This window comes from Tachysurus vachellii, chromosome 16 (assembly GCF_030014155.1).
Source record: "Tachysurus vachellii isolate PV-2020 chromosome 16, HZAU_Pvac_v1, whole genome shotgun sequence".
NCBI lineage: Eukaryota > Metazoa > Chordata > Actinopteri > Siluriformes > Bagridae > Tachysurus > Tachysurus vachellii.
In genome coordinates this window covers 14,907,223-14,969,522 of record NC_083475.1, presented here as the reverse complement: position 1 = coordinate 14,969,522, position 62,300 = coordinate 14,907,223, and the positions used below count along the sequence as shown (strand labels likewise).

General features: G+C 39.4%; 3 protein-coding genes across 5 annotated transcripts in view; 1 reads left to right on the top strand and 2 right to left on the bottom strand.

Annotated features, from left to right (window-relative positions):
- Nucleotides 1–21,645: 21,645 nt before the first annotated feature.
- Nucleotides 21,646–35,999, bottom strand: msrb3 (methionine sulfoxide reductase B3). Of its 3 annotated transcripts, none has more exons than XM_060889052.1 (7): nucleotides 35,868–35,999; nucleotides 33,294–33,472; nucleotides 29,548–29,656; nucleotides 26,476–26,553; nucleotides 25,650–25,678; nucleotides 22,663–22,760; nucleotides 21,646–22,531 (listed from the first exon to the last, which is right to left on the bottom strand). In XM_060889052.1, exons 2-7 carry the CDS (start codon nucleotides 33,400–33,402, stop codon nucleotides 22,361–22,363), a joined length of 594 nt encoding a protein of 197 aa, XP_060745035.1. In that variant the 5' UTR covers nucleotides 33,403–33,472; nucleotides 35,868–35,999; the 3' UTR covers nucleotides 21,646–22,360. The 3 variants fall into 3 exon arrangements, with proteins under 3 accessions (XP_060745035.1, XP_060745037.1, XP_060745038.1); XM_060889054.1 differs by lacking the exon at nucleotides 33,294–33,472 and adding an exon at nucleotides 31,939–32,065 and having other exon boundaries at nucleotides 35,868–35,995; XM_060889055.1 differs by lacking the exon at nucleotides 35,868–35,999 and adding an exon at nucleotides 31,939–32,065 and having other exon boundaries at nucleotides 33,294–33,433.
- A 504-nt stretch (nucleotides 36,000–36,503) lies between these two features.
- lemd3 (LEM domain containing 3) lies at nucleotides 36,504–47,185 on the bottom strand. Its single transcript, XM_060889078.1, has 13 exons — nucleotides 45,813–47,185; nucleotides 43,733–43,773; nucleotides 42,578–42,647; nucleotides 42,180–42,256; nucleotides 41,454–41,533; nucleotides 41,134–41,279; nucleotides 40,855–40,956; nucleotides 40,628–40,730; nucleotides 39,853–40,031; nucleotides 39,667–39,748; nucleotides 39,415–39,520; nucleotides 39,162–39,240; nucleotides 36,504–39,026 (listed from the first exon to the last, which is right to left on the bottom strand). Exons 1-13 carry the CDS (start codon nucleotides 47,143–47,145, stop codon nucleotides 38,863–38,865), a joined length of 2,562 nt encoding a protein of 853 aa, XP_060745061.1. The 5' UTR covers nucleotides 47,146–47,185; the 3' UTR covers nucleotides 36,504–38,862.
- A 2,438-nt stretch (nucleotides 47,186–49,623) lies between these two features.
- wif1 (wnt inhibitory factor 1) overlaps nucleotides 49,624–62,300 on the top strand; it is a 12,989-nt gene continuing 312 nt past the window's right edge. The window contains exons 1-10 of the mRNA XM_060889632.1: nucleotides 49,624–49,868; nucleotides 50,052–50,194; nucleotides 52,769–52,877; nucleotides 53,056–53,196; nucleotides 54,863–54,958; nucleotides 56,149–56,244; nucleotides 56,574–56,669; nucleotides 59,842–59,937; nucleotides 60,850–60,945; nucleotides 61,896–62,300. The exon at nucleotides 61,896–62,300 is cut by the window's right edge and continues 312 nt beyond it. Of these exons, the coding sequence (XP_060745615.1) occupies nucleotides 49,727–49,868; nucleotides 50,052–50,194; nucleotides 52,769–52,877; nucleotides 53,056–53,196; nucleotides 54,863–54,958; nucleotides 56,149–56,244; nucleotides 56,574–56,669; nucleotides 59,842–59,937; nucleotides 60,850–60,945; nucleotides 61,896–62,026 (1,146 nt within the window). The 5' untranslated portion in view covers nucleotides 49,624–49,726 and the 3' untranslated portion in view covers nucleotides 62,027–62,300. The remainder of the gene's footprint in view (nucleotides 49,869–50,051; nucleotides 50,195–52,768; nucleotides 52,878–53,055; nucleotides 53,197–54,862; nucleotides 54,959–56,148; nucleotides 56,245–56,573; nucleotides 56,670–59,841; nucleotides 59,938–60,849; nucleotides 60,946–61,895) is intronic.

The window sequence follows — 62,300 nt, the reverse complement described above, 5'->3', positions numbered from 1 at the left end:
GCTGGTATTTAGTTCATTCATAAAAAACAGCCCCGGGCCCCTCGTCCCCCGGAGAAGGCGGACCAGAAAGGAATTTCTCCGCGCGCTTCCTGAGGCCGCGCCCCCGCAGACAGACCGGCGTCGCGAGCGCAGGCGCGTGAAACGAGGCCAATCAATAGGCACTGCCGCAAACCACTGCAGAAAGTCCTGTAGAGATCGATTACGGGCCACTCGAAACTTTCGTGAAGGCGGAAGCGCTTGAATCAAATGCACGCATTGTGCAAAAAAGGTATTTTTCTCTCTAGGTGAAAAAGTGGTACTTTGGTTCCATTAATCATCATGGACAAGAGAGAAAAGACCGTGATTTTAGTGCTCACATTGGGGGTTGATTGTTGCACTTGTTTCGCTTCTGTATTTATTTACCTTTATCATTAACCCATTTGAACTGTTAAAATGTAAAGAAGAGAACAAAGGTGTAAAAATAGAAGGAACGTCTGCACCTTCGATGCTCTTTGGGCTGAACAAAGCCTTCTTTTAGCAGTGGAGAACAAATCGTGGAGGATCTTGTCCACTGGGCACACACTAAGAAGAGACCAGCCACAGTTCCTCACTACCAATGTTCAAGCACAGTTACATAAGATACATTTATGGCACGTAGGACTGCCGAAGCATTACAGCCACACCATAAAGAAATGGTAAAAAGACTTTTAGCCACCAGATGTAGGGCTAACGAGAAGAGACAAAAACAAATGAACACCCCTGCACAAGAGTGAAGTTATTTATTGAAATGATGGAAGACACTGAATTGCAAAATTGTATTTTCATCCAAAAACCTTTTGCATTTCGAAGATACTGCATTGGCTTTTAAAGCTCCTTGTCTTTGCATAAGAAATTAGGAAATTAAATATAGAAGTGGAAAGGGGAAGAAAATGCATCCAGATGGTTGGCTGCCCCATTGCCTTGGGTGGGGGAAGTGGCATTGGAGCACTACTGACCACACAGTGGTACTGTCTGTGTAGTAACAAGCACAGGAATGGGTTATCTATGGCCAGTTGCAATGCTGAGGAAGGGGAGGGAAGAGTGGTGTTAGTGGTTCCTCCAGACCACAGAGACAAATTATTATCCTGGGCTGCTTTTCCTGTTGACTCCCTTTTATGGTCACATGGACATCTGTTTGTCTCCCAGGCCACCTTTAAGGGACATGGGACAATGTGTGTAAATTCAGACTCACTCCCAAAGGCTAGAAATGAGCAGCCTGGTGAGCTGTAGGGATAGCTGCGCTGTGTAGTCTGCAGGATCTCATGTGCCTAATGGAGCTGAGAAGGGCAAGGTGCAGGGAACTAGTCAAAGTGCAAATTAACCTCTGTGAACTAATCCTGTGTTTTAGGAAGTGTTTCAGAGAGGAAGCTGGTATAGTGTGCTATGCTCAGGCCAGGAAAAAGGTGTTGTATGAGAAAACACACACACTCTCTCTCTCTCTCTCTCTCTCTCTCTCTCTCTCTCTCTCTCTCTCTCTCTCTCTCTGAGTCAGTTGACTCTTCCTTTTTTTTTTTCAACATGACTTACATGTCATATTATTGCAAAATTTGTAGCTGTGACTCCAGTGTCATGCAAAACTCAAATCAAATAAATGAGCAGTTTTGTCTAAACAAGTGCCTTGTTGAAAATTGCACCAACTACCCAATGACAGATGAATCGTCCAGTATAAAATTATACCTCTGAATCCCAATTAAGTGAAGATATGGTAGCCTACTGATCAGAAGGTTGTGAGTTTGAATCCCAAGTCCACCAAGCTGTCACTGCTTGGCCCCTGAGCAAGGCCCTTAACTCTGGATAAGGGTGTCTGCCAAATGCCAAAATGTAATACAGAATCCAGGCTTTACCAACTCACTACTTTGACATCCATTCAAAGGATCAGACTATGGCTCAAGTTACACAGGTGAAATCATAAACTCCTTACACTACAAGACCTTGAGAATCTCATCTAAGCCAATATATACTTCTCAGGCACCTGTGTTTGTGCACAAACACAACATACAAAGGGCTGCAACAGGCTGTTTGTGGGGTCTCCTGGGCAGGTGAGGAGGCCAGGCCACAGATAATCCTAGGGTGTTATCAGCTTTGTCACACTATCTCACATTTACTGTGTTTGTGTTGTTGATATCCTGATGTCGACAGGGTGGAAAAGCCCACGGCCTCTGGTTCATTCCATGAAGTTTTGTGAATGATGCGTTTTGGAGTAGAGGAGCAGAAGGCAGTAGCAAAGGCCCAATATATAAAATATATAAACTCTGTAGAGAAATTCTCCACAATTCTAAAACCAATTTAAAGATGGGTTTCAGATCCATAAGTCAGAAGTTGTTTTTAATTTCGTGTCAGTTTTGCTCAAACCTTCAGCGAGTTGTTCACAGAGCTCTGCATTAAAGTAAGAAGTTCACACCACTTTCTTCTGTTTTGTCAAGTGAGAGCCCAATTCCTAGAAGTTTGCAAGGTGTTTAAAAAAAAGAAAAATCCATTTATTTATTCAGGATACATTACTGTTCAACCTGAAAAACAATCACTCCTATTGTGGCAAATAGCTATAATGTTTATATGTATATATATATATATTTATTTGTATGTATTGTATGGTTTGTATGTATATATACATTTTTTTTTCAAAATCAAGACATATATTAGAAACACATATACAGATCAGTATTGACTCTTACTCATGCCCAATGAATTTTCCAAATAACTTTGCACACATCTGTTGTGTGCATGCTTTCATTGAGCACCATATTATTCTAATTTAGCTTTATAAAGCAGGTGTTGTGTGACATGTCAGAAGTTAACCAGTTTAATTGAATAGTGGCACTTGACCCCAAGAGAAGGTCAGATGTAAGGCTGAGCATTTAAAAGATAGGGTTATATGTGGGACATTCTTCAGTGAAGGAATCATAAGGAGAAGCGGATGTCACATTGGCATGAGAGAGAATAAAATATCTGAGACATTTTCCCTGTGTATGTAGCCTGTGTACCATGTTTAAATCATCTGATCCACTGCTAACATAATCCTTATGTAGGTTTATTTTGCAGATATCCTGTGATTATAATATAGAGTTGATAATTATATGTTGGAAGTTTGAAGTTATCTCTTAAAAAAAGCTAATGGTTTCTGATCTTCATGTATGCTAGATGACAGAATTCAAGTTTTTGAGTACAAAAGCTAATCACTTACCCAAACTAGGCACTGTTACGTCTCTTGGGGGAAAAGAATTTGCACATTTTGAAGCTTTTAAATTAATATATCTACAGGACTTGTTCTTAAACAGTTCTTGGAAGTTAAAGGTTTAAATGAGCATAAAAAAACTCATAGAGAAGCTTAAAATATGAATATCTAAAAATGTCATTTTGTTTTGAATTTTTTTTTGCTCTCATAGCAGCTCAGAGGTATATTATTACACCGAGTCTGTGCTCCTGTTCTGTTTCTATTCAGTAACTGCTAGTACTGACAATCTCACTATGTTTATTTCCTGAGATGACTGGACTCAGGAAATCGCTAGCAGAAAACCCTAGTGACCGTAGACTTTGTGTTTCCAGAGACCTAAAAGTAAAAATCTTGTCTCCACACCATACTGGGGTCAAAGTATTTGTGATATTAAGGATTTACCTCCACAGTAAAGGCGAGAACTAGTGATGGTACCTCAGAAAAGATAAAAAACTACTTTCTCAAATTAAAATATTAACAGAACAGGATGAGGGGCTGAAGATTTCCATATTTGTGTACAGACTTGCAATATCTTGGATGATTATGATGTTTTGTGTTCTTTAAAAATCAATAGTTATTTACATTAAAAACTCTAAGGCATTTTGCTTAAACTATTAATAACAGCTGTTCATACTATAAAATAAACTGATCTCATGTTAGATTTAGATCAGTCTGTTTGGTTACCTGTTCTACTTGACCAGAACTTTTAGCATATACACAGAAACTTGTTTGTAGTATGTTTCCTTTTTCATAGAAGATCCAAATAAACTACTTTTAATGATTTATGATTATTAATTAAATGTTATGATGTTCTGCATTGGAATCATTCAAAGTGTTTAGGCAGAGTTATCCAGGATTTTTGACTGAGTTGATGGACAATAGTTCCTACAGTGTATTTAAAAGACGGTTCATGGAACTACCTGGTGGGTCTTTCTGGGCCTCTCAGTGCCAAGTCCATGTGTTTGCACTCTAGTGGGAAGCTGGCAGGCCAAAGGCTCCATCTGCTGGCATAACAGAGAGGATGATGCTTACTTATCAGATTTTCTGATGCTAAACAATCTCAGGTCATCTGATAATTGTTGTCTTGCTACCTCTAGACCGATTGACTGACAGCACAACTGCAAAAGCTGATGGATCCTCAAGCAAAGACAATGTAGTACTTGTGTTTGGATTATATTTGATCTGGTCTATGTACAGCTCCTAGCTTGCTGGGTTAAGAATGCAGTCTCTAACTTGAGATCAATGGAGAAAGGAAAAAATGCTAACTTTATAAGGTGTCTCAGAATTTGAACCTTATATCGTTGCAGTGTCTGTGTGGAAATGTGCATCCCCACACGTTTTAAAAGCATATATAATGCAGGTTTAAAGATCTCACCATACAAACAGCTTAAAATACCTCCACACTACTGTGAGAGAAATTTCTCTAAAGAAGTGACCTCTTTCTTTAGCCTTCTTTTTCCTCATCTCTTTATATTCATGCATAAGAGGTTCCAGCACACTGAGTTTGCTTATGTAGTAAGTGAGAAAATGGGAGATAGCAGCAGCTGCCACTGGGTCTATCACCCCATTATTCTGACTTCAAAGCACAAAAAATACATGTCTCTCGGTGGATTGGTCTCCTGGTGGATTGACATTTAAGTGTATACACTCAAGGAATCTCAAGGCCTACTATATAGACCCTTATTGAGACAAACCAAAGAATCCTTCAAGGTGCTAGAAAAGAAATCCCTAAAAGTGTGACATGGACCCGGTTCTTGAGCTTTGGTCAAATCTTGAATCACTGACTTTGACCTAACTGAAACTGAAAATGGTTATATGAATGACAAGGAACCAATGATCAAATTGTCCAGTTATTGTCATCCCTGTGTTCATGTGATGGCTTTTGGATCTTGAAAAAGTCAAAATAAATGCAATAAAATGGATATAATTCTCGTCAGCAATACAAATAATGTTAACTGTTAAACTTTTACAAGAGACAAGAATTAATATACAATCTTACTTGTATACAAATGTATACAGAAAAGCAAGGTTTTATGTACAACACTACAACCGAGGGTTTTCCTTTTAGATATAATTCCCATGAAAAACTCTTCTTGTAAAGCAAAGAACCCATAACTATTCAAACCACTGGCTAACTCCTTTCCCCCCATAAGTTTAGTGGGATCTAACTGTAGGTCAGAGAATCTGTTTTAGTTTTATGGTACTTATTTTACCTCCACATTCCCAGAAAAAAAAGTAGTACATTTTCATGGTACATATGCTGGTCATTTGGTCACTGAGGTGGTCTCCTGAAGGATTATTTAAGTGTAGTTTTAGTTCATTTTGGAGAAATACATTTAAAGTCCTCTTGGATCTTTATGAGGTCTTTATAAATCTAGACAGATTGTAATTATCAACCTTTTTTAAAATGCTAAAACATGATCTCAAATGTACTCCAAAATGTATAACTGTTGCACAGCTGCAAGTGTATAAATCCCCCAAAACATCTAATAAGAGATGGACAGTAATTTGACGGTAATTAATTAAACACCAGGGGGGCACGGTGCCCCTCCTTGAACCGCCACCTTATTGTGGTGGAGGGGTTTGCGTGCCTGAATGATCCTAGGAGCTATGTTGTCTGGGGCTTTTTGCCCCTGGTAGGGTCTCCCAAGGCAAACAGGTCCTGGGTGACAGGCCAGACAAAGAGCGGTTCAAGAGCCCTTTATGAAGAACAATAAAACAAGGTCCGTGACGTCGCCCGGTATGGCGCAACCGGGGCCCCACCCTGGAGCCAGGCCCGGGGTTGGGGCTCGCATGCGAGCGCCTGGTGGCCGGGTCTTACCCCATGGGGCCCGGCCGGGCACAGCCCGAAAGAGTGACGTGGGGCCGATCTCCTGTGGGCCCACCACCTGCAGGAGAAACCGTAAGGGGCTGGTGCAATGTGGATTGGGTGGCAGTCGAAGGCGGGAGCCTCGGCGACCCAATCCCCGGACACGGAATCTGGCTCTAGGGACATGGAATGTCACCTCGCTGGGGGGGAAGGAGCCTGAGCTGGTGCGGGAGGTCGAGAGATACCGACTAGATATAGTTGGGCTCACCTCCACGCACGGCTTGGGCTCTGGAACCCAACTCCTTGAGAGAGGCTGGGCTCTCTACTACTCTGGAGTTGCCCGCGGTGAGAGGCGGCGGGCTGGTGTGGGCTTGCTCATAGCCCCCCAGCTCAGCAGCCATGTGTTGGAGTTCACCCCGGTGAACGAGAGGGTCGTTTCCCTACGCCTTCGGGTCGGGGAGAGGTCTCTCACTGTTATTTGTGCTTACGGGCCAAATGGCAGTGTAGAGTACCCGACCTTCTTGGAGTCTCTGGGAGGGGTGCTGGAAAGTGCTCCGACCGGGGACTCCGTCATTCTACTGGGGGACTTCAACGCTCACGTGGGCAGCGACAGTGACACCTGGAGGGGCGTGATTGGGAGGAACGGCCCCCCCGACCTGAACCCGAGTGGTGTTCTGTTATTGGACTTCTGTGCTAGTCACAGTTTGTCCATAATGAACACTATGTTCAAGCATAAGGGTGTCCATCAGTACACATGGCATCAGGACACCCTAGGTCGGAGGTCGATGATCGACTTTGTGGTTGTTTCATCTGACCTCCGGCCGTATGTCTTGGACACTCGGGTAAAGAGAGGGGCGGAGCTGTCAACTGATCACCACCTGGTGGTGAGTTGGATCCGATGGCCAGGGAGGAAGTTGGACAGACTTGGCAGACCCAAACGTACTGTGAGGGTCCGCTGGGAACGTTTGGCAGAGTCTCCGGTCAGAGAGATCTTCAACTCCCACCTCCGGCAGAGCTTCAACCAGATCCCGAGGGAGGTTGGAGACGTTGAGTCTGAGTGGACCATGTTCTCCACCTCCATTGTCGACGCGGCCGCGCGGAGCTGTGGCCGTAAGGTCTCTGGTGCCTGTCGTGGCGGCAATCCCCGAACCCGGTGGTGGACACCGGAAGTAAGGGATGCCGTCAAGCTGAAGAAGGAGTCCTATCGAGCCTGGTTGGCTCGGGGGACTCCGGAGGCAGCTGATAGGTACCGGAGGGCCAAGCGAGCTTCAGCCCGGGTGGTTGCAGAGGCAAAAACTCGGGTCTGGGAAGAGTTCGGTGAGGCCATGGAGAAGGACTATAGGTTGGCCTCGAAGAAATTCTGGCAAACCGTCCGGCGCCTCAGGAAGGGGAAGCAGTGCCCTGCTCACACTGTTTACAGTGAGAGTGGGAATCTGCTGACTTCGACTGGGGACATTCTCGGACGGTGGAAGGAGTACTTCGAGGATCTCCTCAACCCCACCGACATGTCTTCCACTGAGGAAGCAGAGGCAGAGGGCTCAGTTGAGGACTCATCGATCCCCCAAGCTGAGGTCACTGAGGTGGTTGAGAAGCTCCTCAGTGGCAAGGCACCGGGGGTGGATGAGATCCGCCCTGAGTACCTCAAGTCTCTGGATGTTGTGGGGCTGTCTTGGTTGACACGCCTCTGCAACATCGCGTGGCGGCTGGGGACAGTGCCTCTGGACTGGCAGACTGGGGTGGTGGTCCCTCTGTTTAAGAAGGGGGACCGGAGGGTGTGTTCCAACTACAGGGGGATCACACTCCTCAGCCTCCCCGGAAAAGTCTATGCCAGGGTACTGGAGAGGAGAATTCGGCCGATAGTCGAACCTCGGATTCAGGAGGAACAATGTGGGTTTCGTCCCGGTCGTGGAACACTGGACCATCTCTATACCCTCACCAGGTTGCTGGAGGGTTCATGGGAGTTTGCCCAACCAGTCCACATGTGCTTTGTGGATCTGGAGAAGGCATTCGACTGTGTCCCTCGTGGTGATCTGTGGGGGGTGCTCTGGGAGTATGGGGTCCGGGGCCCTCTGCTAAGGGCTGTTCGGTCCCTATATGACCGGAGCAGGAGTTTGGTTCGCATTGCCGGCAGTAAGTCAGACTTGTTCCCGGTGCATGTTGGACTCCGGCAGGGCTGCCCTTTGTCACCGGTCCTGTTCATTATTTATATGGACAGGATTTCTAGGCGCAGTCAGGGGCCGGAGGGAGTCCGGTTTGGGGACCACGGGATTTCGTCTCTGCTTTTTGCAGATGATGTTGTCCTGTTGGCTTCTTCAAATCAGGACCTTCAGCGTGCACTGGGACGGTTTGCAGCTGAGTGTGAAGCGGCAGGGATGAGAATCAGCACCTCCAAGTCCGAGGCCATGGTTCTCAGCCGGAAAAGGGTGGCTTGTCCCCTTCGGGTTGGTGGAAAGCTCCTGCCTCAAGTGGAGGAGTTTAAGTATCTTGGGGTCTTGTTCACGAGTGAGGGAAGGATGGAGCGGGAGATCGACAGGCGGATCGGTGTATCTTCTGCAGTGATGCGGTCGATATACCGGTCTGTTGTGGTGAAGAAAGAGCTGAGCCGCAAGGCGAAGCTCTCTATTTACCAGTCGATCTACGTTCCTACCCTTACCTATGGTCATGAGCTTTGGGTCATGACCGAAAGGACAAGATCCCGGATACAGGCGGCCGAAATGAGTTTCCTCCGCAGGGTGGCTGGGCGCTCCCTTAGAGATAGGGTGAGGAGCTCGGTCACTCGGGAGGAGCTCAGAGTAGAGCCGCTGCTCCTCCACATCGAGAGGAGTCAGCTGAGGTGGCTCGGGCATCTGTTCCGGATGCCTCCTGGACGCCTCCCTGGGGAGGTGTTCCGGGCATGTCCAACCGGGAAGAGGCCCCGGGGAAGACCTAGGACACGCTGGAGGGACTATGTCTCTCGGCTGGCCTGGGAACGCCTCGGTATTCCCCCGGAGGAGCTGGAGGAAGTGTCTGGGGAGAGGGAAGTCTGGGTGTCCCTGCTCAGACTGCTGCCCCCGCGACCCGGCCCCGGATAAGCGGTAGAAGATGGATGGATGGATGGATGGGGGCACGGTGGCTTAGTGGTTAGCACGTTCGCCTCACACCTCCAGGGTCGGGGTTCGATTCCCGCCTCCGCCTTGTGTGTTTGGAGTTTGCATGTTCTCCCCGTGCCTCGGGGGTTTCCTCCGGGTACTCCAGTTTCCTCCCCCGGTCCAAAGACATGCATGGTAGGTTCATTGTCATCTCTGGAAAATTGTCCATAGTGTGTGATTGTGTGAGTGAATGAGAGTGTGTGTGCCCTGTGATGGGTTGGCACTCCGTCCAGGGTGTATCCTGCCTTGATGCCCGATGACGCCTGAGATAGGCACAGGCTCCCCGTGACCCGAGGTAGTTCGGATGAGCGGTAGAAAATGAGAGAAAATGAGTGAGTAATTAAAGACCAATGCTGTTACTCTGATGGTACATTTACACATTTTGTACTTGTGTACAAAGAGTCATTGCAAAGAAATTCTTTCTATGTACAATGTTCCATCACATGGCAACAGCAATCGCAACCTGATAAATGTACATGCTTGTAAAATTTATGAATGGAGCAAGTTATGGTTAGAACAAAATGGCTGTTCTTCTTATGGCTGTGCTGAACATAAATGTGTGCAGCAAACCACAGCTCTGTGAGTTTTTCCTAAAAGGCAAATGGTTTTCCAGAACAGGAAACCTTTTCAGAGGCAGCCCATCTCTGTGACACACACACGCACAAACATAAACATATGTGACATGCACACACACTCACTACCCCATCTCTTTAACATGCATAGTCACATATCGCACAGACACAAGAAACACTTTAGTGTAGTGTTAGAAAAGTCTGTTCTGTTCTTCGATTAACTCGCTCACACTGACAAATTTATGGAACCTTGGCCTGAGAGACAGGAAGTGTTCAAAAGAAAGTGAATGGCCTACTAAACATTCCTGACCACCCCAAAAAAGATCTCAAGTGACTCTGCCAGTGTGAGGCTGAACTGCCAATGCATGGAGCAGATTCTCATAGAGAGAGAGAGAGAGAGAGAGAGAGAGAGAGAGAGAGAGAGAGAGAGAGAGAGAGATGTGGGACAGGACAACATTAATAGTCAAGAGAATCACACTTATGCTATAAGCTATGCTACTATCTACTGAATTTATAGAGTAACCATATAATCCCTGTAATAGACAGGTGAAAGCGATCCAGTGCACAGTCTAGCAGCTTGTAATAAGCAGTTTTTAATATACCGATGATCAACTGTGTGCCATTAACCATATCATCCTGGTGCACAGACATTTGTAATGTACATTATCCACTCCACAATCCCCCTTTCCATCTCCCAGTTTTTAGAATGTATCTTACATTAGAAATGGTTTTATCTTAGACATGCTGGCTGCACTTACATTTGAATTTTATTTGCAGAAATTATTTCATATTAATTCTGATTGTTTGCTATTAAATAACCAGCCCAATGTGGCTTTAAGTGGTCACCTTGCCATTAACTACTCTTTTTTTTACGCTGCTCTTCAAATGAAAATGTTCATAGAGTAAGCACCAGGAACAACATGATTCGTGCCCCAGTGTGGATCAGTTAACACTTCACTACATGTAGTATCAACTCTATGGAGCTAAATGGAATAGTGAGCATTCTAGAGAGTGCAACATCTAGAAAAGGCAAGCAAACCTGTGGAACTTTGGTTTATGTTTGTCAAAGAGCAACATTTTTTAGATTGTCACTCAAATGATGTAAATAATATTTCGACAGAGTATAAGGAATTTATGAATTTATGAATATAAGGAATTTATGAAGATTAACTTTTGTTGAATGGCTGAGATATATGGTGGGAATCTGACACATCTGCTTCTATGGAGGACCCAACACACATACAGTAATACTGTACATTTAACAAAGCCAAACACTTTTTAAGATCATTTTTAATATGCAAAATATATAGGTACCATTTATATATTCTTAGAGTTTTTAATACTTTGACAATAATGTTGAATGTAGATATTAATAAATTGTAAGAATTGAACCATTTTTATAAAATGCTCTTTCGCTTGTTTCTATTTTTTTTGTCTCAGTCTAAAAAGCAGTGTTTGTCTTCCTGTGTAATCTCAAAAATCAATAAACTTTGAGCTTTGTGTTTGCCCAGGCTGCAGTCTTAACAGAGTCAACAAGCTAAGCTGTAGGTGCAACCAACCTGTTACCTGTTAATTCCAAAGTACCATTGTGTCCAGGAAGACATGCAGATAATTAGCTTGAGTTATTGCTCAATAATGGGATTAGAGTTAGATTTGAACTAAGAATGGGAATATTTAGACATTTGTACTCGTTTATGCACGTAAACATGCTCCTTTTAGGTCTGTAACGTGTCTGGCATCTCTATCTCTTTGAGCTAGAAATAGTAGGTTCATTTGTTGAACTCTGTAACTCTGAGTGTGCCTTTGTCTGGTTTGAGGAAGGACATGGGAGAGTTGAGACATGAGACCCATTGAGGTTAACACTGGCAAAGCCAGAGGGAATGTCTGGAATGTGACAGGGTGTTAAGGAACTGAAAGAAGGCATGGCTGAGTACAATGTGGTCACTACCTGCATGTCACCATAACTCATTTTAACCCTACATCTCAACAATCAATTACTTTGGACATATTCAAGGGAAAGCTTTTCCTTCAGAACTTTGATGAACAACTAAAGGAAAAGGGAAAGGGAACTAAAATGACAAAGAATGTTGTCAAGCAACAACTTGAAAAAAATTTTAGAAAATCTTTTAACAACTTGAAAAATTCTCACTGTAAATCATATGGCTTTGCAAAAATATTCCTTCCAAGTATTTTTTCCAAGTGTATATAGGATAGATAGATAGATAGATAGATAGATAGATAGATAGATAGATAGATAGATAGATAGATAGATACTTTCTCTAATCTGATTGTTCAAATGTTGTTGATTATTTTTCTATAGCAGCAAATCCCTCTCTTGTCACACTAATCACACTAATGTGAGATTTCACTAAAGATTGTCTTTAATGAGAAAAAATAATGAAATGGTTTTGTCATAGACACGCTGGCAGCACTTCATAGATTGAGCACCAGGAACAGCCTGATTCGTGCCCCGGTGGGCATCAGTTAACACTATACTACATGTAGTATCAAGATTGAACAGAGGAATACTTACTGCCACACCATTTTCTTTGGTATGCAAGCAGTGTCATTTTGCTTGTAATAAAAACATTTTGGCCCAGCCACAAATGTTTGCATAACCAGGAGGGAAAAATGATTAGCTCCATTGCCTGTAAGTTCAAATGCTATCAGCTACCTAATCTCACTTTTCAAACAAGCAATCTGGAGAATTTGGAATTTGCCAGCAGCACATTCACAATGGTCCTAAGCCAATAGTCAGTGTAAAACAAGAAAGGGTCACAATGAAACACCTGCCAAAGGCAATGTGTGTGTGTGTGTGTGTGTGTGTGTGTGTGTGTGTGTGTGTGTGTGTGTGTGTGTGTGTGTGAGTGAGAGTGTGTGTGTGAGAGAGAGAGAGAGAGAGAGAGAGAGAGAGAGAGAGAGATCAACCATAAGTTTAAATTAACAGTGCAGTATAAATAGAAGATGATACTAAAGTCGACTAAACTTCCTGCTCTGCATATCGGTAAAGATGATACACTTTGTGTTAGGAATTTATAAGAAATGCAAAACAAAAATAAGAATAAGATCAAAGTTTTAATATATGTAGGTTTACATTATATCAGTAAAATGATTTTTATCTCAGCAGACGTTTCTTTTGTGAAATATCTTGTTCTGTTGCTATGGCACAAAAAAGCCACCCCACAAACTCACCAGACAGCAAACTAATAAACTGAAAGTTCGATGTATATTTAAAGGTTCTAATGCATATTGTGTAAATGAATGGTGTCTTAGTGTGCCTGCCTGGGTGACCTTTGGCAGCAGTATGTTGCTGGACTGCTATACACAGGGAGACTGAAAGAATGCTCTTTCTGTGGGACCGCTCCAAGATTTGTTTTGAAAAGAAGCCAGAAGAAAGTCTGGGAGACTAAGTGGAAGCAACTAAGCAGTGGTGACATCCTCTCTTATTTATTTATATATGTGTGGAGGGCAGGTATTCAAAAGGCAGTTGTCTTGCTGCAATCAGGTTCTTTGCATAGTTTATTTTCATTTTTTTTCTCTCCCCAGTACTATGCTGTAGTCAAGAACTGCTAGGTATATGCTTCAGTACAGCCAAAACGTGTACTTTCCAATTTACATCAGTATAATGCACCGTAACCCTGAGGTATGGTGATAGTTACTCAACAGCAGTCATTTTTAACAAAACATTACAGCTTTAGGTAAGAAAAATAACTGTGGCATTAAAAATAAATTAAAATGTAATTACTGTAGGATACATAAGCTTTGCCCAAACATTGTATAAATATTATATGATAATACATTTTCTATAACAGCATCTTTTACAATAGTGCAGGCTGTAATGGATATCACAACTTTATATTAATGTACATGTACTAATATGTTATGGTTTCTCTAGTAATGGCACAGGGGCATGTACGGTGAACGCACGAATAAAAAAAACTTCATTGATCAAATGAGGGTTTTCAGTGTTAGAATTTTATAACTGTCAGAAGTAAAGTGGTAATTTTAAGCAAGCCTGTTCATACTGTACCTGCTAAAATATAAAAAATAACTAGAAGAAACTTGCTGTAATTGTATTAGAGAAGAGATTTGGGTGTTAGCTGTAAATCTAATGATAATCTAATGATTACTATTCCTGTAATATTCCCCAGAATATTTATTATATATTTATAATACACATATACATTCACTGTCCACTGTTATATAGGGGATGTGGTTGATTAGTGGCTAAGGTGTTGGACATCTGATCAGAAAGCCCAGCCCCCTAGGTCCATCATGCTGCCACTGCTGGGCCCTCAATTGCTCCGTTGTATTCTGCCAAATGCTGTAAATGTAAATTTTATGAGAATGCAGGAATCTCTTGCAGAGTTATACCAAGTATATAGCAATAAAAAAAAACTGATTCTTGAAACTAGGAAGACCAGGTGATGTTTTTCATATCTTGCAGCCTCAGATTCCTGTTCTTGGCTGATAGATGTGACTCTGGCTGTTGAGGATTAACAAAAGCCCTTACCTATATCTTCATGATTTTATTTACATTTACATTTACATTTACAGCATTTGGCAGACGCCCTTATCCAGAGCGACGTACATAAGTGCTTAAATCTCTAACATTGAATACATTAATTCTGGCTCACTAAGTTACATACTTAAGATACCATGAGTTTAAAACATTTGTTCAAAGTTACAATGAAAAAGTGTCAACGGTGTGTTTTTTTTTTGTTTTTTTTTGTTTTTTTTTTTAAATGCAAAAGATAAGGAAAGAAGTGCTAGTTGAAGTGTTTCCTGAATAAGTAGGTCTTCAACCGCCGCTTGAAAATAGCCAGTGATAATAAGCCCATAATAATTTTATCCGTTGTACTTATGCATAAATGAGCAAGTAAACAGGTTTTTCTTTTAAATTGTCCAGTAAATGTATATACATTATTCTTGGTACAACAGTGATCCTGAAATGCCAGTATGTGTGGCGCTGGTAAAAGTGTACTGGGTGAGACAATGTTTCTCAGTGTCACTGCTAGTGTACAGTGTACCTTTCAAGTTCTAAAGATGAATAAAAGAAATAATCATGGAATAACGTATGCTTTAGTCTTTCAAGCTTCTTTGCATATACTAATAAAAAAGCAGGATTAAGCTTTTGCATTTTTTAATGAAAGGCTTAAAGCCAAAGAGAAAAAGTTTTGTACACTTCCATTTTTCTCAGGCTTTCCCCATTCTGGCCAGGGAGCAGGGGAAATTTCTCTGCATACTCAGTAAGCCATGCCAGAACAGGACCATTTTATTCCCAGTTATGCAAATTGTGAGTGCTTGGTAACAATTCTATATTTAACTTTGGGCTCAGAGATATAGCCTTTCTTTCCAGGAACTGTTAGAGAAAGGAGGCCAGCCCATAACCTTGATCTAGTCTTTTCCTCCAGATGTGTGCTCTGAGTTAAGTCAGAAACTCTTCTGTCTGAGCCTGCACTTGAAGAACTGTTGAGAACTGTTTAAAAAAAAAAAAAAAAAAAAAAAAAACATCAATCTTGGTGTTAGGATGCAGGAAAAATGGACAATGTAAGGATCTGAGCGAATTTGACAAGGGCCGTATTGTGTTGTCTAGACGACTGGGTCAGGACATCTCTAAAACATAAGGTCTTGTGGGATGTTCCCAGTATGCAGTGGTTAGTTTCTTCAAAAAGTGGTCCAAGAAAGAACAACAGATGACAGGGTCATGGTTGCCCATGGCTCAAAGATGCACGCTTAGCACATATTGCTGAAAAAGTAAAAGCTGGATATGAGAGAAAGGTGTCACAACACACAGTGCATCACAACTAAAGGCCCATGCTGACCTGTCTACAGCAAAAAGCACCTACAAAGGACATGTGAGCATAAGAACTGGACCATTAAACAATGGAAGTTGGACTGGTCTGATGAATCACATATTCTCTAACATCATGTCTACAGATGGGAGAAAACTGGAGAAGAGATGGCACAAGGATGCACCTTGGGATTTATGCAAGTTAGTGTGATTTCGCACTGTTCTAACATTTAACAATCACACACACACTCACACTTATTCACACACACACACACACACACACACACACACACACACACACACACACACACACACACACACACACCTTAGCCCCTTAACTAATTAGCAAGAATTTGGATTAGTAACATCCACTGAAAGAATAGATTGCCTTTCACTTCTGTGCCAATCTGTTTCCACTCAGTTCCTCCCCCTGACATTGCCATGCACTTCCTCTCATCTTCATCCTCTAGTGCTGCTCCCAAGCTGCTCAGCATGGGCTGAAGCACTGTAATGAATGAAAGGCTCTAGCCCAAATCATTACCCAGCCTCGGCCAGTTCCTCTACGATACATAACTGGATTGTTTGCAGAACTATACTGCAAAAGTTCAATCAATCAATCAATCAGTCAATCAATCCATCCATCCATTGATGAAAATAGTTGGTACCCTTCCATTAAACAGAAAAACTGACAAAAGTAATAATAAATAAAACAAATTATGAAACTGACCTGGACAATATTAATATAATAATTATTATATAATATACTTCCTAATATACTAATATACTTAATAAATATAATATAATAATTATAATTATATATTAATATTTTGTGGCACAACCTTTTGAGGCAATCAAGTGATTCAAACAGGCAAACAGTTTCAAGTAATTTCAGTGACCATTGTGGGTTTTTCTTTTTTTAATGAAAGGGTTCCATATATATATATATATATATATATATATATATATATATATATATATATATATATATATATATATATATATATATATATACACACAACTTTCTTCCATGGGGTCGTCAGAAATTTAGGGGTTATGTGCAGGGCGCTGTTGCTAATTTGTTCTTCAGGGTACACTGGATGCTATCACAGACGGTCAAAACCATATGCCATATTCAAAACACCAGGAGTAAAAACACCACAAAAAAAAGAATAAGGATGGAGGAGAGAAAAAGGTGCATGTCAGCTCACACCCCATCCATTGCCGTCATGCAACCAAACAGAAGTACACGCATCCACAAAAACACATTCTTCTAACCCAAACAGAAGGTTGAGGCATGCCTCATCCCTGTAACCAGCTTCAAAACATTAGGCGGGCTTTTAATTTCCAGCCCTGGGAAAAGAATGTCTTATTGAGACTGCAAATGAACTACGTGAGGAGCATAGATCACTCCCTGACACTTCCTGATAGTAAGACTGGAAACAACACACCAGCTGAATCCCCTGGTTTATTTGTGTTTAGCATGCCAGAGGGGTGGTGTGGTGATTGCCTGGTGGCATTCCAAAGCTGTGATTTATTACCAGCAAGAATCATTGATCATTTAACAAACCACAATTTCTAAACAATTGGTGGGGCAGGAAACAACATTTCTAAAATACATACATAAACTATATAGGATTATATGTAGTTATTCTAAATCAAGGCTTAGTGTTCGTAGGTGTATTTTTCTATTTTGGCATTTGGTCTCTGTTAGTTATGTGCGAATGATTATGAAAATATTAAATATGCAACCTCTTTAGAAATCTTTAATTTTCTAAAAGGAAATATGTCTACAGATTTAAAGCAAAATACTCATGGATCATTCTTAAATACTGTAGTTGTAGAGCGTTAGACATCTCACTTGTTTTCAAAATCCAGATCACATTTTCTATATCCAGCTAAATCATTTTCTGGAGCATCATTTCTCACATACACCTACTCACATTGAAGCAGCCGTTACATCCGAGCTCTATTAATCTCCTAGATCATATCCTTTATATACATTATTCATATGATTATTCCTTCTGCTGCTGACCAAGGTTAGTATTAGAAAACCTAAAGGAGAAGAAAACATATCAAATGGAAAAATATCTTTGAGATGCTCTAATAGATGTGTGTTAATTATGCAACTGATGGTGTCACTGGTTATAGGGAGCACTTTAATATGTATACTGAAAGGTTAATGTATTTTCAGTGTGTCTATATAGATGTTTCTCCATCACAAATAAAACATTAAAAATGTGTAGTAACTTGAAAGTGCATAAAACATGATAATGCAAACCTCACAAGCTTAGAAGAAAAAAACAGCATGGAAGCAGCTGATAATTAAGTAAAGAGTTTTTATCATTCTGCTTCTTTTTTGTTGGTCTAATGATTATTTTGTGATTGTTACTGTGCTAAAGTAATGCAGACTTACTCCGACTATGCACATTTGGAACTAATCAGCCGAACGGCACACTAGATATGTGAGAGGCTGAGTGTGTGCAGCTCTGCTGAGTGCTGCCTTCATGCTCCAGGCCTCTGGCCACTCTGTGGCCCAGCACTAGGCTCTTCATGTGGTTTCTGTCAAATTGCATCATTTGGAGCAAGGCCACAGGCAGACTCTGTCCCGCTGCCCCCACATCGCTCGCCGGAAAGAAAAAGGGAAATATTTGGCAGGAGTTAACAGAGCCAAAATGAGATCATTGACTTTTCTGGAGGAAAGGAGTTGCATCGCATCCATCAGCCTGCTGCTTGATAATGCTCGCCGAGCTCACAGTTTCAAAAAAAAAAAAAAAAAGGCTTTTTTTTTTCTACCCTTCTTTCAATGTAGTAGCTCATCCTCCCTCTCTTTGCCTTAGCAATTAGCCATTTCCATGTGTATGGAACATCTTGTTTGTGGGAGAGGCAGTTGTTGTTTTTAAGAGTCTTGGATGGTACAAAGTTTTAGGGTGGTAATGAGCACAAACTAGATAATATAACTTTGGCTGGTCAAACAGACCATTGTAGCAGATTCTGCCTCCTTAAGGGTCTTGGAGAGTTTATAATGAGAAGAATCAATGCGCACTTGGAGATGTTCTTGTACTAATAATTGGGTAGCAGGTCTAAGCTATGTCTTTCTAAGGTTATAGAAATTTCAATAAAAGGTTTAGTTTTTAACATCCATTGTCTTATTCATTTATCGAAAGTTTTAACGAGAATCATTTGGGATTGTTATTAAACCAAGTGATACAGCGCCAATAGCAGTCAGAAGAAAAAACTCAGCTCTGTAGCTTCATGCAGCCAGTAATTGACAGTCATGCCAGGTGATTATACAGCCATACACTCCCTCCATTTAAGCTTAATTTGGGCTTTAAACACTTGTCCGTTTCAGTAATACATAATCAGTAGATGTGTTATGGACCCAGTCACAGGTATACATGAAGTGCATACTTTACTCATTATGTAATAATTTCCCTTAAAATGCATTTGAAGGAAAAGCTAAAGTTTAATAGACACACATTTTCTAATCAAAGTACAAATTTCACAATAAGTTTAGTGTTTTTAGGTTTAAACAAAAGGGTTTCAACTTTTTTATCTACCGTACTGTGTTGCTATGCAAAGGAAACACATTACAGGCTTGACTGGGTGTGTGTATTTGCCTAAATATTATTTTCATTTACAGCGTACATTTATGCCTTTTCCAGAGCAACTTATGGTTGATGATTTTTTTTAATTATACGTTTGTTGATTTTAAATAAGACATCAGCTTATGACATATTGATCAGCTCTAATTGTTTTATTTATTTAACTATTGCCGCACCCTCACATCTAATATCACCATTATCCACCACAGCTGTGTGCTTCCTACTTTGTGATTTGGCAAAGGCCCACATAGGTGTGATGATGGTCAGGCATCCACAAACCTTTGTCCATATAGTGTCTAATGGTGGAACAAAGCTTAGGGAAGTGAGATATACAGTAGTAGCTCAGTGGTTAAGGTGTTGGTCTACTGCTTGAAAGGTTGTGAGTTTAAATCCCAGGACCACCAAGCTGCCATGCCTATGCCCCTGAGCAAGGCAGTCAGCTGTACATTTGAGATAAATGCATTGACCTTGAAATATTTTTAAATTAGCTTTGATTCCATTAAATCTTGCATCAAATACAAAATGTTGTACATCTGGAATAAGGCCAACAAAACTCCTGTGAATCTTTAATAAAATCCTTGTGCAAACTTTCACAGTCTAAGCAAAGCTGTTGTGAACACTATATAGATTTAGGTCTGCATTTGACAGACGCCGTTATCCAGAGCAACTAACTTCTTGTTTTGTTTTTTTATACAACTGAACAATTGAGGATTAAGGGCTTGCTCTGAGGCCCAGCAGTGGCAGCTTGGTTGACCTTGTATTCAAGCTCACAGCCTTCCAAGCAGTTGTCAAGCCCCTTAACCACTTGTCTACCACATCCCACAGGTTTGGTCTGCATGACCAGTAGTGGCTCCAGAACTGTAGGTACATGTTTATGTGGTGAACATCCTGGAGATCTTAAGAGTTCCCAGACTGTGTTTTGTAATGGTAGTGCTGCTGTTATGTGTCCTTGTGTTTGGGCTAACCCTTCCATGGTGCTTCCTAATGCCAACTTAACACAGCCACACTATAGTGGCACAGTAAAAATTAATTAAAGAAGAGGAACCATCTGAGAGATACATGTGCTGTCAGAACAGTATTCCCCTAGAAGGATTTGCAGGTTGTAACAATTTCAAAGTTTAACGGCGATAATAAGCAGACTAGCGGCACTGGTTTAAAAGACACCCCATATTTTGTGACATCCATAAAATGTCTTTCATGATCATTGCCGCCCAGTAAACGACAACTGTTTGCTTTTTGGGGAAAGACGACATGATGTTGAAAATTGGCTTGAGAGACTCCAGCTGCCCAACCCTCAAAATCTATACCCTCAGCCAAAGGCCTTTCTCTACACCATCGTCCCCCAGTCTAAACATACCTGACTTGTAAATATTCTTTATTGCATTCGTAACCTAAACACTCTCAGCGCCGGACCCGTTGGACGACTTTTCCCACACTCACGGAGTAAGGGTGGCCACTCTGTTCTCTAAACAGCAGTAGAGCAGAGAGGGTGGTGAGCAAAGCTTACGTCACCTTGCAGAGCTCTGGAGCACTCCCAGCCACCCACCAAGACTACCACCACCCTGTGATATATATATAAAACCTCAGGATACCTGGGCCTTCTCTGCAATACTATGTTGAGGTGACATTCTCCTGACACTCATAGTGGACCAAAATAAAAGCTGAAAAGGCTTTGACCTGTAAGCCTGAAAACTATTCTTTGCAATATCATCAAAGAATTAAAAGGAGTGAACATGATCATTGATGTTGACCATCAATGATAGTAAAAAGTAACAAGGTTTTTTGTTTGAGCTGGTTTCATTTGACTTGAAAAAAATCTTCAATAAGAAAAAGGCCTCATGCAGGACCTCGTGCAGGTTCTGTTCATTTTGACTGGTGTGCTATCAGTTCCACGAGTAACGTCATGTTGGTCTCTTCAGCACTTCTGTGACACATTTAAACAGCACCCGAACAAACATTGACCTTCCATTCAAGAAACTAAAAGCTCTCTGCCGAAGAGCTTCAAAGGGAAGTGAAACAACAGATAAATATTGATATAGTTCAACCCTCTGATAGGCTTGGAATTGGGCCATATTCTGCTCAATGTGAAATTCTGAACTCAGGTAACATATATTATCAGTTATAAATGCAAACAAGGTCAGTGTGGGAAAAGTCTGGCTAATAAAAGTGGTCATTTTAAATTGCCGTTAGATTATTGTTTTAAATTTCTACTTATGTGGAAAATTGTAAAAGGGTTAAAACTGTTCTAGGCTATCTAGATTAAAGTTTATGATTTCCTTTCATTATTACGATCAAGCTGAAAGATTATACATTTAAATACCCCAATTATTTGCATGTTTGTTCTTTTTCCCCTCCACAGTTAAAGCCTTCCACGTTTTACTGAACTGTTTTGGTTAGAAAAAAAATTATAAAACAAAGTCATTCCTATGCACTCGCACATTTATTCCTGATGTTTTATAGGTACGTGCCTTTACATGTTCAGATGAATTCACAAACACAAGGTATGCCAAATAGGATTCAGTAATAGTTTAATCACAATTGTTAACACTGTCTGTGAATGAAAACCCCCCAAAAATAGTCAAGGCATGAAGTAAAAGAGGCACCACAAGCAGGAAGACAAAAACCCACCCTTAAAAGTCAGGCTACATTTCTGTTCAGACTAAACATTTGTCATATGTTCCATTTTATTTGAAAGAATGCTTTGTTCTCTACTTGGTGTTTATTTTACCGCTCACAGGAGCACTTTGCATAGCATTTTCCTTAAACCCACGACCTCCTGATATCAAATATCTCTTCAAAAACAACATCGCTCTCTAAAAGTACAGATATATATATATAGTTCATTTCCAAACAACAATGTCCCACTATATTTTTGAGAAGACAAATCTCACAGTCCATAGTCTTGCTCTATCAAATCCACTGGTAGATTGTGAAAAGCAGTAGCATACAGCAGACTTCCAGGAGAGACATTTCAGATAACATGCATCTCTATTATAGGGGAGTTTTTATGGGTGACTGACTAGTAGAGCATATCAGTCAAGGCCATTGAAATTACGCTGTTTAAAGACTGCTACTGAAAAGCTTTCTGGTTGGTGGAGGACATACCGGTCTTATTGCTAGGCTCACCTGTAATGCATCAGGCTTGACCTGAATCTGGTCATCCGGGAGTGAACTCTAAAGATAAACATAATTGTTCTTATACTTCACTGGTCTAGTGAATTTTCCCTCAAAGCTCACTTTTACTAGAAGATGGTGATTGGCCTGTGGCACCACTTGGTTCTGCCTCTTCAGAAGCAGCGTTTTTTGGCTGAAAGTTGAGCGAGGCGGAGTTTATGCAGTAGCGTTTCCCAGTAGGCCGAGGGCCATCGTCAAAGAGGTGTCCAAGGTGAGCACCACACTGAAAATACACAAAGGTTAAGTTCACTTGTACAGACTTTGATCACGTTAGCATTGAATTCTATCGATCTACTGATCCATCCATTACATTCCTGTTGTAAATCAAGTGTTTTTTTGTCATAAGTAATGTACCTGACTGCAGCTAGCCTCCACTCTGTGCATGCCATAAGAGAAGTCATCAGTCAGTGATACTGAATCCTCTTTGATCAGATCAAAAAATGATGGCCATCCTGATAAAAAAAAATAATAATAAAAAAAATGGAAAGAAAATGGAAGGATGTTGTGGTAAGCACTGTAAATCTAAAACTCTGTGGTGTGTGTGTGTATTTATCCTTGTTTTCATTCTAACCTGGAAGCACTGATAGAATGGAATCCCCCTACTACATCTTGGCTTTTCCCTCTCTGTCTTAACACTTGGAGTGTCTTTTTATCTAACCTTGCCAAACCGCTGCGAAGCATTTATTTTTGTAACTCATTCCAGACTAGATGTTTGGCATACCCCCCTCTCCATTTTTCTTTTCATTACTTGGTGAGATCTTTGCTTGCCTTGTAATTAAAGGACAGAATGAAGCAGCGGCCTTTATTAAACATATAGCACGCATCAGCATACTCAGAGTGTCAGGATTTGCATATTACAGAGGCATAGATTGTTCTGTAGCTTTTTACATTTACCTTGACATGAGATGAGACATGCACATGACACAAATACAAATGTAATGTTAACGTCTAAGAAAAATGGCGCATGAATATGCTAAAAAAACTTCTACACATTAAACGCTGATACAAGCGGTTAAAGTCTGACCAAAAACTTGGGAAGTCAAAATGAAGTCACAGAAAATATCTGCCCAATTCTTGGTGCGGCAGGCTATCTCTGTACAGCATGGCTTTAATGTGGAAGATTTCAGCTCTCTAAAAGAGGAGCAAATGGAAAGAACAGCCACGCAGACTCATGGGTGGTCCTCCTTATGGCTTCCTGGGTAGCTGGAGAGTCTGGAGGAGAGGAAGTTGTGGAGCTCTCACTCTCATGTTGCTTCAACAAACACATTTGTACTTGTCGTTTTCACCAGCAAAATTTCTACATTAATATGAACAGAAAGAGCATTAAATGATCTTGCTCCAGGTAACTCTGCTTCATATCTATGACTCTTGCAAGTTCTCAAGTCACTCAGAACAGTTTGAAACAATTTGAGTCTGAATTAGTCATTCACAACAGCCGATGATTCAGAGTATATGAAGTAAAAGTTGGCAGGCAAAGCACATGTAAAAATGAAAAATATCTGACACAGCAAGCCCTGGTCACACTATCCTTAAGTTTGACTTGATTCAAAACAGATTAAAACTTATTTATAAAACAAAAGATGGTATAGGGAAGACGGAGAAGAGATCTGTGTTGAAAAGAAACCTCCCTCAAGTTTCCACCTCCCCAGCTTTATCCTGTTGTTCACCCCAAGTTCAATAACCAACAGCATGTTCCTTTTTAATTGCTAAGCGGTACCATGCACTGGTAATTCTAGAGGCTTTTTCCTTTCAGCCAGCTAGACATGGGGCCCTGACTGTTGAGACCATATGCTGAACATCAACAGGGGCTTATCCCAGGGATCCCATGGAGCGTGAGCGCTCATTGACACAAAGCTGCTCCAGGTTGCACAGTCGCATCATTAGCAGAAGTAGTATTATTGATGTGATCATGACAGAGCCTAGGTTCATAGGAGACGACTCATCGTTGCGATGATATCTGTGTTTAAAGCGCCAGGCAGTTCCTCCCCCCTCCCTGCTCTGGCTGCTCCCCCATCCCAGACCCAGCACGCTTCAGCCACCCTCTTTCCTCCTCCTTAGCTAGGGAGGCAGTGCTTGGCCACAACTACAAAGCCACAAAATTCCACTCAGACACAGGAAGCTCTCGGGGGAATATAGAAATCCTATGAGTCAGAGCAGGAGAATCCCAGTAGATCGTTTCTACATTGAACTAATGGAGTTTTATCAGAGGACTAAGCACAGCAGTGAATGGAGCAGTGTAGCTGTGCTCTAACAAAACAGGAAATTGAGTCTATATGAGGCTGGCCTGCGACATAGGCTGCACACAACGCAGGAGGTTTGGCTCTGGTCTCTGTAGCAAAGACAGAAATCACTCGGTGCAAGGAAAAATCCTATTTTTCACTGTGGGCCCACATGTTTCCTATTACAGGTTGTTTTCTGTGGGGAATTCATGCATGGTTGTAGGTTGAACAGAGACGGAATAAAAATAGCGTACATAACACCACAAGAGAAAATGTTTTGGATTGCAGAGCTGTGAGACATTAACAAACTGTTCCCAGAATAGTATTCGTATTGTGTCATGCTCTGCCACAAAAAAATCTAAACGAATTTGAAGTAATACTTTTTACTGAGTCTAGGCCTGTGACCTTTAACACACTGCAGAGGCCTAACTAAGCTTAAAACTACTTAATTGCAAAGAATTGGTATAAAGCCTTAAAAATCATAGTTCCTGTAAACTAGACATATACCGCATATCCAGTCTGATTAAAAAAAAAATTAAAAATAAACAAATAAATAAAACCTGCTCAGTTATGCGCTAATTGCAATTGAAATGGAATAGTATTGTTTGATGTGAACAAACTAAGTGCTGAGAATTTCCAAAGGATTGCAAATGACAGCAACCTTCAAGTTTACTGGCAATACATTAATCTCAGAGACACAGATAGTGTTCATTAAAATAACTGCCTGGATATTTTTTGAGCTTATTAAAGTCAGCATGTTAGCCTACTTCGTGCAAGTAGATTAATAAGAATGTGAACCTTTGTAGCCCGCACTTACTGCCTTATTAGACAGCAGACTGAATACACATTCGGCCTTGCAATCAACCATAAAGAGGGTAAAAATGTCAACCTCTCCCTTCAGAGGAGTATGAGCAACACAGAGAGAAATAGAGAGAGGGGTCAAAGGCAGAAAGTTTATATTTTTGCATAGATATGAACACGTATTTCATTTTTAAAGTGCAGCACTTCTATATGACTAGAAAATGCAATTAAATGGAAGATTTTTAAGTTCAGAAGTATGATATAAAAATTGTACAAAAATTGTAAAAATTATAAAAAAGCCCAAAAATTGTAGAAACATACCTGAGCCCGAATCAAATTTCTTATCTGACCTGCAACAAAAGAAGTAAAAAAATATAGATATATATATATATATATGTATTAGAGCTTGAAACTTTGAACTCTTCAGAGCTGAACTGTCTAACAACAGGTTCTGAGAGAGAAAGGATTACACCTGATGGGGGACTATTTTTCTCTAACGTCAAGTCATGGTCCAATACTGAGCTCAATCTTCCATTACAAAGCCAACTCTTTCCCGAGTGTTTCATTTTCTCTAATTCCTTTTTCCCCCCTCCACAAAAAAAAAAAAAAGAAGAAAAGAAAAGAAACAGAAATCCTGAACTCGGGAAATATCTAGTGAGCAATAAGTAGCCAATTTGTGCTCTCTGAGCGCAGAGTTTGGAGAATGGGAGGGAGGTACGAAGGGTTTGTCTGCCTCCTTTGAAAACATTGTTCCTAAGATATGGGCTAATGCAAGCCATAAATTCAGCACCCTTTGAAGCTCTCCACCGAGCTGTGGGAAAAAGGCGACCTGGTAATGGCTCCTGGGCTGTCTTCAGACACCCTGTCAGGTAGAGTTAACCTCGTGCTGCAGCTGAGCCATGTGTGTGGAAGCCCAAACCCAACTATCAAACAGGACCAGAGATAGACAGGATTCCAAGCACAAAAACACAAAACAGCTGACAGCTCTCTATTTCTAATATATTGTTAGCATGTTTATTAAGCTTTAATCTAGCTTTAATAATATTACAGAAGTGAGATGGTGTGACCTGAACAGGAGTTGAATAATGAGAATGAGTAACAATCATTTAAAAGCATTCTGAAAAATAGTGAATGCTGAAAAACTTACGTAAACAGAGGGCTGCTGCAGACAACACACATGTATGTTCCTTCATCTTTGTGGTCCGTGTAGTCTCCCCTGAAGGCACTAAAGTGTACAAAGGGAAATTTAATTATTTACATGTTCTCATGCAGACTTACTCACTAATATATGATGTTTTGCACTTGCTAAATCGATTTTTACTTAGATTTTACTTCGATCGATTTAAAAGCCTTTATGATAAACATCAAACCAAACATTTGTGGGTTGTTAAACTGCATTTTGTTATTCTTGCTCAACATATCTGGTTAAAAGGGTCATGAGTTTCAACATGACTTAGAAACGGTTTAATCTTTACCACTATGCTGAAGAGGCTGATCTGCTTGAACATGGCTGGTTTAGATCAGGCTGCAGTGAGGGCGACATGCAGAGAGAGGGAATATCTAAAAGGGGAGCAGCTTGGTTTTGTAACCTCTGATCGTCTGCAAGCCGCAGGCCTCAGAAAACTCAACACCCTCACCCACACGCAGACTCAGGGCCTGGGGCATTTTTCACATTCCTCCTGCCAATGGGCCGATAAATACTTTCCCCACGTGTGCTTTGCTGTGGCCGAACCCAACCAGGGAAGGGGAAAAATGTTCCGCCTTATTCTCTGCAAACATGACAAGGTTTGCAGGCTGGCATCGTCAATGCATTTGGCAGTGCTCTCGTCTCCTTAACCCAGACAGGCCAAACAGAGACAGCAACAAGCTCATAAGAGTCAGGAGGCAACTATGCATCCAGCACTACAGAAAGCTCATGTGACCAATCTCTGACACATTTTACAGCCATAAATCACTAGGGCGGATGTTTTGAATATTTGTGTAGCTCCCTAAAACCAAGAGGGGGAAAAAAATCCAAAAGGTTCAAATAAAGAGTAGAAATCATACTAAAAACATCAGGGGAAAGAGAGCTTTTAATATTTCTACTCTTTTGGGCTGCTCAGTATAACATTTAAGTAACCTGAAGCAGCAATTTATCAAACAAATCTTACTTTTTATAATTTTTTTTTTAAATTCTAAACCCTTTCAAGATCTTTCCACTATGTATTATTTTTTTACATTGAAACACACTAGGATCCATTTTTGTGGCCTTTTTAATTGCAGTTAACTGGAGCATTAGAGTGTGTTAGTGCAGTTTAAAAAAAATACAAATTAATCTAAAAGGCATGTGACTGTGTGCATATGCAGCAGCTACACACATTGTTTTCATAATTGTAACTTTTGTACATCAGGATAATTAAAATCATTATCCACTAGATGGCACATCAGAAACAAAACATTTTAGTCTTTTCATGTTTCTTTTCAAAGCCATTTGCTGTTGTTGATTGCCGCCATGAACCACGTGTCAAGCAGCAAATGCCCTTATATTGAAAAAATATTTAAAAAATATAAAATAGAAATATAATGTTCAATCACACCATTTATACTTGTATTGCACGGAACGTTGATTTGATCCGCTACTAATTTTGTGAGTTTACCTTCTTACAAAGAAATTAATGATCTAGAATTTTTATGCTAGGTTTATTTTAATAGAGAGACAGAATAGCAACAAAAAAAAAAAAAAAAAAAAAACATTGAAGAAGGGTTATAAAATTAATTTGTACTTGAAAATGAGTAAAATAATTATTTGCATCCCCTACCAACCAGCAAGAATCTGACCCCCACAGGCCGGTTATGCACACAAATTAGTCCGTTCCCTTTAGGAAAGTTCTAATCTCAACTCGTTATGTGTATAAAAGACACCTGTCACAGAATCATCTCTTCTATTCAAACCTCTCCACTACCAAAGATCTGTTAAAGGATGTCAGGAACAAGATTATAGACCTGCAAAAGGCTGGAATATGCTTCAAGACCATCAGCAATAAGCTTGTTGTGCATGAGGTGTGGAATAATTTGAAAATGGAAGAAATACACAATAACAGTCCACCACCCTCGCTCTGGAGCTCCATGCAAGATCATACCTCATGGGGTTAGGATGGTTCTGAGAAAGGTGAGGGACAATTTGTAACACATTTTGCAATAATGAATTGAGATCCTGCAGTGCCCACCAGATCCCCTTGCTTTAGAAGACACATTTACAGGCCTGTCTGCCAATGAACACCTGAATGATTCAGAGAAGGCTTGAGAAACATGATGTGGTCAGATGAGACCAAATTTGAGCTATTTGGCATCAACTCAAATGGCCATTTTTGGAGGCAGAGAAATGCTGAATATGATGCCAGAAACACCATACCCACTGTCAAACGTGGATGTGGAAACATTCTGTCTGGGGCTGTTTCTCTGCAAAGGGTACAGGAAGACCTCACCTCATTCAGGGACCTAGCAAAGCAATGTACCTTAGAATCTTGGATGAGAACCTCCTGACCTCAGCCAGAAAACTGAATGACCCAGAAAATACAGCCAAGGCAACAAAGGAGTGGCTCAAGAAGAAGCACATTAAGATCCTGGAGTGGCCTAGCCAGTCTCCGGACCTTAGTTACATAGAAAATCTGTGGAAGGAGCTGAAACTTTCAGCCTTAAAGCCTTCAGGATTTGCAGAGTACCTTCAAAGAGGAGTGGACCAAAACCCCTCCTGAGATGTGTGCATACCTGTTCAAGAAATACAAGAAATGTCGAACCACTGTGCTTGCCAACAAGGGTTTTAAGTCATGTTTTGCTTGAGGATCAAATACTTATTAGACTCAATCAAATAAAAATTAATTTATAACCTTTTTTAATGTTTTTTTCTGGATTTTTTTATTGATATTCTGTCTCTCTGTTAAAATAGACCTTTTAATAATTAATAACCCTTTCATAATAATAAATTATGGAACGTTCATTTCATTGAAGGGGATTAAACTTATAAATATAAATTTGAAGTTAAAAAGAAGAGTAACCCTGGACTTTGCAACCATAGTGTCTTTTCCCCCCAAAGACATTGCACTAGCACAAATCATACAAAATTATAGGAATAAGAACAAGAATAATACACAATTCTACTCAGTCAATACACTACAAGGCTCAAAATAAAAGTAAGTAGTATCAATGACAAAACTCTGTTCTACCATATTTATTGTCTCACCTCTCTGTGCCCTTTTCCTGAGTAACATGGTACTGCATAGGTGTCAAGCGCTTCTTCAGCTCTTCCTGAGAGAAGATTTTGGGCCAGGTCGTCTTGGTGCGGCATGTCCCTAGAATAGTATGGGTAGGATGCAAGTCAGTGTCCTCAGGTATACCACGTTCCAACACTTTAAAACACACTACTGAAATTTGCACCACAAAAAAATATGCAAACCATATGAAGCCATCATACAGGGGTTTTAAGTTAGATCTGTTTCTGCATAATTCCAAGCATGAGTCAGTGTCCACTGTACTAAATGTGTGGGTCACAATTTATGCACACACTCATACATTTGTACACAAAAGCATGCATTAAGTCATGCTTGAGAGTTGTAAAGTGCATTAATCAGGCTCACATGCTCCATTTAGGAAATCTGGGTCTTTGCTGAGCAATTTGAATTATTCATATACAAGTGTATATATGAAACAATTAATATGATGATCTAATTGAATCAATGTATTGTTGACTCTTGCCTGGAAAACAGTATAGCAAGTGACAGTAGGTCTGTGCAAAATTATGTGCTACAGCCAGAGTATTACACTGTTTTTATTTGCAAACAATTCTTTTTACCTCGGTTAAACATCCATGTCAATATTTCTTAGCAAGGGGAAATATGAACTACTACAGACATTTGGTAAAACAAACAGAGCTATTTAGCAACAATGGTGACATCTAGAGGGCAAATCGAAGACTAACTGAATACTTGCCTGTTCATTAAATAAATAATGGACTTTACATATAAAACCACATGTAAATGGTGTATTTGCATATCAAAGACATCGGAGGAATGCAGTGAAATACAAAATATTTAACAATTAATAATAATTAATAAGGCCTCCCTCCACCTTCCTGAATAAGACTACTTCCATTGTGCATTTAAAGCCTACGGTGGTTTAACGCTGCCGTGTTATTTTTAGTTCTAATGCTTTGGGTGAAGGCCATGTGTTGGCCTGTCACTTATGCTATGTGGGGAATTCCATCCCACAAGATTGAAACCATGTGAAAGGAGGAAATAATAGGGTCTTTAAAGGGTCCCATTGGTGAATGGGCTCCATTGATTAGATGCTCTCTGTCCAGTGGGTGCAAAAGTCACTTCTGACACAAATCCTGGGAGAAGACAAGAGACGAGACGAGAAGAGAAGACAAGAGAAGAGGGGGTATAGAGAAGAGAAGAGAAGAGAAGAGAAGAGAAGAGAAGAGAAGAGAAGAGAAGAGAAGAGAAGAGAAGAGAAGAGAAGAGAAGAGAAGAGAAGAGAAGAGAAGAGAAGAGAAGAGAAGAGAAGAGAAGAGAAGAGAAGGTATAGAGAAGAGAAGAGAAGAGAAGGTATAGAGAAGAGAAGGTATAGAGAAGAGAAGGTATAGAGAAGAGAAGGTATAGAGAAGAGAAGAGAAGAGAAGAGAAGAGAAGGTATAGAGAAGGTATAGAGAAGAGAAGAGAAGAGAAGAGAAGAGAAGAGAAGAGAAGAGAAGAGAAGAGAAGAGAAGAGAAGAGAAGAGAAGAGAAGAGAAGAGAAAAGAGACCTTTCCATACAGGGCTCCCCCAGAGGACTTCTGGATCCTATTAGACAGATATACTCATACAAAAAGAGAAAGTGACAGAGAGACAGACAGTGAAAGAGAAACAAAAAGAGAAAGAGAGAGGAACAGTAAGAAAAGAAAAGAAAAGAAGAAACTAATTAAGAAATAAATTAAAGAATACATATAAATAACCTGAAAAATTGCTCAATGACATTAGATTCAAACTCTCCATCAGATTTTAATGTATCGCCCATAAGTGCAAATGGATTTTCTGTCCTATGTGTCCCATCCTACCATGCCAGGATCTATTGATACAGACATGTTCCAGTACACAACCTAATTTGGTACAGTGAAATTCATGAAAAAAAAAAATAAAATAAAAAAATAAAGAAATAAAAACATTTGAAGCTCAGTTGTGCATGCAAGCTTAAAGGAAGTTAAGAAAAATGTTAGATGTTAATCCATGAACAATTTAATAATCTAATCTAAGGAAGAGAATGATGAAATCTGGCAGCAAGGGGTTGTCAAATACAGAAAAACCCTTTCCTTTCTTTTTTGTTTTGTTTAACTGGTAGTCATTTTGACAGTGCTGTGTTTCCAATTCGCAGGTGTACATTACTCAATGATATTAGACCTACTAACTGATGACAAAACAATTATTTCTAAATACCAGAGTCCTCATGGTGGTTTTCCTGTAAGTGACGTCATCACGTACCCCTTGTTCTCGCAAACACTCAAGTGAGCACACAGAGGAAAGCGTGTGTTAGACCTTGCAGAGGCAGAGCACGCTACACACATTACACACACTGCAAACACACACAGCTTCCTGTGGACCTGAGGGAAGCCCGCAGGCCTTGAGTTTAACAGGTTGGTTTTTGGTCACCAAATGCAGAAGATTGAACCCAGACATGGATGCTGCTACCACGGTGGACGCTGCTGAAGGATGGACAGCAGGATCAGGCTAGAAAACAAAACAAAAGCAGGGTACGGGAGGACAGAAGAATAAAACACAAGTCAGCAGTGTCAGTCACAGAGTCGGACACATACAGGAGAAAGGGCAACCTTAGGATAGTCTCAAGCTCAGAAGTTTCTTATATCGTGGCCCATAGAGAAACCACTTTGTCTCTACACTTCCGTGGGCCAATTTCCAGTAGGAAAGAATCCCTCGAGCAATACAATGTAAGGTTTGAAGCAAGATATGGTGACTGGAAAAAGGGTTCATGGAATCCAGTCTTTAAAAGTGTATAAAAAATATTTTAATCTGTCAGTAGTTAGTAAATGAGATAATCATGAGTGTTTACTGACAGACTATAAATGAATGTCTGTGGTTGGTAATCTGTCCTGTCAGACAATTTGCCACATACAGACTTGATGATTACGTGAGAGCTCTGGCTGGTGAAACTAATCCTACAGTGACCGAAGTATTTGAAGCAGGAAAAAGGCCTTTGACAAGGAAAAATTATGAGAAAAAGCGAGTAAGTATTGTGTCTGTCTTGCAGTCTAGAAAATATGGTATACAATGCTGTAATGATTTAGACAGAAAACAGAAATAATATAAGAAAAGTAAAGCAAAAGCCAGGAGTTAATTAAAAAAAAGTGAAAGAGAGCTTCAGAAATAAAATACACGATGACCAGGACTTTAGGTGTAAACACAATTTCAAATACATGTCACAACTTTTTCCTATTTTACATGTGTGAGTACACTTAGATTTAATAGACCAGAAAAAAACAACAGAGGTTATGTGCATAACAAAGTATTCAGGAAGAGCATGTTTGGGAAGATGTCTGATTAGCTGTGCAAAATTCCTGGCCATTGTCAAATCAGTTGCTCCTCTGGCTGTAGCACATGATAAACCCTTCAGTGAACACTGGAGGACAGGAAGTGAACTAGCCTAAACACAGAGACAGTGTCTAATAACATAACATAATGACAATGTTACTTAGAGGTTAAAATTCTACCCATTTTATTTGCTTTATAAACACTCAATGGCCAATTGTGGCCTAAAACTGTCCTAAACCTAAAAATGTGATGGTTCATTAGGAAAGGAGCTGCTTGGTCTTAAAACAACACAAATAAAAAAAAGGAAGTGTGACCAGTGTTTTTGCAGCTACAACTCTGAGGACACAGATCCTCATATTAGCGATCGCCCACAACTGCTCACAGAAAGAGACATCTTAAGTTACAGTACCTAGTAAAATGGGTGAAGTGACATTTAGGAGTCGGCCAATGTTCATAGTGGACCTCGAGTACTGGAGTGTGGCTACCGGGGCCAGCGTGCGGAGAATATGGCGCGCCATTGCGCCTACAGAGTAGTGAATTCAAGAGGAAGAAGAGTGGGCCAGGGTCATTCAGCTCAGATGGGCAAAACTACAGAATCAAACAAGTGCAATGTTATAATGCTACAATGTGCTATTGTAATGCAAATGAACATGGCTCATTACACAAGTGCAAAATGTACTGTAAGCTTATTACTGAGGAATGAAACTGAAATCTGAATCTGAAATTCAGAGAGGCAGAAAATATGTAAGGATAGAATTTATGTGAAAGGAGGTCCATCTAGTGGCCATATGGGTGACAGTGTGAGACAGAACAGCTCTATTGGGCTAATGACCTTTGAATAATCCACCTAATGACTGTGAATGCGCAATATTTCGAATAACAAAGTCTATTTGTTATATTAGAGACCCATTAACCTATAGGTAATACGTTAAAAAATCTGAGACATTTACTTTTAAGGACCTTTCTTCAACATTAATCAAATATATTTGTAACCCGAACAATGAACTTACAAGTAATTTAACTGGTTAATAAATATGATATAATAACTGGCTATATAAAAGAGACAGCCAGCTGAGCCATCATGACCCATGTAAATGATTTATTTGAGTCTAACTGAGGCCATATTTAAAAATACACAACTATAGCTTGTGTTATAATTAGCTGGGTATGTTCAGTTCCACGCTTAACTTTGTGTGTATATAATTGCACCTCATCCTTACACACATTTTTTTCTTCACAGATTCTGAATCACTGAAGCTTAAAAAGAAAAACTTTCACAAATTAAAATAAGAAAGATATTCAAGAGTCAAAACAATGCCATATCCAATACACGATGGTCTCCATTTCCTCTTTAAGACTGAGTGACTGGGTGTCATTATGATCCAGACAAAAAGAAATAATCATTAAGGGAGGAGAAGAAATCCTGGCAACAGTTCACTGCTCCTTTAGCTTTATATAACCCTATAAGGCTGGATTGGCTGTAGGGAAGACATACTGATATTATGTAAACACTGCAGCAAATGTTTGTTTCACTCAAGTGGATTTGCCTTTCTGCATTAAGAATGCAACCAGGAATCAAGTGTCAGTATTCTTTCTAGTAGTTTTGGCTAACCATAATAGACTCCTAGACTGGAAAATCCAGCTTGGTCTGCCCAGCTACCAGCTGTCAAACTATTAGTTGTGTCAGTCAGCTGTATGGTCTGGTCTTTATCAGCAATCAGGTCTGTGCTGATGCAATGACCCATTAGTTCCTCAGAAGCTCTTGGTTGCACTATTATATAAACTGTTGTAGAAAGTACATTATTTACATTTACACTATTTAGTGTAGAGTGTCACCCAAAAGAGGATGAGGTTCCCTTCTGAGCCTGGTTCCTCTCAGGGAGTTTTTCCCTTGCCGCCATCACATCCGGCTTGCTCATTAGGGATAAGGATAGATATATAGTATCATAAATTTTAAATGAATCTTTTTAAAAATTATTTTAAACTTTCATTTAATATATATATATATATATATATATATATATATATATATATATATATATATATATATATATATATATATAAAATTATTGTAAATATAAATATATTTAAATGACATAATATATTATTGTCAGAGCTTTAAATTATATATAAAATTAATGTATATGTTCATTTATTTATTTTTATCCTTATTTCTTATTATTATTATTATTATTATTATTATTATTATATTTATTTCTTTTTCTCTCTCTTCTGTTTCCATACTTCTGTAAAGCTGCTTTGAAACAATGGGAAATTGTTAATAAATTGAATAAACTGAATTGAATTAGACCATGTTTAACCAGGAGATAAGTATTAAAAGGGTGGTTCTGACTACATTAATACACTCTTATAGCACAAAAAAATAGAAACTTAAGTAAATACCAGTCGTAAGGGAATAAAAAAAGTTTCAGTTTATCCAAACAATGAAGAAGCTGGAACATAACTTACTTACCAGCTGGGAAAGATGGACTTTTCAGCAGTCTTAGCACATGAATGTTTTGCATTAGAAATGAACAACATGTATAATTCATTATGATGTTTAAATAATATTATGTATATCCCTGTCGAACATGTTATCATAAACATTAACCAGTTCAACCCGGTCACAATCAGTTTAAAAACAGTTCTCAACAGCTGTTATTTCACAAATATCTATTACTAGCTAGCTAGTTACTATAGCAACAGCACTTCAGACACTACACGCAGTTAGCCAGTTAGCTAAGTTTGCTAATTAGCAAGCGACAGTTAGCCAGAAACAGTAAGAAAAATAAATAAAACATCAATATAAACCAATTGTCATACCAAATGACGTCTGCTACGCTGACAGGAAGAGAAAAAAAAAATCTTTTAACCTTTTGAAAGGTTAATAAATCCCCAGTGTTACAAAGATATGCTATAGCTAGCTAAAGTAAACACACCTTCGAGTGTTTAAAAATAAAGAGTAAACAAACACAGAACTTACCAGTGAAATGAAAGCCAACCCACAGCAGGTACAGCGTTAGAAATGAACTTGTTGGTTTGAGGTGCACACGTAGCTGCATCTGTTTGACAGCAGAGCTAGTGCGGGACATGTTAGGTAATGACAAGTGCATTGTGGGAAATTCCTCAGGCGCTCCCGTGTCATTTCCAAATATGAGCAATAACGGTCATCAATTCGCGCGCGCGCACAAATACCTCAGTGTGGAACTGTTAAAAATGTCAATATAACAATGACGATGGTTTTAACACAGAGACCCCTAATTTACTCAGAATCATTCAGATCTCAGGTTAAGGAACATTTTAGCCAAAAATAGAAATTACGATCTTGTTTCTTTCTTGTTGTGATGCTGTTAGTGCGAGTAAAATACACATAAATTACTTACTCTTTTTACATAAATTGCTTACTCTTAGTTTATAGTTTGTACGTGTTCTATAACGTGTGTGCATGTCTGCGTATGAAAGTATGTCTATTGTGTGTGTGTGTGTTTGTATATACCTACACATACACTACAGACATACATACACAAATACTATATCGATAGATATAGTCTGCCACTGAATACTTTCAATCTCACGCCATCACTTAACAAGATTTCAAGATATGAGGCAACACTTCAAATTAAAAACCCCTAATAAACCTTTAATTAGAGCAGGTTTAACAATTGACAAGTAACATTAAAACAATTTGAAGCTTTAAAAAGCCTGGATTATTGTTCACTTCCCGCTCTGGCTTGCAGGTCATAGATCTTGGTCAAAACCATACAATGTGCTGAGACTGCTGCTGCATAATATTATTTTGTACAGATAAAAATGTACAGTGTACAGAACGGACATCATAGAGTAGGAAAAAAGGGAAAAAAGAAACAATAATGGAGATGCAAGTCAGGCACCATTTCAATTCGTGCCACACCAAACAAAGTTTACAGTCTCACAATTTACAAAAAGGAAAAAGTCTTAAAAAAGAGGTGACAGGTAAACGAGCAATACTGGGCTATGGACGCAAAGCAAATTGCACTGAGTGCAAGTACAGTAACAACTTGTGTCTGCATTTTTATTTCTCACACGTCAGTTCTGAGAAGATGAATGGTAAGTCAAAATGGGTCAAACACTGCACTCAAAAACAGAAAACAAAAATGGGCATTCACAGGGCAAGATTATAGAATGTAATGTTGTTGACCTAATTCATGAGCACTTTATATTAACTGCACCCATGATGGAAATTTGACTAGACATCTCTCATGTCAGTCACTTTTCTAAAGACACACAAAATATTCAGTTTTAATAAAGAATGTTCACAATCTGCTCTTCAAACAAGTCATCAAATTTGTAAAATTTAAAAAAAAAATTTAAAAGCATTCCCACTTAATGCAGCGCCAGTCACTAAAACAGCACAAAATTAAGGCACAATTTGGTTATTTGCTGCAGAGAACAGTGCACTGTTTTTGTGCAATGTTTATACATCTTGCTGCAAATACTCCACTCTGTCTGAAATGCTTTTCTCATAGAAATAGTAATGAAGAGGGGGGAAAAAAGTAATGGAGAACTAAGAGATGGAGTTACCAAATCCATCAAACTAGTCAAATAAACCACTTGCTGCAAATTTGATACAGCCAAGCTTTGTATGTGCTGCAGGAGTTACTCTGACCCTTGTTAATTAATTGGGGACAATATTTCTTACAAACTTGCACTTTATTATTCTCAAATGAACCCCCACCATATTTAAACAAAACATAACATGCTTTGTGACGATCAGCATGGCTTATCTGTCCCTCTTTCACAGGACTACAATACAAAATGGGCAAAAAAGTGTGGAGAAACTTCAACACCTGACCAGATTTGCTGATCCTGATCATGTGGAATACTTTAACTTTAGCTGCTTACTAAATCACTTTGGTGGCCAGAGGACGTCTGTGGATGAGGAAAAAAGTCAAAACCATCAAACTGCACCAATTGGAATGAAAATGGAAAACTTGCAGAACTCAAAATATAAAGAAAATAATAGTAATAATACATTAGAGTACAATGGAATAAAATCAAAATGGCAAGACTGAGGTGAGAAATGCATGAAGTGGGGGTATTACACATTAGATTACAGAAGGAGCCAATTAGTCTACACACATCTCAAAACCAAGCGGCTTGTTTAGCGTGATAGTGTGAACACAGCATCCCCTCTGACATGTCTTTTCACTCACTGGTTGGCAAGAAATGAATTCGAGCTTATGACAATCTGCAGTTTTACACAGACAATTTTAACCACCACCATTCAACAAATATTTACAGCACCCCTTTTAGAGTGTGAGCATGCCATTGTTTTGGTCTAAAAACTACAAAGAAAGGAAATGCATAAAGTTAAAAAGTCTTCAGGGAAATAAACATCCACGTTATAATACAATTTAAAGCATAAATACAGGGATATTGGAACCAGCACATGCAGCTATGTATAGCCCAACAGAACTCCTTTAGACCAAGGAGAGGAGGAAAAAGAAATAATAATAATAAAAAGTAAAACCACAGACAGCAGCTTCAGTTCTCGCTCATATATCCTCAAATCTAAATATTAGAATAAATTGGAAGCAATTTCCTTGTTTAATCCATAAAGCCAGACTGTTTAAAAAAATAAAAAAAAAATAAAGGAAAAAAGAAAAGAAAATGAATAATATAGATAACTGTGTCCATTGCACCAAAGTTTGAGAGGAGGGATATGCATGACTAGCTGTCCTAAGCAAAGCTCTGACAACTCCCAACATGTTCACTCTGCACTGCTCTCCTCTTCAGCTCCATCTCCTAAGCTGACAGGGTTGCAACAAACAGTCATTTTAGACCTGCTTACAAAAGACTACCATGTCCTCAATGAGGAAAAATCTCTTGAGCATGGCTCCAACTGCAAGGAGGGATCCAAGAGAGTGGAGGTCTCTAGTTAAGGAGAAGGAGAGGAAAAGAAAAAAGGGAGAGCAAGCATATGACGACATGGTTAGGGCTCAAGAGAAGCTCAGAAAGCTGTACGAGTTGGAGCGCTGGTGTAGCCGTGCCATGGTGTTCATGCTGGAGCTGGACGGCTTCAGAGGTGTGTTACAGCCCAAGGCTTGCGGGAAACGCTGGTGGTAGCGGTCAAGACGTAGGTACTTAACAGTCACCAGTTTTCCTGGAACAGAAGGCACACGAGGTCAGGAGCTCAATAAAACACAACAGTCGTTTGCAATTCAGTACATGATCAACGTAAACGATGATGCTTGGGTCTACACACGCTCCATCCATCACAAATATCAAATCCATTTACCATCAAACCAAGAGCCATGCAGTGCCTTGAAAGCTTTCCCAGAGTGCTCTGCTGAAAGGCACTTCACATAAACGCAGCCCTATGTGGAAAGAAGAGCTCAGGATTAGAATTTTTACACCAGCAATTAGTTGATTCCAATGTAAATGTGTAGTTTTTAGGATGCTTTCACACCTTGGTGAGGAAAGAACATGGTGCCAGAGCATGCTGATATGGAGAAAAAGGCACACTATACAGAAGTGTGAGGAAAACCCACCTCTCTTGAATTTTTATCAACAGCAATGTGGACGATCCCATCGTTATCGCTGCACTTCTCCAAAATGGCTTCCTGAATGGCAAGATGCCAGTTTTCCCCCACCTCCCTAGCAAACAACAGAAGAGAGCAAGAAATGTCAAACTTGTGCTTGATATTACAATTTGCTGTACTCTTTAAGGCCGGCATAGATGCAATGTCTTTAGTTAACACCGTTAGCACAACCTACACAAAGCTGATACAAACAGAACTTACATTACAGGGTCAAACATGTTGCGAATTTTCAGACATGGCGTTAAACTGTTTGGTGGCGAATTCCTTCGATCCAACGGAAATGCTATGAATCAGAGCAAGCACAATAAAAAAACAAATATTCTTTTAAATACATACAAGTTGAGGGTTGATATTTCTGATGCGTAAGATATAAACAAGCAGAAGTACCTTTCCCCTGCCATTGTTTGGAAGACATATTGCACATGTTGTCACAAGACACAGGAGGCTGTATCCACCGCCACACATGCAAATCAGCCCCCTCAATCCTCTGTGTTTCTGTCCGAATGCGAGACTCGCTTGCAGAGAGGAAAGCCACAGCTCTGTTCCACACTTTCTCCATCTTCTTCCTGACATTTTAATGAACACACATCCACACACACACACAAGTTAATCATGGCACAAAGACTGTAGATTTACACCAGGAATGTAGAAAGGAAGTTATTGGGGGGTAACTAACAAGTTACATATTTTCATACACTTTCCTTACATTCTTATGTCTATATAATTTCTAGTTGTTTCTAAAAAAAATAAGTAATACACACATACGAACTATATATACGAAATATTAACCCACAAATCACTCTTGTTCACAATTTAAAGCTTGAGATATTACCCACAGCATCAAAAGCTTTGCCTTAATATAACTGTAAACATATATACAATAGGCTATTCAAACAATAAAAATTTGTTCAGGGAGCCTGAGTTAACTTATTTTAATTAAGATTTAACATTTCAATGACAAGCTTAAAGTAAGTCCATACAGTCCAAACTAAATCCAACATAGGCCAAGTCTGACACATCGTCTGACACAGATAGATTTCTTCCAGCTATTACAACCAGCTTTTTCTAAAAAAATGGTCAAATGCAGTGCATGTTCCTGCGTTTGTCAACTGAATCAATTGTGCATGCCTCAAAATTCCTGCTGAAATGTAAAATATCTCACCTCTCATGAGGCTGAATGAGAGAGTCCCGCAAGTGAAAAATGGGCAGATAAGGCTGCAGGTCCTTATTTTCCTGACATGCATCGTTATGGCTCTTCAGGACATCTGCGCACACAGAGCAATGAAGCCTTGACCCACTCATATCATTTCAAAATCTACTCTGATGCAAAATCATGCAAAAGGTCATTTATGCTGAACAAACAGCAGTGGAGAATCCAAGCATCAATACCTATGATTTTCTCCACCATGTCAAACATCTGCCTGGTTTCTTCCTCCTCTCTCCTCCATCGGTATTTCACGTAACGTAGTACGCCATAAACAATGCCAATTCCTGTGAGGAAGCAGGAAGCAGACAGCAGACCACTGATGTCAGACTTCAAAAAGAATCAGGCAAAGCTGAAGAAAGGGTGAGCCTGAATTTACATTTACAGCACAGGCCTAGAAGATAAGGGCTGTCTGCTTTTGCATTAATGTAGCCTCAAATCGGTCTAAATGCTGAGAGCTGTACCAGCAATGGTGAGGAGCACTCTGTAGATCACAGTGAAGAAGGCTCGTCGAAAGCGGCAAAAGAAGGACATGCGAGGGTGAGTGGACTCCAGACGAGTAATGTCGAATACCTCCTCCACTAGTCGCACAGGGTCATCTGCAATCAACCTGCAAGTTCAGCAGACAGGGATTAAAAGAGGACACACCTACACATTGTGATCTGTGATCGCACACCTTTCATCAGACATAAATAAATGAATAAATAAATAAATAAGTAGTGTCCCATTAGTTTAGAAAACACAAATAAAGTTAACTAAAGCAAAACTATCGGGTCAACTTTACCTTATACCAGAAATATTTCCAGCTCTAATGAGCCACTCCATGGCTACTTCGATCCAAGCTTCATAGCTTTTATTTTGTATCTAGAGAAAGCAGAAACAGAGATGACTGAACAGACATTAATGCTAATGCAAAGGGTTTTATGCTATAGCAAAGCAACAGATTAAGACATTTTATTACTCTTATGCCATAGCAATTTGGAAATGATTATTAATTTTACTTATTTAGGAACCACCCTTACTTTTTTTTGAGCTACTGCCCAAGGTTGTGGAACAACTGTGAAAAAGCTAGTTCCCATAATGACTGACATTATAGCAACAATAAACTACAGCTGTTTCGCTCACCAGTACTTTTCTCATTTATCTAAAAACTAAATAAATAGATTGTCATCTTACTGAAAAATGTAAAAACACAATCCTCTGCCCTAAAGGTAGAAACCTTAAGAGAACAGATTTCGCTCTGAGTGTTATAAATTCACTGACACTGGAGTCTCTCTTAATAAATGTTAGTCTCATTTAAAATAAATAAATAAATAAATAAAATAAACACATCTATATCTTAGTGCAGAAACAATATCAGAACAAGCACATCAATATAAAACTGTGTTATATTCTGTTAGAAAACAGTTATATTCAGCATATGTTCTGACCAATCATAATCAAGCTCTCAGCAGCAAAAAGGTATAATTCATTGAAGTCTGGTATACTGATTACACAAAATCTAACCTACCTTCAGATATTTGGTGGCTTCAGAGAAGGAGACACTTCTGTTTAATGGTTCATTGAGATCTTTGCAGTCATGTTCACCTGAAAGAAATATTTTATATTTAAATCACGGGATATCTTCATGTTTCATAAAGGCAACTTGGTAAATTAAAGCGTTACTGTACACCGAGTGATTCAATAAAGAGAGTCTAAAAAAATTAATGATTTTTGGAGTCAGACCTAATGCAGTTCCTTCTACCTGGTTAAAGTCAAACCAAAATTCCATGGAGTGGAGACGACAATAAAGAGGGTGGAGTTTGTTGCTCAGTGTTATACAGTGTCTTTAAGTCAGGTTTATAAGAAGGAATCAATAATCAAACAGCACCACTGTTACACTGCATTATATTCTGCATCTATATTCACCTGCAGTATTGGCCAGATATTCGTGCAGATGGAGTAGAAGACTGAGAATAGTGTCTTTCTCTGTGTGGGTCTAGGAAGGAAAAAAAACAAAACAAAACAAAACAGGAACATTGTTTTAAATAGTAAGAGATTCATTGCAGCTCAACCTGTTTTACCACTTAATGTGGTGAGTCTATTAAACACAACAATATTCGATTACATAAGGAAGGAAAACGAGAGACATTTTAAAAAGTAATAAGGTCTACTGTTTAAATAATTGTATTGACAAAGTTAGTATTGTTTTAGCTGTCTACTACAGTACATTAGGATTAAAATTAAATGATCAACATGACTTGCAGCTTTAACTTCTACAAATGTACATCCAAATCAGGTAAATGTAGTAGGAACCACAGAACGATTTAATATGTGGTCCTGTCCGTCTTAAGGGACCTAAAGTAATCAGAAAATAGGATGCTTAGTGGTTCCACACCCATGTGTGCGCTATTCTCTCATTATTTCACTTACAATAAGCAGATAAAAAGCCATCTGCATGTGGAGTCTGTTGCTGGTGAATATTTGGTAAACATTTAATCCTTCAAGAATACCCAAAAGACATTTCACTAGTGCAACAATGATGCATAAAACCACAAAAAAAGCATTTTCTGCACTAAAATAGTGTCATTTTATTATGCCATTTGTCATGAATTCAGCTGTACGTTATTTCAGTTGGACATTCAGGGAAAAGAAAGTCTACATGTGCCTGTTGTGTATTGTTATAAAGGAAATCATATCACCCAACACTGTGGCTATAATCATATACAATGTTGACTGTTTAACTGATAAAACCAGAATTTCTCCCTGACAATATGGACTTAGCCTAAAGTAAAGGTAAGTAAAATCAGTATTACGTTTGTGATCAATAAATTAGGTTCAAGCTGACAGCACAAATGCAGCAAAATGTTTTCAAATATCAGTCACTGCTGACCATTTCATTTATATAATGAAATATCATTTCATTACATACATCTATAATCCTATCCTATCTTTAAGAAGTTTAAAAAAGAAGAATAAACTGTCAACCTTTTCATTTCCAAGTCTTTTTAAAAAAAAAATTCAAGGCCATTACACATAACGTTCATGATGTAACAGTTTGCTGAGTTGTATAAAGTTACTTACATATGTTTCATCAAAGTCTGCACCAAATGGGTGGTTTCTGCCTGCAAAAGCAAAAAAAAAAAGAAAAAGAAGAGCAATATTAACTATGATGAGAGTGAAGAGAGCAATACTTCCCACTGCATTTATCTTTCATGACTACAGAGAGGAGAGACACACGATGGACATATAAACAAAGATGAATCTCTGCTGTCGTTAAGGAAAGTTGTCATTCTGTGTAATTATTATTGTAATTATCATACTATGTATTACACTTATTTTCCACATTCAAACACACTTTGTATTTAATTAAGTAAAAACAAAAAATCTTTAAAACTGTTAAATATACATAGACATAAAAATCTATATTGTTTAACCCTTTCACGCATGGTGTCCATCACCAACTGGTTTAATGTTACTGTAGGAAAATAAAACAAATATTTTTATACCGGTTCCTCCAAATCTCTTCTTGTTAGGGAAACTCGGATATTGACTAGCTAAAGAGCCTTTTTCACTCAGAAAATGGATTTGAGAATAATAGAAAAATGAAAAAGCAATATGTTGCTGCACATCCACACCCAAAACCATAGTGAGAACGGAAACAGGAAAAAAAAATGATGCAGATAGTACTGGAAACAATCAGACAGCCAGCAAACAGAGTCAGGCACTGTGTTTGTGGCCACAGACTTCCAGCGTCTCTGGAGAGAAAAGCAATTAGTCTGCCTTAGCTTGTCTGTGACCTAGATGTCTGTCTGCCACTCGCTCTTTAGTCCAGACTCTCCCTGGGCACAACACACACTCAAGCTCTCAATACAGGCGCTAGCTTCCTCAGACATTGCTACGGTGCTAATTAAAGACAAAAAGCCTGTAATTAAAAGGTCTTGTTAATTAGCTGATGAGTAAGGTGTGTGTGTGAAAGCAGAGAAAACAGCGTTCACTACATTCGGGGAACAGGACTAAAAATGAAATTTGCGCTGTAAAAAGGATAAAACAGAAAACTCATTGCTGAGTAAAATACTACAACACATCATGAGAAGACAAATCAGTAAACCAGGTGCCTGGGGCAAAATATATTTCACTTTAATTTGTAGTTGCCCGAAGAGCAAGGATTTTTATTCAAGCACAAACAGGGAAAAAACCCTAAGGTTATTTAATTTAACAAAAATTCTGCCATGCAGATTTATACCCCAACGAAAAGAATACCCCAACCTGACCTATAAGTTGTTGCAGTGGCATTTCATATCACGAAAGCCATTTACTCAGAAAAAAAAAAGTAAATTAATAAATAAAACATACAGAGCAGCGTGCTTTCTACCATATAGACAGTGTTTTTCTAAAAACAGATATTTTAATAAAAATATACTTTATTTAAAATAATCATTGTTTGTACTACGTTATTAGATGGTGCCATCACTATTTTACAAAATCCATTACAATAAATAAAAACTTGAGAAATAAACTGCCGCATTTTCAACTGCACTATGCATGGGAAAAAAACTAAAATCAATCAAGAATCATACATAAAGCTGAAAAACATTAATATAGTCTTGTCCTAATAACAGGGACCACTAGCTAGGGGGTAAAAATTGGCGTATGATCAAACAGGGGGAAAATACCACACCAGTAAGTGAACACTGGGGGCAATTAATAGTGGGTTAGTATGTAAAGTACACAAAGATGAAACATCTCTGCATGACAGTAGCTTTAGTTTTGCTCTCCTTTTGGAAAACAATTGGTTATGTGTGGGTCTGACACTTAACTTTTCAGGGTAAACTGGCTTTTACACATCTTGCAAGAGAATATGAAGTTTCAGTTCAACACTTCTTTATTTAGTTTATACTGTCAGGCATTTGTAACTCCACCTTTTAATCAACATTAGGAGCTACTGATAAGTCGAATTGTTTAATTATTTCACATTTTGTATTAAAAGTGTACAGGATCACATGGCTTCACTGCTTTGTTGGTACTGAAGTTAAAGCAGATGATGGACACGTGTACCGTAGCACGTAGGTGTCTTACATCAGAATACAAACTAGAATTGATTAATAAAACGAATTAAAGCCTGCAGGGGATTTAGAGACATCAGTGTTTCAAGCCTACTTACCAGGAACTGCGTCTGACGTTCCGGAGCCCCGCATACGCAGGTACATGAGGCCGAGCAGAAGGAAGAAGAGGCAGGCGGCGGTCAGGAGGAACATGGACAGGTAATGTGCGCTGAAGCCTCCGGTGGCTGACACCTCGTCCCGTTTAAACTGCTCCAGCAGCTCGTCTTCTTGTCCCGTGGCCTTCCTTTTGTGGCTGTAGTTATGATTGGAGCCGGTGTGGTTCGAGTGGTTGAAGGCGTAGCTCGAGGCCAGGCTGCTGTAAGCCGAAACCCGGGGTCTGAGCTCGAAGTTAAGGACCCCGCTGCTTACCGCGGCCTCCCCGGCGTTCTTGCTGCTGCTTTCCTCTCCGTTCACACCGTGGAAACGGGAATTTTTCAGATAACTCCCGGTTAACTCGCTTGTTTCTCCGTCTCCCTCCATGCACTCATTGTGAGGGTCTAGAGCGCCGGACTTGGTGTCGGTGATCCCTTTTACCCGGACGCGCTCCGACTCCCAGACGCTTTTGTACGGAGTGGAAGTGAACTTAGACACAAAACGTCTGGAAGTCAGACGGCGCTCCCGTCTCCGTTCCTCCTCCTCCTCATCTTCCTCTTCGTCTGAATCAGAATAATCCCCAGAGAGTTTGCTGCTGTATGAACCCTTACTACCGTTCAGAGTCCTACTGGTCCTCTCTGTCTCCTTGTTCATGTCGTCCGGTTCGCCGTCATTCTTATCGTCCACGAAGCTTGATTTCCCCAAGTCTGTCATCCACGGAGACCCGATGGCGCTTCTACTGCGCTCTGAAACGCCCAGATGAGATTTCGTGCTACTGTTTAAACCGAGCCCGGCACTTCTGCGTGCGCCGGCGGTGGGTGTCTCTTGTGTAGGCCTTATCGAGCCTCGGTCTCTCCTGCCGCCGCCGCCGCTGTGGTTCAGGCCTCCTTTTTTCTGCGGCGCCTCCGCGTCTGACTCGTCTGAACTAAACCCCAGAACGAACTTTCCACTCCTGTCTGCTCGCTTTTCGTTCAAAACCGGTCGAGTGCCTGGGCTTCGAGTCGCGTTCACGTGGGTCACGGCACCGGCCATCGGCCGAGACAGAAACGCCGAGGTTCCCGTCGCTGTGTGGCCGTTATTACCGCCGACGCTCGTGCTACTGCTACTGCTGCTGTTGTTGTTGACGCTGCTGCCGTTTCTCCCTTTCACGGCCCTGGACCGTTGTTGTTGCTCCTCGCGTAACTTTTTGAGCTTTTTTAAGTACACGGGTCGCGTGTTTTCCGTAACCGGTCCCGGAGTGAAACCGAGGCGTTTTAACTCAGAGAAAAGCTCCTCGTCCGTTAGCTGCACGGACGCCATCTTTGCTCTAAACTCGCACAGCAAGCGTTACAGGAAGTGACGTACAAGTAGCAGATCCAGACAGTAAAGTTGGGCGAATTAAAAGTTAGCCATGAACTAGCACCATAGCTACTAGCACCTTAGCTCTTAGCACCATAGCTACTAGTACCTTAGCTCTTAGCACCATAGCTACTAGCACCTTAGCTCTTAGCACCATAGCTACTAGTACCTTAGCTCTTAGCACCATAGCACCACTTTTAAAAGGTTTTAAAGTTTCTGACATATCATGTTGTGATTAGTTTTTATTTCTGTTTGACCTTATTGAGCACACAAGCACAGTAATTTTGTATGTTTTTAATTGCAGTTTATTTAAGTGTACAAATAAATCTACATATAATTTATGAACATAAATGTTATTTATGAACATTTATAAACAAAGGCCATTATTATTAATAAACTATTAGATATCATGTTATACATAACACAGGGATCTCAAGTTTTGAAGACAGGCAAGCGTGACATCTCCAAACCCCAGCTCCCCTTTAATGAAACATATATTTTGTGCGAACGTGCTAACCACTAAGCCACCGTGCCCCCCCAACACATTTAAATATATTTAATATTAATCTTGAAATTTTGTATTATATTAATCTTTATATTATTCTTTATATTAATCATAATAATGTTTAATATTAATTAATAATGTTTTATGTTTATATTCTGTAAAGCTGCTTTGAGACAATGTCAATTGTTAAAAGTGCTATACAAATGAATTTTAATTTAAATGAATTGAATAATAATAATGGGGGGGGGGCATGGTGGCTTATTGGTTAGCACGTTCACCCAGGGTTGGGGGTTCGATTCCCGCCTTCGCCTTGTGTGTGTGGAGTTTGCATGTTCTCCCCGTGCCTCGGGGGTTTCCTTCGGGTACTCCGGTTTCCTCCCCCGGTCCAAAGACATGCATGGTAGGTTGATTTGGCATCTCTGGAAAATTGTCCGGAGTGTGTGAGTGAATGAGAGTGTGTGTGTGTGCCCTGCGATGGGTTGGCACTCCGTCCAGGGTGTATCCTGCCTTGAAGCCCAAAGACACCTGAGATAGGGACAGGTTCCCCGTGACCCGAAGTAGTTCAGATAAGCGGTAGAAAATGAATGAATGAATGAATAATGTGTATAAACATAAAGATTTATAAAAAAACAACAACAAACAATTGGATGTAAACAAGAATAGAGACATGAATTGTACACTAATGTAGGATGTGCAAAGTGGCCAGTGCAAATATACAGTTAGAAATGTATTACATTACACCTAAAAGAAAAAATGAACTGTACAGTCATTAGTGCAGGATATACAATAGTGGACCAGTGTGAGAAAGGAAGGTGCTTTATAACAGTCAGATCTGTGAACATTAATGTAATGTATCTGAGCAGTGGTGGGGTTGTTTATTAATGTCCAAGGTGGCGTATAATAGACCACAGGGTCTGTTATACTCAGGGTCAGCCACAATCTTAACTGCTCGCTTCAGGGTCCTGGAAGTGTACAGATAATGAAGAGGTGGTGGATTGTGGCTGACTCTCTCATCCTGGACACTTGAGTCACCTTCCTTTGGCAGAAGGCTGTGGTTTATAAAGGCAAAAATTTCACACCAAAAAAAAAAACAGTTTCTTTCCATTCGGAACTGGCCTAATCAACAACACCCAGGACCCTGCATGGTCTGTTATTCACCACCTTGGACATTAATAAACTACCCCACCACTGCTCAGATACATTACATTAATGTTCACAAATCTGACTGTTCTAATGAGCTTTCCTTTCTCACACAAAGAGGTTGTGTCAAGGATGAGAGGGTCAGCCACAATCTCCTGGAAATGTACAGATCCTGAAGAGGTGGTAGATTGCAGCAGATCACCTTCTCATTAGAGTGAATGACAGACTGCATTCTGCTCTTGTCTTTGCCAGTGGCAGCAGAGTACCAAATGGTGATGTAGGAGTGCACCATCATAGCATTTGGTAGTTTGAACTTCTTTAGCTGGTGCAGGAAGTACATCCGCTGCTGTGCTTTTTTAACTATAGAGTTTATGTTCAATTCCCACTTGAGGTCCTGGGTGATGGTGGTTTCCAGGTAGAGGAGAGAGTCCACAAATGTGAAAGGTGAGTCACACAGAGTGACAGGGGTGGGAGGGCTGGATTCCTAAAATGTACCACCATCTCCATAATAGATATTATTACATAAATAAATATATATTTAGTCCAGAATCCTAATTTATTAAAAATATATATATAAAAACACAAATCTGAAAATATCTGTCAAGGTAGTGATTAATTTTTTGTTATGAGAACTAAATGGTAAAACAAAACAATCCCCTTCGGCATTTTATTTGAAGACATTGTCCGGTTTCAGTGCGATTTAGCGCCACCCAGTGGTCAGGATTATTCATTGCGGCTGGTGATGTATTTAAAGCCGTACACTGTGAAGCCCCCGGACATTTCATTCCCTAAACGGCACACGCAGTGACGATCCATTTAATTCGCAGGATTTAAACATAAAGAAGATTCCTATTAAATAGAGCAGTTAACAGGGCGAAAGCAGTAGTGTTGTTCGCAATGGCTTTAATGACTTTCATGTTTCAGCTGTGTTTTAAGACCTACTTTATTTTAATTTTAAGAAGTTTGTTAGTCGGAGCTGCCCCCGAGCAGGGAAGTCTGTACATGTGGATTGATGCCAGGCAAGCAAGGACATTATTAGGTAAAAAACAAAAAAAAAACAAAAAACAAAAAACAAACAAGCCATTTCATGATGCAGGAATGAGATAGTAATTATTTTACGCATCTTTTACGCATCTTTGGCGCATCTCCAACTGCTTCATATCTGTCTGTCATTGTTTCAGTTTAAATATAGTCGGAATGCATGATTGTTTCGTTTTGCCAGGTTTCGAGGAGGATATTTTAATTGTGTCCGAGGGAAAAATGGCCCCGTTCACCCACGACTTCAGAAAGGCGCAGCAGCGGATGCCCGCCATCCCCGTTCATATCCACCACGTGAACTTCACCTGGCAAGTGACTGACGAGCAGGTAAACAATCCAGCACAGATTACAAATTACAGCCTGGATATTTTGCACTTTTTTTTATCTGAACATCTTATCATCTCTATTTTCCCATGTCTACTGGGGCTAAAAAATAATATATATATGTTGTAATAATATTATATATATATATATATATATATATATATATATATATATATATATATATATATATATATATATATACATGTTGTTGCGGTTAAAATATTAAAATCTTATATTTTTTTAAAATCTTATATTAAATATGAACATATTTTAATTGATTATTTACATAAAGTAATTGAGAAAAATCATTGGAAATTTTAATTTCTCGTTTTAATTGATGACTTATTTATTATAATGCAGTAATACGCAACCTATTATATAACTTGTTAGAACTGTTTGAAACTCGAACCATGTGTTTTTACAGGTTAGAATTGTTATGACATAAAAATCTTTATTTTACTGGTATATTTGCATCTGTCGATGTTTGAGGTCTCGGTGCATTAAAGTTGTTGGATCAGGGATCAAAGCGCGCGCCTGCTTTATCTGCCCCTGCAGGCACGTGGCCCAAACATCCGGACCATCAGCACACTGTGCCTGGGCGCCTGTTTCCTTTTAGATTTACATTTAACATTTATTTCCCTTGGCAGACGCTTTTAATCCAAAAATCACATAAGGTTTAATGGCTGGACATCTGGCAGCTTTGTAACACCAAGGTCCGAATTCACCACCTCTCCATCAGTAGTCCAGAATCCTAGCTGCTGGGTCACTACTACTTTTAAGCCACAGATATTTTTTATAATCTGCACTACTTTTGCACTGTTCATCCTCATTGTTGTCGGTCACTGGATTTACTATAAAAGTGGGTGGCGAAATGTATGTAGTGTCACACATCCTATTTTTACAAGCATTATACTGAACATTGATCTGAGCTTAACTTTGAAATCTTTGAAAACTGTGATAGATTCCAGACATACAGGACCACAGTTAGGATTTTTGTCCTGGTGGAACCAATTACAAACCACAGAATGATAATTCCATGCTGAGTCTTTGCCGAAGTTTCTGTAGTGTGCCAATAAAGTGTATGCTCACGTGGTAATTCATACATCTGAGACATACACTAGAAAAGAACTTAGGAGTTTTGTCACAGAGGTGGCCCACTGTTCAATGTGCTGGATTTATTAATAATTAACAGTGATTAAGAGTAGAGGGAAGATGATTTTATGCACTTCAGATTTACAACGATAGTAAAATATCATTGGAATATTTCTGGAATACTTCACTTCAAGTAGCGAGTGAGAGCTAACAGGCTCTGGCTTCCTGGTTACCTGAGTTTAGGTGAATGTCTGTGTGGGGTTTCACATGATCTCCTTGTGTCTTGTGTCTCTGTTTTCTTTTCAATTCTCAAACACATGTGTGTCTAACTACACAAACAGAGCATCTCTCCCGTAGATGACAATAAGTGAGCAAACGGGTTTGTGCATGGTGCTTTGTGAAGCACTGGAATCACATCTAGGGTATATTTCTGCCTTGCTCTCTTTGTGCCCAGGATAGGCTGCGGATAAATGTTGTAAAGTGGATAATGAGTATGACCGAATGAATGAATGAATGAATATTCACTAGAACCAGCTGATTCAAATCATAAAGACCAGTTTCTGTATTAAAAATGTAAACTGGCAGGAAAATCTAGCTCATTAAATGATCAAAATGCAAACCGTGAAAAAAGCGATGAATCAGGGTTCTTTATTTTTCTCTAACTGATTTGTTAGATCCTGCCGGCTTTAACAAATGACATGGCCGTGAACATTGAGATCATAATCCACAAATGGCATGTTAAGTCAATGGAAAAGAGAGAAGTGGGGTTAAAGAGGGAGAGAAAAGTGTACACAACGAACAAGAGTAAAAGAGAGAGGGTTCTCTTTTTCCTTGGCTCTGGTGCTCCACACTTCAAAGCCTACCACTGAGGCTTAAGAACAAAGACCTCAGGCATAAAAGGCTGGCGGCGAGAGTTATCTGTGTTGGTTATTACCATTCAGCAGAAGGATTAGCGAAGCTCTCTACACAGCCTGTATATTTTCCCTTCATCAAACACCACAATCCTCCATAAATCTGAAATAGATAGGAAGAAGAACGAGAAGAAAAAGAGGGAGACCAAAAAAACTGGTCATTTTTTACTTTCATCTACTCATCTGTGTGTGTGTGTGTGTGTGTGTGTGTGTTTTTTGCCATGCCATCACAGCCACCCTGACAAGTGTGTAATTTTCAAAGCTTTGAGAACATTATTTAGGGAGTAAAGCCTCATTCTCTTGGAGCAAATAAACCAATTCACATCCAACACTCAGAAACCAGGAGGGTGCATTCACTCCTTGTAGATATATGTGCTTCTCTGTTGTGATGACTTACACAGCATAATCAAATTTACACATCCGTAACCTCTCTTTTCATCGTGCTTTCACTGGCCCCAAGTGCTCTCCTTCAGCAGGAGGACAGCAGAGGCCCACACTTCAGCCACATCAGCTTTCAAAACTTTTGTTACTTGAAAAGGGGAAGAGGCAAAGACCATATCTTATTCCACTGCAGGAGGATTACTTCTATGAGTTCCAGAGTCTGCGTTCCTTTGACAAGGACATCATGGATGACCCCATCGTCAACGTTCCGCTTCTAGGCTCTGTACCTCATAAAACTTCAGGTGAAAAAGCTTTTGCTGAATATATTTGACTTTAGGCATATCGTTAGCATGTAGCACATTCAGATGTTTTTTTTTTGTTTCTATATTATAACGTAGAAGGACAGCCAGTATGAGAAATCTATTAATGGATGTCTGATAGTCCACAATAAAACATAGTGTATGGGTTTGTATTTCTCAGTGGTTCAGGTAGGCTTCCCGTGCCGAGGCGAGCAAGATGGAGTTGCAGCATTTGAGGTAACCATTCTAGTAATGGACAGAGGAGGAAACATCATTCTCAGGACCCCACACAATGCCATCTTCTTTAAGACCTGCCAAAAAGGTTCACACCACACTTTCCAAATTTCTGTTTGTTTTCAGACAATTTAAAGAAGGAAAGAGTTAAAGACACGTGTTTTTTGTGACATGCAAGCACATACAGCTAATCTGTAAAGGTTTGTACACTTCTTACAGCAGTGTAGATTTCTTAATTCTGAATGACCTGGTTAATTCGATTCATCTTCTTTAACAACAAGGCTGTTTTTATATCAAGGTGATTGTTTTTTTATTTCTGCATTTATTCTTTTTTGTTTCTATAGCAATAGCTAATTGAGAAGAACTTGTACGGCAGATAATACACATAATCCATGTGCTGAAAGTATTGAAATGTTGATATTTAACAAATAAAAATGCATAATTATTGACACAGTAAGTGTTCTGTAAGGAAATGTTTATTTAGCATTTATGGAAGGAGTCTCCAGTGTCAGAATTTTCACATAATCAGTCAGACATATTGCTGTGTTATGCACTGGGAATGTTTTCTCAGTAACAATATATATCAGTGTCTACACACACAATGCACACATCATAAACAGAGACACAGTGGTTATAGATTATATTAGTGTGTGTGTGTGTGTGTGTGTGTTTAAAGAAGTGTTTTTTTTGTTTTGTTCTGCTCTCTGTTTGATGACAGACAACTAACTGTTGTGGTTTGTGGTCAAAACTCAGTACTGAAAGCCAGTGAATCTTTCTGTGTAAAAATGCAGCTAATATAAGTCCAACATTGTATTGGTTTGCATTAATAATACAAAAATGCATGTATTCGAAGAAACCAAGATGTTTTGTGTAGCACACACAGAAACATGTTGTTCACTGTGTTTGAGATCACTTTGAGAATTGATGAAAAAGAGAGGGAGAGATGTGATACGGGTCCCACTGCGTTTCACACACAAAGGCCATGACTGGCCTATGATGTCATGTGAAATCTGCCAGCTGCAGCCCGTGACCCCCCCAGCACACACACCTAGTGTTGCATTCCTTACACACCCTCCTCCACACACACTCCACAGATCAAATGGTCCATCTGGCTGAGGTCTCTCTGTGGGGAGGAAGCAGCACGTTCGCCCGTGACAGCTGAAGGTGGCCTAATGATCAAAACACAGGAAAATACACCACTGTTGTTGTGAGCAGGGATTCTGTCAAGGCTGTGGATAAAAGCTAGGCCATAACTGGACTCAGACAGGATTTGTTTCTTGAAAAGATGAGACAAATATACCATATGTGTTTTATTTCCGTAGCAGAGGAACGAAAGTCGGTGCCTGGTTCCCCTTAGGGCAGCCGGTCAGCTGTAGCAAATATTCCAGACACCGCTACTGCTTGTAGAAAGAGAGGAAATTGTTTTTAAAACACGTCTGGAAGCTACACTCGTTTCCATGGAATGAGCCTTTAATGTGACTAGAACACATGGCTTTCAGAAACAGCATGTAGAGTTAGGACAAGATCCATGCTAGCTAGACCACAGCAGTCCAGATTTTAAGGGCTAAATTTGAATTGGCATATTTGACAGATTTGCTGACATTGTGGTTTTATTTGTGGTTTTACCTCAAAGCCTTTTCAAGCACTGATGTTTGCTTCCTTTGAACTCTTGTGTGTGATGAATTCAGTTGTGTGCAGGACCCTTAAAGTAATGAAATGAGAGCATCTCTTTATTTTCCTCTCTCCCTCTGAAGCAAAGTGTCCTGGCGGCTGTAGGAACGGAGGCTACTGCAGCGAGAGGCACGTCTGCGAGTGTCAGGATGGTTTCTATGGCACACATTGTGAAAAAGGTAATAGCCTGTGATCCTGCAATTATTGTCTATTAAATAATTAATATATAAACCCACACACACAAATAAGTTCATGCAAAAATTGCACAAAAATATCAGATGTTTCCCATATATATAACAATGGCAGGTTGGGTGGAAACATGATGTCATTTACGTTAGTTTGTCTCTACTGAGAAAAAGTGCTTTTTTTTACCCTTTTGAAACACCTGAAACTTACATACACTATACTTTTTCAGAACAGAGATCAGTGATATTTTGGGTTGGATTTATTACTAGGGGAGTTGTGCATAATAAAAGGCTACAAATATTTTCACTGTTGCTTAATTTTAGCCGTTACTATACTACTTTGAAATCCACACAGATGCTGTCTATATACAGGAAGTGGTTCTTGAGAGCCTCTGGTGTTCAGGAGGCATAGCCAAGAGGTCTGTGCCTTTAGTCCAGTTACACAGACGTATACGGCATTTGGCAGACATCCTTATTCAGAACGACGTTTATCTCATCTGAACAGCTGAAGGTTATGGGTCTTGATCAAAGGCCCAGGAGTTGCAGTTTGGCACTGTAGGGATTTGAACTCACAATCAATAGTCCTCCGGTCTCCAAACAGTAGACCAACGTCTTAATCTCTGAGCTACAACTTCCACATCTGTTTATATCACAATCCACAATTACTAAAGTTAATGTATTTATTATTGAGATTGTATAGTTAGTAGTCTATTCTAGTCTATAGTTGACTGATTACTGGAATTTGGTTTAATCCAAAAAGTAACAATAATATTTTCTCAATTTTATAGCAGAGGTTTTAACTGATTATATGTTACTTTTAGGCCTAAAAGTAAAATTAGGCTGAAAAGTAACATATAATCAGTTAAAAGCTCTGGAATAAAATTAAGAAAATATTATTGTACACGTTTAGGTACCTTTCATGAAAAGTATAGATGCGGACTGATGGAGTCCATGGAATCTATTTTACAAGTTTGAGATGCCCTGGTTTATATCCAGCACCCTGAAAGGGTTTGTTTTTCTGGAGAAACTCTATGCAGACCCTTTGCTCTGGTGCCAATTTAAATAATAATTCAATCTTCCAAAGAAACCATTTTCATGCCATGAAGTGCTATGCATTTGGGGTTAATTTGTAAAAAAAAAAAAAAAAAAAACTCATGTGATATCCACTTGTGTCTGTCTCTTAGCCCTGTGTTCACCAAGATGCCTGAATGGAGGTTTGTGCATGAGTCCAGGAGTGTGTATCTGTCCTCCAGGCTACTATGGTGTCAGCTGTGAGAAAGGTGTGGGAGAATGTCTTCTTAAATTCTAAACAGACTTTTAAGTGTCTTAGAGTAATAAACTATGTCCTTGTCCTCAAAGGTAAATCTTCTATACTGCAAGTGTGTACATTTAAGAGATAATAAATAATCTAAATACTAATCTAATATATAATAATAGTAATATATTAATAAAAGCTATTTTGTGATACAAGAATAGACCTTAAGTTCCACAAATTAACTTTAAATTATTTTCAAAGGTACATTACTTTCACGTCAACATCTGAGGAGTGTATTGTACATTGAATAGACAGAATAAACCTGTAGAGTTGATTCTTTTGTTTCTTTTACAGCAAACTGCAGCACTACATGTTTAAATGGCGGAACATGTTTCCATCCTGGAAAATGTATTTGTTCTGCTGGATTTGAGGGTGTACACTGTGAAATAAGTAAGTAGAATCAGAGCTCTTGTAGATCATCTCTTAATAAGATTTCTGACACAGTACATTTGTCACATAGCCTCTCAAGCATATCCTTCACTTATCCTTCAACATGCTAAAAATGTAAATTAAAAACCTAAAAAAGAATGAAAAGAATCAGTAATGCTCACTGGTTAATGACCTACTGCTTATATTACTGATTATAATGCAGATATATTTATTATTTGGTACAATTCTAGAGTGTAGCATTTGACACTATTATTCATGATATTTTCTTGCCTACTTTTGATCTTACTTGATGGACAACTACCACATTTTTAGTATTAATGGCGATTCTTCAAAGCAGAGAATAATGCACTAGGGTGTTCCACATGGTTCTGTTTTAGGTCCCATATTATTCTCACTTAAAATGCATACCGTTAGACTTTTGTCTTTCACTGCTATGTTGATGATACACAAATAGAGATGTCAAACAATCTAACCAGATTCAGTAGTACAGCTATGTAAAATGGAAGACTTTTTGGAAGAAAGTTTATGTTGGGTAGGATGCCTGCACAAAATGGTTGCTGGATCAGGCTTAGATTTAATTTAAATTCAGATCATATGCAGTTCATCTGGTGGAGGATGTTTTTCTTCCAAAACTCTGGAGCGAACATGAGAAACCAGGATTATATAATCATACTAATTAAAACACACTTATCAAAATTTAATTATAAATTTCAATGACAATGGGATATAAGAATTAGATGGAATGCATTTTTGTTACTAAATTTTCCAGTGTCTGAAGGTAAAAAAAAGGGAAAGCCCTTGCATTGATGTCATCACATGACCACACATTGTCTCCAGAGGTGCCCCCAAATAAACTTGCTAACTGAAGTGTCTTCTCACACTAATGCCAAATGGGCCAGCACCTACATGGGCAAACGTGCCATTATTTAACAATGCTACAATGAGCGCTAATTTCCAGCCCATGAGCTCAAAGTGTGGTGTTGTTAGTGGTCATTAGCAGCTTACGACTTTAAGGCTAATTCTAAAACAACTAAATAAAGATAAATAAAACCAGACAAGAGTTTCTATAACACTATGGGATTTTGTTGATTACAGCAACACTGTTTATAATGACGTATGACCATAAGCTTGTGCAAAACCTTATAATCCATTTTGCATCAAATCCATCAGAGAGCCATCTGAACACATGCTTCAGATTAGGCATGAGGAAAATCTGACCTTTTGGTCAAAGCAGTTATCGGGGCCAATATCACACATTTTCTTACATCTAAATAGGAACCTATACATAGTGCAGATTCAAGATTTCAAGAACTTTTTTGTATATGTATAATAAATAAGCACAATGTTTTGTACCTTTTATAACCTTTTGTTTATTTGCATTTTTTAAATGAAGATGAAAAATCCCTACATTCAATGTAGTCCCAGACTTTTGGATCGTACAGATCAGCCATAACCTTTAAACCGGCTGCATGGTAGTGTGTATGTTCCCATGTGCTTACAAAACATCTCTGATCCATCAAGATGGACTCATAAGACATCTGAAGGTGTGCTGTGGTATATGGCACAGATCCTTTATGTACTGTAAGTTGTTTGTCCAACACATCCCACACTTTGTCATGTTCCTCAGATTATTCCTGAACAGTTCCATTAGGGAACACTATTGCCATGAAGGGGTGTACTTGGTCTGCATCAATGTCTAGGTAATTAGTACATGTCAACGTGACATAGACATAAATTCCAGGACCCAACTTTTTTCCAGAACATGCCCAGAGCATCACACTCCCTTCGCTGGCTTCTTTTCTTCCCATAGTTCATTCTAATGGGATCTTTTTCCAGATAATTGACACACATGTACCCATCTGACCATGTAATATAAAAGAAATTGCTCTATGGTCCATGTCTAATGCTCACGTGCCTGTTATTGGTTCTCTTTCTTTGAACCACTTTTGGTAGGTATTAACCACTACATACCCGGAAAACTCCACAAGACCTCCCCAGACCCAGAATTTGACCCTTGTCAAAGTCACTCAGATCCTTATGTGTGGCCAATTGGACTGTTGATGTTGCGAACTGTTCACTTGCACTGCAACAAAAGATAATCAATGCTATTTACTTCACCTGCCCATGGTTTTAATTTACATTTCCAACATTTAGCAGGCGAGCAACATTTAGCAGGCAAATGAGCAATTGAGGGTTAAGGGCCTTGCTCAGGGGCCCAGCGGTGGTAGCCTGGTGGACTTGAGATTCGAACTCACAACCTTCCGATTGGCAGTCCAACACCTTCCGATCGGTAGTCCAACACCTTAACCAATAGGTTCTCTTTACACTTTGCTTCACCTTTTACATTTTATCCTTTCCTGTCATGCTGCCTTAACTTCAACCCCCCTGCCCACCCAGCGCCAGCTCAGAGACAGAGACAGAAACAGAGACAGGATGTTTTCACACGATTAATCATTTCCATTTCAGCTCTGTAGTTCATGTACTCCTGTTACCTGATATCTAAAGGGAAATACCATTAAGACATTAAAGTATATAATATATCTATGATATAGATTAGGCTTAGTTTAGGAGTATTTCCCAGATTTAACTGTCTGTAACTGGAATAGCTATTGTACTGGAATAGAAACATGCCTCTAGTCCTGTCTAGGATTGGGGACATGCATTATATAAAAACGTTCAGTCCATTGTAATAAAAATGTCAAATATTGTTTTTCCACAGATAAAGATTTAGAATTTAAGGCATAAATTGGCACTGTAAAATTCTGTAGCCCAGTAATTGTACAGTCAAGCATATGGAAAGATGTCCATCTGCACACTTCTATTTTTTTAACAAAAGAATCAAAGTTCCCCTTACCTCACTTCAATTACTTTCTGCTTTTATATCACACTGTAGGCTGTTAATTACCTAAACGCTGTAAAACGAAATTGGTGTAATTAATTTCTTTATAAGATGCACGATGCACAGTTTCCACTGCTTAATAGTTTCAGATGGAAATCACTAAATCCAGGCCTTTTTTTTCCACGTGTTAACATCTAGAGCAGTAGGAGATACACTGTAAGAAATGCAGAAAGGATTTGCTGTTTTCTATATTACTCAATATTATTTGTATTTCCAATAGACTGTTTAATAATCAGTATGTCAGTCAGCAGGTAACTATCATTTGTACCATAGGTAAATGCCGCCAGCAATGCAGAAATGGAGGCAAATGTATAGGAAAGAACAAATGCAAATGCGCCAAAGGCTACCATGGAGATCTGTGCTCAAAAGGTGAGGAAAATATTCCTTTCTCTATACCTTGCAATATGCAAATATTTTAATGTACATCTCTAGGAAATTATTTGTTCACACTCTCCAGTGTCACCCAGATGAGGATGAATTCCCTTTTGAGTCTGGTTCCTCTCAAGGTTTCTTCCTCACATCCTCTCACTGTTGCCTCTGGCTTGCTCATTAGGGAAAAATATAAATTTTAATTTTAAATTTGCAACAGTACACATGGTTAAAAATGCTGCACAAATAAAAATGAACTCAAAACCTTTTTATTTTTAGGAGAGTTTTTGTAGAAACATTGCCAGAGTCTTGCCTTAATGCACTTTGACTCAACCTTTTATTGTTTTTTATTGGGATCAAGAATCAATTGGTACCATTATACATGTACATATTACTGTTTGTCAGTCTGTGGATCTCCTTCCCACAAGCCGTATGCTGAGCATCTCGGATCTTTTAACTTCAGCTTTACTTTAACTCTAGTTTTATTTTTGTTTTATTTGGTAATTCATTAGTATTTATTTGCATTAAACATTGTTTAAATCTTTTTTTTTTTTGTTCAGTGCTACTATTCCTTGCTTTATCTACATCATTTTTACTATTTTCTTTATTTTTCTCTTTTATGTAATTATCAAATTTTTCATATTTACTTTTAGAATTTTATGTTATCCCTAGAATTATTATTTTTATATTATATTATAATATATTATGTTATATTATATGGCCATTTCAAGGTGCTTCTATTTACACACACACACACACACACACACACACAGAAAAGCACGATGAGCAGCTGGTGGTCTATGGGTTAGTAGAGAAGATTATGAACAGCAACACTTCCCCTTGAAATCCTAAGGCTGTGTGTGTGTGTGTGTGTGTGTGTGTGTGTGTGTGTGTGTGTGTGTGTGTGTGCAGCTGTCTGTGAGCCCAGCTGTGGAGCACACGGGACCTGCGTGGAGCCCAACAGGTGTCAGTGCCAGGAGGGTTGGCACGGACGTCACTGTAATAAGAGTGAGTGAGGAACCTGATCACAGCACACAGTGTTCACTCTAAAACCCCTCAGCTCTAAAGCCATTTTCCCAAGCTTCAGCTACTAACTACAAGCCGTAAACACATGAGCACATTTAATCCATGGTAACTCTAGATCCTGCTTCGGTGCTTCCGGAGGCTCAAGTGAAAGTGAGAGTGGTATGTTGGGTAGGACTGGCTCCTCGCTGCAGCTTTGTTTTACTCAGCCGTTCAAAAGTGGAGGAAAGGGTTCATATTACAGGCTTTATGTAATTGCTAGCCACCATTGGACTCCATTTCCTTTACCCCACATGTGGTTCCAGGCATTAAAGGTCTTATTTCTTATTATTTTCATGCATATATATATATATATATATATATATATATATATATATGTGTGTGTGTATATATATATATATATATATATATATATATATATATATATATATATATATATATATAGTTATATACTGTATATAGTCATGACGCCTGAGAGCACAGGCTCCCCGTGACCCGAGGTAGTTCGGATAAGCGGTAGAAAATGAGTGAGTGAGAGTGAGAACGTCACAATGTCACAATGATAGAAAGAAAAACATACTGTGGAAATAGTTATGTTGCAACTAAAAAGTGTTTTCAAAGGTAAGATAAGTCAGACAGTGCAATTTGTAATGTTTTGAAGTGTTTAAATATTTTTAATAACCGTAAAAAGCTCTGCCCCTCAGTCATCACAGAGCTGCTCAGTTACGCCTCTTTTTCTTCCAAAGCATCTTACAAGTTGCTCAGCAAATTGTGAAAACTCATCAGAGTGCAAATTCCAATTCATTTGACCAGTGGCTCCTTTAAATGTTTTTGTAGTTTATGAGTAATTAACAAAGATATGCACAAACAGACTCTAAACTGAGAAATCCTTCATTATTACGCATCAGGCTAATTTTTTATTTTTATTTTTTCAGGATTTCGTGGGGGATTGTCAATTCTCCAACGCCAAACAAACCCCAGGCCAAAGTCCCAGACCACATCAGGGAAAGAAACCAAGGAATCCACCGGCACTAACCGCCCATCAGAGAGCAACTATGCAGTTTAAGGTTCTTGCTGTCCTTCGTGCTCCCCTCTGCCCCTGACCCAAACTCTTCAGGGACTTATCCTCATCATTCTCCATGACAACGTCCCATTTATACTGCGGCTTCCACCAGAACCTGACCTTTTTATGTTTATACTCAGTATTCCCTTCCAGAACTCTTTTGACAGAGTATCTCTACAGCCCCGACAGACTCTTCTGTACTGCAGACAATGCGAGGGAGTGCCTCTGCTGGAAATGTGGACATGAATCACAGGGAATTACAGCCCAGAAGTTTTTT

Coding starts and splice junctions, on each gene's coding strand:
- msrb3 (XM_060889052.1), bottom strand. CDS start 33,402: ATGGCGCGCCATATTCTCCGCACGCTGGCCCCGGTAGCCACACTCCAG. Junction 22,761..25,649: donor GAAATTTGATTCGGGCTCAG/GTATGTTTCTAC, acceptor TTTTTTTATCAG/GATGGCCATCATTTTTTGAT. Junction 22,532..22,662: donor TGGAGGCTAGCTGCAGTCAG/GTACATTACTTA, acceptor GTGTATTTTCAG/TGTGGTGCTCACCTTGGACA.
- lemd3 (XM_060889078.1), bottom strand. CDS start 47,145: ATGGCGTCCGTGCAGCTAACGGACGAGGAGCTTTTCTCTGAGTTAAAA. Junction 40,731..40,854: donor CATGGTGGAGAAAATCATAG/GTATTGATGCTT, acceptor CTGTGTGCGCAG/ATGTCCTGAAGAGCCATAAC. Junction 39,027..39,161: donor GCATGGCTCTTGGTTTGATG/GTAAATGGATTT, acceptor CTTCTGTTCCAG/GAAAACTGGTGACTGTTAAG.